Here is a 63,874-nt window from a genome sequence, read left to right as displayed (position 1 = left end):
ACAATCCTCCCAAAGTACATCCAAATCTACTTATGCTTTGTTCAGGGATCAGACGGATAATGTTCTTGAGTGGCCTGTTCAGTCTCCAGATTTAATTCTCATTGAAAATATTTGGTCGAATTTGAAGAAAGCAGTGGTTATCAGTGAACGGAAAGCTTTTTCAGGTGAGTAACGGGCCAGGACTGTAGGTGACAGAAGCTTCTAAGCACTTATAAGCAGCATTTATAGGTGGTTTTAAAGGTGCCATAGAATGCATCTATATACAATATTTTAAATTGTTCTCTGTTATCTACATAGAAGGTATATGACATAGGAAAGGGCAAAAAATCTCCAGAAACGGTTTTACAGGTCCATTTACAACCCTATTGTCCCTAAAATTAAATGGTCTGTTATTGCCTTATTTGGAAGGTTCATGAATATTAATGATGAGCTCTGCTCTGATTGGCTGTTTCACAGAGCTGCTCATTTCAGAAGCTCGCACATGGATGAAAATATATTTAAACAAGAAGCTCGAGCCACTATTAATATGCGGTTCATTGAAACTGCCGTTTTGAATGCGCGATCATTGTGCTCTTTTGTAACGTTATACTACAGCGGCAGTACTTACCACATAAGTTTAGATGCTTGTTAGTGATGCTCAGATCTGTAAATCATTCACCATCGTCCGCAGTCATCTCTCAGTTTATGTGGTAAGTGAAATCTGTACTGCAATATAACAGGCTACCGCTAGCAGTAAACTAACCATGTCCCTTCAGTGGCTTGCCTTATTTTATTAGATCGGCTTATTTGTTTTCCGTTCCTTTCTGAGTAAGTTACAGACACCAACCATCCCTGCACTTAACATCTCCTGCACAACCTGGAACATAACATTTATTCCCGTGATCTGCCATTTTTGCTATTGTCCTCACTTTGTTTTTTCACAATAGCCTATCTGGAGATCATCTGATGATTGGTCTATACAAATGTTGGGGGCGTAACTATTAATGATCGCAACTCTTACGTAATAGTCTGTGTTATGTTGGAATTTACCTATTTTTCGGTGGTCTTTTGCAAACACCAGATTTATATAAGAAGGAGGAAACGATGGTGTTTAAGACTCATAGTATGTCATGTCCATGTACTGAACTGTTATTATTCAACTATGCCAAGGTAAATACAGATTTCCATTCTACCTTTAAATAATAAAAGATTCTCCACTAAATTTAACTTTTGGGGGTTGAATAATTTTGAACATGAACGTTTAAAGCCAATTTTATTTATTTATTATTTTTTTTTCATTATTCATCAACATACTGTCAGGACTATGGACCTGTTTTGTCTTGTGTTGCCACTGTTTCAGTTCCTGTTTACCTTATTTGGTTGTATTTAATTATAAAACCCTTTATAATCTATAATAACATTAGACTTACTTCATATTTTCTCTAAACCTTCTTTATTATGGTCATTTAAAGATATGCTTTATGTTGTGTGTGTCAGGATTGTGATCTGTTTTGTTGTTTTCCTGGTGTTTTTCCCCCCTGTGTTCCCATTGATTTGGTTTATTCCTCCGTCTCCCCCTTTGGTTCAGTGTTTATTTGGTTTACCCTTGCCCTTATTTGGACTTCCCCCTCGTTATCCTGGTGAACACCTGTCTTGTTTAGTGACCACTCCTCTTTGAGTATGTTTAAATAGTCCTTTGTTCCTCATTCCCCTTGTCTGGGATTAATGTTTCTACATGTTGCTCCATCCCTGGATTTCTGTTCTTTGTTTATTTAATAAATCCTTGTTATACAGAATACCGGACCTGATAACAAGATGGACCAGGCTGAGGAGAAGTTGTGGGGACTGCGGCAGGGCGGTCGGGAGTTGGAGTGAAATGTGGAGGATTTCCTCAAGCTGTCCTCAGCCCAATGATTACAGTAGGCCTCTGAATCACCGGCCAAGATGGCCGCCACGCCAGAGTCTGCGGCCAAGATGGCCGCCAAGACTGAATCCCTGGCCAAGATGGCCGCCGTGCCTGAGCTCCCAGCCAAGATGGCCGCCAAGACTGAATCCCCAGACAAGATGGCCACCACGCCAGAGTCTGCACCCAAGATGGCCGCCACGCCAGAGTCTGAAAATAAATTCAATTTCACTTTTGCAAACTCCCTTTATAATCATTAAAAACTCTTACTTGTCTTATAGTTTTTAGTTTGTCGCGATCTCACAAACTTTTAATTAATGATACTCTCTAAACTGCACACTGAATCTATTATTTACATTGTCTCTACACTTTTTTATAATGAATTACAAAAAATGCAATCTGCTTTCACTATCTGTGCTGTGAGGAGTAGGATGGCATTCACTAAATTCCAGGGGTTTCATTACCACAACATAAAATGGGTGTTTCTGGGGGCATTGGGAAAACGCCCCTTTCTAAAAAAAAAAAAATATTAAGAGAGGTCACGATCATGCGCAGTAAATCAGTTTTTTTTGCGCGGGCAATGAATATAAATATGAAGGGCACGAAACCCCTGCGATCGTGGAGGTATCTGAAGCAAAAGGCTTTTCCCAAACTGCGCATGATCGGTGACCTATGCAAATTCTCAAATAGGCCACACCTGCCTGGTGACGCAGTATCAATTACGCTGTTCTGAAACCCCTGGAAAAAAGTGCATCACGGAGTAGGATGCGCAGGTATTATGGCCAATCACAAAAGACGGCATTGCACATAGAGACAGAGCGCATTTAGGCCACGCCCACACCGGGGGTAAAACAATTCAACGCTCTCCATTGACTTTGTATTGCACTGAGTTTGTTAATGATGAAAAAATATATACATTTCAGCATTAGAATAATCAGAGTCATCTGCAAAGTTTGAATTAGTTTACATGGCAATGACTACTAAAAATAACCTGCAGGGAACGTTCTGGGAAGGTTCTTTTTAGGTTATAAAATTAAACCCAAAAAAAAAATAATAATAATAACCTGCAGGGAACGTTCTGGGAACGTTCTTTATAGGTTATTAAAAAGAGAACCTACAGGGAACGTTCTCATTTGGTTCCTGAAAAAATAACCAAACGGGAACCATATGGGAACGTTAGGGAAACGTTCTGTGTTTTCTGGGATAGACCAATAAAATTTAGTTTCTCAATATATCTCCTCCTTTCAGAAGGGTTAAATAATCCTTTGACATGGTTAAATAATGAATGTTTACTGTCGCTGTTAAATTTAAAGGTCGACAGCTTATAAAACCGTAGTTCTGTGTTTTTTTTTAGCTTGTTTACTGTACACCTTGTCACATCGTAGCTTTTTAGACATTGTTATGATTTTTGTTATAAGTCAGAAATGACAAGGAGGCAGCTTCCCGAATTACAAAATCAATGGAGAGCGTTGGTTTGTTTTCCCCCGGTGGGCGTGGCCTTCAGATTATGACTCTTGTCGCCCTGTCTCTATCAAACCATAACACAAATATTCTGCTACATTTTTGGTCTACATTGCGCTACTTTTACGTTTAGAACTGGGATCGCTTTCGTAGTCTTTTGAATGGATAAATAGAGAAATCACTTTAATTTCTAACTAAAGCTACCCAGTTGGAATACGCCGTATTATATTATATAAAATATTTAAATGAATAAATACATGAAGGGATAAAGTAGCCTAATTATCATGATGGACATCATAGCCGTTAGCTTGAATAAATCAGACAGTAAAAAATGATTACGTAAATGGCTAATTCCATCTGTCCACAGATTATGCCATACACGAATTCATAGCGGCAGAATATGATCAGGATTAGTGGCGTACTGGTTAGCTGATTAAAATAACCCCATTAAGCGCTTTATCTCCTTTTTAAAATTACATGGTACTTGCAAGCATTTTCCGGATCTTGTTAAATTTTATGCTGAAGACCCCGATTTGGAGGCGAAAATTTCACATGTATTTCAGCACCACGGACAGAGCCACTTTACAGACTCCCCCTGAACCGAGCCACGAAGTAACCACAAAAACATTAAGAAAAACATGAGTAAAAACATAAATAGGCCTACATCAGATGCACAATGTGGTCTGATAGTTTGGCTCATGCCATTTGCTTTACGTTAGCGACACCTATCCATATCACGCAGCTGGTCTCTGGTAGTGGATCGTTAGTTGCATAGCAACCCTGTTATGCCAGTGGCTTTAAAATAGGCCTAGTAATAATATTAATAATAATAATAGTAACAACAACAATATTAATAGGTTTAAGTATGCAAATGAGGCATTATTTAATGAAATATGCACTAATTTGCATACATTTCTAGTATGAAACTCTAAACACTGGATCAAGTAATTTTGTCACTCCATAATTCAGAAAAAACAGACAGAAAACAATGTATTTTTTTAGCATTTTTGGGGAGTAAAATGTTATAAAACCAAGCTAATTGTAAATGAACAAATCCCTCTGTAAAACCCTTTAGGATATAAAAATGTAAATTTTGGTGTGTGTAAGTGCTACTGAAGTGGAGATTTATGGCTCAGTGTCTCATTTTGAGAAAATGGCATTCAAAAATATGTATTGCAATTGAAATCTATTGACACAAATAGATAAAGTGCTATAAAAGAAACACTTAGCAGTGTTGGGGGTAACGCATTACAAGTAACGCAAGTTACGTAATAATATTATTTTTTCCAAGTAACTAGTAAAGTAACGCATTACTTTTTAATTGACAAGAAAATATCTGAGTTATTTTTTTCAAATAAGTAACGCCTGTTAGTCTGAACTAGTCTGAAAAAACACTAGTCTGAAAAAAACACTTTATGAAAAAGCAAAAAGGCCAAAATCTCAAATTTGACAGGTACATGAAAAAACAGCGTTTTTGCCTGGAGTGTTTCTTAATGAAAAATATATTATTACAGGCTCAATATTGTAATTCATTACTTTTTAAATTAACTTTATCCCAAAAACAGGTCTTTAGGGTGTTTTCTTTCCACTAGTCTGAAAAAACACTTTATGAAAAAGCAAAAAGGCCAAAATCTCAAATTTGACATACTTTTCTATAAAAAGTAACAACGTAACGTAATTATTTACTTTTTTAGGGAGTAACTCAATATTGTAATGCATTACTTTTAAAAGTAACTTTGCCCAAAAACAGGTCTTTAGGGTGTTTTCTTTCCACTAGTCTGAAAAAACACTATAAAAAAGCAAAAAGTCCAAAATCTCAAATCTGACAGGTACTTTCCACAAAAAGTAACTAAGTAATGTAATTAGTTATTTTTTTAGGGAGTAACTCAATATTGTAATGCATTACTTTTAAAAGTAACTTTGCCCAACACTCGTCTTTAGGGTGTTTTCACTAGTCTGAAAAAAAAAAAAAACACTTTATGAAAAAGCAAAACGGCCAAAATCTCAAATTTGACAGCTACTTTCCCTAAAAAGTAACTAAGTAACATAATTATTCAATATTGTAATACATTACTTTTAAAAGTTACTTTTCCCCAACACTGGTCTTGAGGGTGTTTTCTTTCCACTAGTCAGAAAAAACACTATAAAAAAGCAAAAAGTCCAAAATCTCAAATCTGACAGGTACTTTCCACAAAAAGTAACAAAGTAACGTAATTAGTTACTTTTTAGGGAGTAACTCAATATTGTAACGCATTACTTTTAAAAGTAACTTTGCCCAAAAACAGGTCTTTAGGGTGTTTTCTTTCATTACTCTGAACAAACATTTTATGAAAAAGCAAAAAGGCCAGAATCTCAAATTTGACAGCTACTTTCCCTAAAAAGTAACTAAGTAACATAATTATTCAATATTGTAATACATTACTTTTAAAAGTTACTTTTCCCCAACACTGGTCTTGAGGGTGTTTTCTTTCCACTAGTCTGAAAAAACACTTTATGAAAAAGCAAAAAGGCCAAAATCTCAAATCTGACAGGTACTTTCCAAAAAAGTAACTAAGTAACGTAATTAGTTACTTTTTTAGGGAGTAACTCAATATTGTAATCCATTACGTTTAAAAGTAATTTTCCCCAAAAACAGGTCTTTAGAGTGTTTTCTTTCCACTAGTCTGAAAAAAAAAACACTTTATGAAAAAGCAAAAAGGCCAAAATCTCAAATTTGTGTGTGTTAAGTGTTTCTTAATGAAAAATATATTATAACAGACTACTGTTTTTTGAAGGAAAACTTTTTTTTTTTTTTTTGGGAATTGCCATTTTATACGAGCAATAAACCAAGAGGTCTTGTTTTACACGGACTTTACCCCTGTTATTCCGCTACTCGCACTGTTTAAAATCATTGCGTTTATTTTTTGTGAGTGTGTGTGGATTCTTTATAAGCATGTAGAAAAATGACATAAACACAATAGATAAACGCGTATAGGCCTGCTTGTATAACCTATAAGAGGAACAGTATTATATAACAGAATGTAAGGAAAGACGCTTATTTTGCAAAAGAGGTTTCGCTTCCTCCACTCCTCGAATAAAAGCAATTCAGCGCATTTACTGTGGTTACACATTAGTTCGAGGTGAGATGTGAGAATGAGCGCATCACATGACTGCAGCACATCCACCTCACCGCCCCCACCTTCATCGGGCTCCGCTCCTCTCCTCTCCGCGCCGTTCGCTCAATGTAAACACCGCTAGCGCTCCGGCTTTGTCTTCGAGCCTGTGGCTGGAGCTCTCCACTCGCCATGCCATGGATAGTTTATGGCAATACCAGTTCAGGATCATTTTACTGGGGGACTCGACGGTGGGCAAATCATCTTTGCTCAAGAGGTTCACGGATGGCGTATACAGCGATGTAGCGGACCCGACGGTCGGGGTGGATTTCTACGCCCGTTCAATAGACATCGAACCCGGGGTTAAAATCAAGCTACAGCTATGGGATACCGCCGGACAAGAGAGATTCAGGTTAGTCTTGGCTTGTGCATGTACAGCGATTGTATTCCATTTTGAGATGTCATTGGTTGTGTAGTCTAATAATGTGTAATGCATATCAGTATTTGTACTGCAATGCATGGTCATCTTTCTGTTCTATCATACACCTGCTCCGTGTAATAAGGTTCAGGCAGGCCTGTTTCTGAATGAGTTAAACGGGCTCATCTCATTGATTTGTCCCAGCATCATATGCCTCACCTGTTTGGACTCAGTGATGAGCGTGTGTTTGGTTTAGTACTGTCACTGGGCTCAGATCCTGCTGTCTCTGATGTGCTTGCCCTATATTTCGAAGCACAGCTTGCCTTCAGGGAGGCACAAACATCCATCCTCAATGCTTTAAAGAACACTGATGAAATAAGAATCAACCAGCAGAAAGCCTTTCTTGTTTTTATATTGTGAGTGATCAGACATACAATATCATAGGACGCAGTATGCATAATTAAAATCACCTTTTAAGGTATATAATCAATTAGGACTATGTGTAATTACAATTAATTTCAGTGAGGATATATTATGGACCAGTGGGGCCTGTGATTCTGACTGTCCATGTTAAAGACGCCTTGACACAAGCCACTGCAGATGCAAAATGTATATAGTGTAGGACACACACACTGTCTGAATGTGTGCCAGTGCGGTTGACACACAGTAAAATAAACAAATGACTAAGGACTGCATGCATTTCGCAGGTTTAAAGGGTTAGTTTAACCGAAAATGAAAATTCTGTCATTATTTGCTCATCCTCATGTTGTTCCAAACCTGTAAGAGCTTTGTTAATCAAGATATTTTTGATGAAATCTGAGAGCTTTCTGACCCTGCGGAGACAGCAATGCAACTACAAAGTTCAAGGTCTGGAAAGTAAGGACGTCGTTAATATAGTCCATGTGACATCAGCGGTTCAAATGTAATTTTATGAAGCATGCTTTTCAAGACAAGACAAGAAATTTGAAGTCATTATTTGTGCTTTCTTTGCACACAAAATGTATTCTTGTAGCTTCATAAAATTAAGGTTGAATCACCTTTTATTGACTTACTACCTTTCTGGGCTTTGAACATGTCAGTTGTGTCGCTGTCTATAGAGTGTCAGAAAGCTTTCAGATTTCATTAGAAATATCTTCATTTTTGTTCTGATGATGAACAGGTCTTACGTGTTTGGGACAACATGAGGGTAAATAATTATAGACAGAATTTTCATTTTTGGGCGAACTATCCCAACCTGATCTCATGGACATATTTTACTAGGTGGCTAATTTGTACTAATTCATACAACTTCACTCATACAAATGGCTAAATTGTGCATATTTTGCGAGTTTACCAATTCGTATGAATTGGTGACCTAACCCTGCCCCAAACCTACACGTCAATTGTGCTAAATTGTAAAAATCAGGTTGTACAAATGCGTATGAATTAGCCACCTCGTAAAAAAAATTAATGAATTGGTCATGAGATAGCATTGACTGTCCCTTTAAAGGAGTAGTTCACTTTCAGAACAAAAATTTACAGATAATGTACTCAACCCTTTGTCATCCAAGATGTTCATTTTTTTTCTTTCTTCAGTTGTAAGGAAATTATGTTTTTTGAGGAAAACATTTCAGGATTTCTCTCAATATTATGGACTTCTATGGTACCCCCAAGTTGAACTTCCAAAATGCAGCTACAAAGGGCTCTGAATGATCCCAGCCGAGGAAAGAAGGGCCTTATCTAGCAAAATGATGTGTTATTTTCTAAAAAAAAAAATTACAATTTATATACTTTTTTAACCTCAAATGCTCGTCTTGTCTAGCTCGGCAAGACAAGCATTTGAGATTAAAAAGTATATAAATTGTAAATGTTTTCAGAAAATAACCCATTGTTTCACTAGATAAGACACTTCTTCCTCGGCTGGGATCATTCAGAGCCCTTTGTAGCTGCATTTTGGAAGTTCAACTTGGGGGTACCATAGAAGTCCATTATATGGAGAGAAATTCTGAAATGTTTGCCTCAAAAAAGCCATTTCTTTACAACTGAAGAAAGAAAGACATGAACATCTTGGATGACAAGGGGGTGGGTTTGTTATCTGTAAATGTTTGTTCTGAAAGTGAACTAATCCTTTAATGTTATCCTGATACAATTTTGTGTTTTTATTATGCATTTTTCCAAAAGTGAGCGTATTCTTGTACATCTAACTTTACAGCCTAATCTTATAAATTACCAGATTTTTCATATTTGAAATGTTTTTTTTTTTTTTGTTGTTATTTGGTGTTATTTGGATGTTACATCTACCAAAATGCATCCTACAATTTAATTACACTGAGTTACCCACTAGGTTTCTTGAATATTCTAGGTTCAGCTCCAAAAAAAAAAAAAAAAAAAAAACGTTACAGCTCAAACACTCATTTTAGAGAAGAAGAATAATGTAAGGGATTTTCTAAAATTCTTTGAGAGCTTCACATTTCCAACACTATCTCATGGAAATTCAAAACTATTTTGCATTCTGTCAAATTCATATGAATTTGTACAATCTCATGCACACATTTCATAAAATCTGCCTATGCTTGACAGTTAGGTTTATGGGTGGAGCTTTATGCTTACTTTTTTCTAAAAAGACGTAGGTTTATGTATGAATTACATTGTGAAAATTTATACAAAAAAATACCCCAAGTTGCACATTTCTGCTTTTATATCCTTTAGAAATGGTCCCTTTTTTACTTTTATCACAAGTGCTTCACTGCAACCTTGAAACATTATGTCACAAATGCTATCGAGTTTAACTTGTATGAAACCCATAATATTCCTTAAAGGATTAGCCCATTAGTTATTCTCCCTCCAGGTATAGGTGTATATGACTTTCTTCTTCCAGACGAATCCAATCAGAGTTATATTAAAAATGATCCTGGCATTTTCAAGACTCTTCATCAGTCCAAAACAAGTCCAATAAAGTGCATCCATCTAGCCCTACATGGTTCTGGGGGGTGAATAAAGGCCTCCTGTGGCGAATCTATGCATTTTTTAAGAAAAATATCCATATTTAAAATGTAATAATCACCTTAATCTAGCTTGCACCAACTGGTTGTACATGGAAGCAGCTCCGGGTGGATGACATACAATGTCAGCGTTGAGCATGTGTCGTTTAGACGTGACAAACGCGAACGCACCGTGGAGAGATCTGATGTACGAAAATTGTCGGAGGATTTCAGTAAAAGCCAAGAGGAGACTGGTTTTCCTTTGCTAAAGTAAGGAAACTTTGCTTCCTTTGCTCCTGTAAACAAACGTTGGTTTGTGCGAGACTCAACGGCACAACGCCAGCATCCTTTGGTGACATCCAGTTGGCCCAAGCTAGATTAAAGTGATTATAACATTTAAAATATGGATATTTTTCTTACAAAACTGCATCGATTCACTGCAGGAGGCCTTTATTAACCCCCAGGAGCCGTGTGAGTCACTTTTTTATTATGGATGGATGCACCTTATTGGACAGATGATGAGAAATGCCCGCCCATGCCATTCTAAAGCTTGGAAATGCCAGGATAATTGTTTATATAACTTTGAAGGAATATTCTGGGTTCAGCTTTTCAGCTCAAACAATAAACTAGTAGTTTTAGAGAAGAATAATGAAAGGGATTTTCAAAAATTCTTCGAGAGCTTCACATTTGCCATGCTATCTTATAGAAATTCAAAACTGTTATGCATTTTGACAAATTCATATGAATTTGTACAATCTCATGCGTACATTTCATACAATCTGCCTATGCTTGACAGTTAGGTTTAGGGGTCGAGCTTTATTCTTACTTTTTTCTAAAAACCATAGGTTTATGTATGAATCACATTTTAACAATTCATACAAAATCACATCTCTACGGTGGCCGAGAGAGCTCAACATGCTGCAACTTAAGAAAACACATGCAAACAGAAAAAAACGACAACAAATAAAAAAAAAAAAACATCTTCATCAGTTTGACAACACAGGCGCTGCAAATCCTCGCAACGCAAACACAAATACGGAAACGCTGCAAACACACAAAAAAAACACTGCAAACACAAAAAAACGCTGCAAATAGCACGGAGCACAACGGAAATGTTTCAGGGGCACCTCAAAAAGTGACGAACCCATCTTGGACCTGATTATTTGTTCAGTGGCTGTTGGTCAGAGCAGAGGTGTTGTAGGTGAACTAAAAGGTGATAGTTTATCTAGTGATGTGACGTTTGACAACGAAGCTTCGAAGCTGCAACCTTGATTTTTGCTTCTTTTTTTGAGTGCTGAGTTAAAATTGTTTTGTTGTCACCAAAACATTATTGCCACAAATGCTATCAATTAAGTTTAAAAGTGCCATAGAATGTAAAACTGTATTTACCCTGGCATCGTTGAATAACCACAGTTCTGTACATGGGCATGACATACCGTGAGTCTTAAACACCATCTTTTCCTCCTTCTTATATTGCAAAAGACCACTGAAAAACAGGCCAATTCCAACATAACAGCGACTATGACTAATAGTCTCGGAATCATTAATAGTCACGCCCCCAATATTTGCATAGCCCAATCATCAGAAGTTCTGTGGGTAGGCTATTGTGAAAAAACAAAGCTAGGACAATAGCGAAAATTTCTTAAAGGGTTAGTTTGAAAAAAATTTTATTAGCCCATTATGTACTTGCCCTCCAGGCATCCTATAGGTGTATATGACTTCGATCTTTCAGACGAATCCAATCAGAGTTATATTAAAAATTATCTTGCCATTTTAAAACTTTAGAATGGTATGGGTGTTTCTTTTCATCAATCCAAAACAAGTCCAATAAAGTGCATCCATCCATAATACAAAGTACCTCACATGGCTCTGGGGGGTGAATAAAGGCCTCCTGTAGTGAATCGATGCATTTTTGTAAAAATATATCCATATTTAAAATGCAAAAATCACTATAATCTAGCTTGCGCCAACTGGTTGTACATGGAAGCAGCTCCAGGCGGATGAACATGTGCTGCTCAGAAGTGACAAACGCGAACTTGCCGTGGAGAGATTAAAACAAAACATAAGCCAAGAGAAGACTGGTTTTCCTTTGCTATGAGGAAACTTTGCTTCCTTTGCTCCTGTAAACAAACATTGGTTTGTGCGAGACTCACCAGCACATGTGCAACGCCAAGGTCCGACGCCATTCACCCGGGAAGGGCTTCCGTGTAAGACCAGCTGGCGCAAGCTAGATTATAGTGATTATTACATTTTAAATATGGATATTTTTTCTTAGAAAAACGCATCGATTCGCTATAGGAGGCCTTTATTCACCCACCGGAGCCATGTGAGACACTTTAATAATTTTTAAAGGTGCCATAAAATGCATTAATACAATATTTTAAATTGTTCTCTGATATCTACCTAGAAGGTATATGGCATAGGAAAGGGCAAAAAATCTCCAGAAACGGTCCATTTACAACCCTAGGATTTGTCCCTAGAATGAAATGCTCTGTTATTGCCTTATTTGGAAGGTCCGTGAATATTAATGATGAACTCTGCTCTGATTGGCTGTTTCACAGAGCTGCTCATCTCAATAGCTGGCACATGAAGGAAATATGAGGAGCTCTTTTCCAAAACGCTATAAATCCATTTTGATAGTTTTCAGAAAAATAACATTTTTTGCCTAAACCCATATATTTTGTTTATATTCAATTTATCCTGTTAAAATGGTCTGTTGGCTCATTCTGAACAAGTTAAACAATGATTGTTAAATGAAACAACAATATTGTCGATCATACATTCAAAGTTTATTTTTATTTTTTGGTCCAGTCCTTGTAAACCTTGTTTGGTCTTTCATAAAACAAAATTTATTATCAGGTCGTCTTGTGACAGCTTTTTGTTTGCGTGTTTTAGTTTGAAAACTCCGGTGTTGCGTTTCATTGTAAATGGACCAAAACTTTTGGAGAATTTTGAAAACGAAAGCGTGGCTGTCCACATTCTCTCTGCGTATCCTTGACGACCGACAGTGTAAACAATCACATCTTGATCGTTGCTGTACCCATAGATATGCATAAGTAGATTCCCCTTTCGACCGCTTCAAGCATGTCCTTCATCTAAACAATAGGTTACTCGCTAATGTAGACGAAGATCCTTTTCATTTTAAAACGCCGTTTTAAAACGAAAACGCACTAGTAAACATGCAGGGCTTGAGTGACGAACCTTCTTTTTTGTTTTGTCTTTGTCTAGTCTGCGTTTTCAACCACAGGTGCAGTTATCACTGCCTCATCCAGGCCATCAAAATTGTTAATCGAGTTTAAAGCTCTCAATTTGAAGACGTAACATCTTCAAGAGCTCTTCATATATATTTAATTACGGAGCTCTAGCCGCTTTTAATATGCGGTTTGTTGAATCTGCCGTATTGAATGCGCGATCATTTTACTCTCACTATTGTGATCGCATGTGCTCTGTGTAACGTTATACTACAGCGGCAGTACTTACCACATAAGTTTAGATGCTTGTTAGTGATGCTCAGATCTGTAAATCATTCACCATCATCAGTGCAGTCATCACTCAGTTTATGTGGTAAGTGAAATCTTATGTACTGCAATATAACAGGCTACCGCTAGCAGTAAGCTAACCATGTCCCTTCAGTGGCTCGCCTTATTTTAGTCATGTACTGACGTTACTGATGATTGGGTTATGCAAATGTTGGGGGCGTAACTATTAAGGATCGCGACTAATGCGTAATAGTCGGTGTTATGTTGGAATTGACCTATTTTTCGGTGGTCTTTTGCAAACACTAGATTTATATAAGGAGGAGGAAATGGTGGTGTTTGAGACTCGTGGTATGTCATGTCCATGTACTGAACTGTTATTATTCAACTATGCCAAGGTAAATACAGTTTTCCATTCTATGGCACCTTTAAGGATAATTTTTAATATAACTCCAATTGGATTCTTCGCAAAGAAAGAAGTCATATACACCTAGGATGCTTGGAGGGTGAGTAAATAATGGGCTAATTTTCATTTTGAAATTGGCTAAAACACATCTCTTACGCCTTTATTTGACCCTCTAACTCTAGCACCTCTATTCTCTATTCTAATTCTATTCTAAAAAATATTCTATTCTATCTATTTTCTTTTTAGAATTGTACAATAAAAAAAAACTTTATACGTGTACTGCGTTAGGCTAAATGAGTCGCTTTGGATAAAAGCCTCTGCTAAATGTCTAAATGTAATGTAAAGGTAAAAATGATCTGCATCTAAGAATCTCTGGACATGATTTGGTGCATTTACTCACAAGAGTCTTGAATATTTTGTCTTCTTCCTCCCGTCAGGTCCATCACCACTTCCTACTATCGCAACTCTGTGGGCGGCCTCTTAGTCTTTGACCTGACGAACAGGAAGACCTTCGATCACGTGCGGGAATGGCACCGAGAAGTCAGCGAGCACATCCTGCCTCATCACATGGTCTACATCCTAATCGGCCACAAGAGCGACCTGAACCGCGACCGCAAGGTGACGCGGGACGAGGCGGAGCAGCTGGCGGCCGAACTCGGCATCCGCTACGTGGAAACTTCGGCCAAGTGCAACAGCAACGTGGAACGTGCTTTCGAGCTGCTCACTCGGGACATCTATGAGCTGATGAAGATGGGTGAGATCTCCACGCGCGACGGCTGGGACGGGGTCAAGAGCGGCCTCACCGCTAAAGTTCTCTATCCCGCCGAGGAGGAGGCGGAGCGAGAAAAGAGCTGCAACTGCTGACTCCCACAACTCACCTGTAATCTCTCACCTGTGCATCAGTCGGTCCTCGCTCACCTCGGCTTTCACTAACGTGTCGCATCATGGTCACTGCCTCAGGCCTGGACCGCTGCACTTACCTTGTTGTCGCTGTCTGAGGTTGATGGTACAAGCCACTCAAAGGTGTAGTATATTTGGGCTTGAATGGACAGGCCCTGCTTCATATTGTTGGGGATCACACCATGTTCTGAAGTTTGCAGCAGTCTTGTGGATAACGTGAGGATAAACATTTTTAGAATCTAGTTGTACTTCACATCCTCTGGAGCTAGTATGGTTTATTTGGCTTGTTCCTTTTCCCTTTACCTTAACCATTATTACAGTGGTACAATTAACATTTAGAGAGAACATCTACTGATTGCAATCCTATCTACAGTTAAAGGCTTTAAAGAGCCCGTAAAATGGTTTGACTACCTTTTTTTCCCTGTGTTGACATTTCTCATTGAAACAGGACAAACGGTTCGATCTTAAAACACTATCCAATAACCTTTAGTTTATGTTAGTACCATGAAACGTGATTTGCTACTTCCTATTTCTAGTTAGTGGCAGGTGATATTAAGAGAAAAGCATTCGAGAGCATATTTTCCCAGTAGCAAAATATTGTAAAATGTCTGTGTTTTTTATAGGTTTTTCTGAGTATTTAGCACATAAATCTGCAATCTGTATCAATAAGACACATGGACAGAAAACCACAAAACTCAAATTTTGATTTTCTGGAGTTTTTAAGCAAGACGAATATGAGAAAGTGAAAACAGTTGTTGGTTGGTAGACTTCATTTCTAGGTTAAAAAGGTCCATGCACACTGAGTCTGAAATTTACGTATTCGTTTTTCTCATATTCGCCATCCTTTCCTATCAAAATGCTTGTTACAGATATGAAAACACAGAAAATCGAACCTGATCCGAATTATTTATGGTGGGCGAAAGTTTCAGAGGCATTTTGTAAACTCGATTGACATAACGTGAAGTCATTTTTTTTAAGTGCAAAATTTCAGACGAAAATTTTATACTCTGAATTTTTCGTCCAAAATTTTTGCACGTTAAAAAAATAAATACGAACGAAATAAACACCCATAATTTTATAAACATAAATAACATCCTCTTCCGACAAGGAAAAAATAAAAAATTTGGATCAGGTTTAATTTTCTGCGTTTTCGCATCCATAGCAAGCATTTTTATATGGAAAGGATGGCAAATTTGATGAATACGAAAAAACGCTTAAGAAAATTTCGGACTCAGTTTGCAATGACCTTAAAGGTCCATTTGGTATGCATTTTTTCAAATTTGTCAAAATTCGTCACGCACAGAACATCACAGTGGCTCGAAATTGTCAAAACACCTCTCAAAATGTTTGCTACTTATGCAAAAAAATCCATTATTTTTTAACGTGCAAAGAATTGTGGACTTGGTGTGCAAGGGCCTTTAGGGTCGTTCACACAGAACACATTTTTTTTCATTCCCATGCACTGCTTTGCTATTGTTTTTCTATGTAAACACACTAAATGGACGTGTATGACTGTTGTGTCTTTAGCAGCGTCTCACACATTAGCGCTGCATTGTCAAGACGGCATGTCAAGTTAAAAGAATTAAAAATGTAACATGCAGCACAGCCCTGATAGCACACATACATCTCGGATACATCTACATTTACATCTGCAAGACGTAGTTTGCTCATCTGCAATACGTCTATTGGACATTTCCTATCAGATGACAAATAGATGTGTTTAAGATGTTTATGAATTAGAATGTATGTAAAAACTGACATCTTACAGATGTCTGCCAGACGTTTGCACACAGCAGATGCTTTCCAGATCAAGAGATCTTTAACAGACATCTTGCAGACATACATGCGCTATCTGGCCGCTCATCAATGTAATTTCCGAAACAGTGGACCAATCAGAAGACCCCAGAGGCGGGGCAAGCGATGCAACATATACAGCAGCAAGATAGCATGGCAACCGTTTAATTTGACAGCAACATGGCGAAGAAGGCACTCATTGTGACTGTGTCCGGACACCCTAAATTATATAACATTTCTGCAAGGGTTATCAAAACTATTATCACATCTGTTCTGCTGTTTAGCAGTTTTCTGTTATTTCCGTTATTGCATCACATCTCAAAAGTGCGTCTCAAGACCCTCGCATTCTGCACTATAGTTTGTAAAATCATCCCTACGTTTTTAGACGCAAAGACGCGTTCTGTGTGAACTGCCCCCGCTTTTAACTAAAAATGAAAAACTATTTATGCATTCCCTCCTGAAAAAACCCCCAGCTAAAACCAGCCTAGGCCTCAACCAGGTTGGTGTTAGCTGGTCATAGCTGGTCAGCAGGCTGGTTTTAGAGGGGTTTTGGCCACTTTCTCAACCTGGCCAGGCTGGTCAGGCTGGGAAAACAGTTAAAACCAGCTACTTCCAGTTTAAACCAGCTAAGACCAGCCAACCAGCCTAGGCTGGTTTTAGCTGTTTGTTTTCTTTTGTTTTGTTTTGTTTGTTTTTTTTTCAGCAGGGTTTTGGCCGTTTATTTACACGACAATGGCACTTTGGGGGCTAGAAAACACTTCTGAAAACTTTTCAGTTTTTGGAAACAATTTCATTGTCTCCATGCAAATGCAAATTTGTGAAAATGGCGATATCATGAGCATGTGTGAACCCTGGTGAAAAAAAACAGCTAAAACCAGCCTAGGCTGGTTGGCTGAATTTAGCTGGTCAACCAGCCTGGTTTTAGCTGGTCATAGCTGGAAGGCAGGCTGGTTTTAGAGGGGTTTTGGACACTTTTAGCTGTTTTTTTCAGCAGGGAATACACAGCAATTTCATTACTTTTCAAAGATCCATGTGAACAGGGATCGTTCTGTACTCACAAATCTTCAAAAACACAAATGAAAATCTTTTCCATTGTGTAGTAGATTATTTTCTTGTTAACATACCCTGAACCTCCTCTCTGACTGATCGCTGGGTCTGCAATTGTAATTACACACATTCTGCAATCCATTACTCCTTAATACCACTTAGTTTGTTACAGCCCAAATTCAGCAAACATTATTCTGTTCACAGAGCCAAAATACTAATCATTCAAGAAGAAACCGAATGCAACCTATTGTAAGTCACCTTGTCCATGGATGAGTAATATTTTCTAATATCTTTTGACGTGTAGTATTTATTCTCTAAAAGATTACGTATACAAAGAACCATAATCACATCTCATATGCTCTGTTTTTAAAATCTAGCAATCTGTCTACCTAGACAGAATTATAGTGCAACATTCCTGACAAATAAACGGCTGTTCCCAAAGATAGTCAGCAACATTATGCTGCTTTCTAAGACACCATATATTGACAACAGCACATTTCATTCAGTACTGGGAAATATCAGTCCAAATTAAATTCACTATTTTACCCAATATTTGTGGTGCTATGTATTGTGTGTGCTTATTAGAGTATCACAGCATACAAACAAGTCTGCAACAAAGAGTCCCCTACACTCTTAAAAATAAAGGTGCTTCAGGATTCCATAGAAGAACCTTTTTGTCTAAATGGTTCTTTAAAGAACCTTAAACATCTGAAGAACCTTTCTGTTTCACAAAAAAAAAAATTTGTGGCAAAAGAAGGTTCTTCAGATTATAAAAAGTTAAGAAAGAGTTGGTTCTTTAAAGAACCTTTGACTGAATGGTTATTTGTGGAACTAAACATGGTTCTTTGAAGAACCTTTACTAGTACCTTTATTTATAAGAGTGAATACTTTGAGCTCACTAGAGATTGGAACAAATTTGTAGAGAGAGAGAGAGAGAGAGAGAGAGAGAGAGAGAGAGAGAGAGAGAGAGAGAGAGAGAGAGAGAGAGAGAGAGAGAGAGAGAGAGAGAGAGAGAGAGAGAGAGAGAGAGAGAGAGAGAGAGAGAGAGAGAAAACATGCTGAATACACAAAATACTCTATATGGTGGACAACAGTTTACACTTAACTCCAATATAAGAGGTGAAAAAAATTGCATTGACTCACCAGAAATGTCCACACTACAACTATCATGGTATAACAGCACAGAGGAATACAATCTTCAGCATCACTGTCAGATTTTGTTTTCCAGCTGATAAATGATCAAAACATTGACAGCTAAAATCCACACTTGACTTTTCAAAGTGTGAGAATTTAAAGTGGCAGATGAAATGTGCAGTGCATGCTTATAATAGACAAAATGTTATCATGCATTGGTGTGGACACTATTACAGTTTTTATTTTACTCTTAGCTATCATTCTTGGTGTGTAATAGGGACCTGAGCCATTTTAGAGACTTGGAATGAGCATAGCAATGCTAAAATGACCACATATTTAAGCATTGCTCTGGCAACCACCCACAAGCACCACTAAAAATCTAGTTTCTTGTATGGAGGTTGAACTCACTAACACCAGGTTCGTGCCTCAGGCACTGACTATATATGACACCAGTTGTCTCTGAGTAACTCAAACCATGTGCTGCTTCAGATCATGGCAGCTATCAGGGCACTCCTCATCTCACCAGCACATAGTGTGTTGTTGGCTTTTCTGGATGTGCTTGTATATATGTTTCTGTATGGCTAAATGAACTGTAAATAGCAGGAGGGCACAATGTACCTATACTTTAGATGAGGCTTTGGTGGAAGCTGAAGGTTTGTTGTGGTCTACATAATGTCTTCTCTAAGAGCTGAGAGTATGACAATAGAGTCTTGTTTGTGCCAGCAGAACATCAGAATCGTACTATCAGTCACATATTTTGATATTCTCCCAAAACTTCTCCCAAACTGCCAAATGATCTTCAAATGATTATATTAATTCTGCAGATTTCTCCTTTTGATGTGCACAGAAAATGACTAAAATGTGCAGATTCTGTTGCTTTTAAACCATGTGCTGTAGGACAATCAGGTTTCCTTGCTTATTTTCACTGCTTTATTGTGCATATGAAAAAAAAAACATAAAATGAACATGAATGAGGTTGCACAAATGGGCTGTGTATAAACTTTCACAGTTAAATAAGTAAATAACTCCAACCTTTTGTCCAACACTAGAACTTACAAAACACAGGGTTTAATTGTACAGTTTTTTTCTTTAAAATGAAGTGTAGTAATACATGCTATAACATAACTGCTTTGGATGAGACATGGCAATTACTGAAGGAAAACACTTTGTGGACAAAACACCCACTAATTTGCTAAATGTGAGCGATTTTAAACAAGTTCACTGTAAAAAGTTTTCACCAGATTCAACTTAAAATTCTAAGGTCAGCAGCTGCCTTAAAAATTTAAGTTAAATCAGCTTAAAACTACAAGTCATTTTAACTTATTACAATAAAATGAGTTGATTTAACTTGTGAGTGTAAATGACTTAAACATTTTAAGTTGCTAAACTGAAGCTTTTAAGTTGAAACTGCTGAAAACTTTTTACAGTGTTGGGAGCTGTGGATACAACGTTTACAGGGGTGGGAAACAGATGAGAATGAGAGAAGTTAATGTGTTTGATTAAGGATAAATTTACCAATGCAGTTCTCACATGGAAAAATAGTCAGATGACGCCTTGTGAAATCATTTTCTGAACATTTCAAATTCTGATGGGTTAATTCAATTCGATTCTTCTACCTTTGTAATATTTAATGATGTGCGTTTACATGAATATGAATATTTAAATGGTTCAAATGGACTGAAATATGTGACCGCACTGCTGTTGTGTTGCGGTCACTGAATGGTTTTGCACAATTTCTATGGTAACTGCATTCATTAAATTCTTACTCTTGGCACATTTAACTGCACATTGCTTCTCACATAATACTAAATGTATATTTCCCCTAAATTGTTCAAATGGTGGTGCCAAATACATTGTACACGCCCCCTGGTGGTCAACAGAGAACCGCTCTTTGACCCCATTTCAAGAAAACGGTTGCAGGGAAATAAATCAAATAGCTTGTGTAAATGAAATGAGTGTATTGTGTATTATAGATAGAGAATAGAACATTTTATCTGTCATTAGTCACCCACTGTCCATTCTAGTAATATATCACATCTGTACAGGCCTTCATAGGGGTGTATCACTGAAGTGGAAGAGCAGAGTGAAATGTATTGCACATTTTAAATGTTAAATCAACTGTAATGAATGCTAAAGCCAATAGTAATGATGTACATCAAGCTCTGGGCATTGTAAACTGTCAATATAATTGCATTGTGATTTGGTAAATGTCATATAAGATTCATTATGTTTAAATAAAATTAGAATTAAGATATGTGTTCTCATAATCTCTTGCAGTGTTGTGTGTGTGTGTGTGTGTGTGTGTGTGTGTGTGTGTGTGTGTGTGTGTGTGTGTGTGTGTGTGTGTGTGAAAGATAAGCAGTTTAATATGATTCCACCATTGTACAAATGCATACTTTCATCATTCGTCCATTTTCATTTTTTTTAAATAAACAAGCCATCATTTTTGCTCATAAAGGTAAAAGTAATACTTCATTAGGAACAGCAAAAGGTCTACTTTTATTTGTGTGCACTCACAATATCAACAAAACATTGTGCTTTCGTAAAATAGCTAAAGATGCGCTTTCTGCTGTCTCTGTCTTGAGGAGGAGCGCATCACAGAAATGACCTGAAACAGCGAAAATTCACAGACATGACATTTTATTTTATCAATAAAAATGATTAAAAAATATTATAGAATGCTTTAAATTACTGCTTTGAAATGAAATAATTCATGTTATAAAGTAATGTTATATTGCATAAAGTTAATGTAAAAATTCCACCTACTTCGCTCCAAAAAAAAAAAAAAAAAAAAAGCATGTGGCATCCAACCTGTCTTCACATTTAACATAAAAACTGCAATAAAAACGTAGGCTTCAACTCAGTTAACTGGGTGATTTATGAGAAAAATAAAACAATGTTGGCAAAAGTTATAGGCTAGTTGGCTTTTCTTGAAAACGGACTTTAAATATTATTTCCAAGCCTTTATACCCTAAATAAAACAGCCTGTGAATACTCACATAACATTATGTACTTAAGAAAACAAACAAACAAGTTAACCGTGTTGGAGCCCATAATGATTGGGGGGCCCGTCTAAATTATTTTCATATGGGCCCTGGGCTGACTTGCTACGCTACTGGTTGTAAAGATGCTTGCCCTAGAAATCCTGCTTCAGTTTGGCCAACCAAAAACGCCTTTTGTTTCTCAGACAGTTTTTTTGGACTCTTCTCCTTGATTTGTAACTTTTGGCATTCTGTAGTTCTCCAGATTTTTTTCCAGGTCCAACTGATTAGTACAGCCCAAAACATGACAGTAATCGACCATTTTCAACAGCAATAATCAGCTAATTTTGCGAGCTTCATTTGGTTCAGTGGCATTGTTTACATTCAGATTGATGACACAAAGTGAAAACTATCCACCTTTTTTTCTGAGTAACTGGTAAGAGGTGCCATGATGGATTCTAACCATTTGGATGCTTTCGTGGTCTTAATAGAAATTGTAGAAAATACTTTTTCTAAATGCTTTTAAATTTGTGTTTTGGTTATTCTGTGCTTATGAGAAGACAGAATGTTCTGTGCTTATGAAAAAAGACAAAGAAGACACTGTGTAACAGAATCTGTTTAGTAAAATGTGTGTGTAGTTGCGAACTCTCTACATTTATGTCATTTCTGAGAAACCTTTGTTTACAGGCACGTAGGAGAAAAGAAGCCTTGCAACAGTAGCTGTTTGAAGGTCGTTTTAGACTTTTGGTCACTCTAAGAAGAAGAATGGGGTGCAGGAGCGGTTGGTGATAACAGGCCCTGATTGGAGGAGAAAGCTGAAAGCAGGCCCGGTTCCAGAACTTAATCACTGAGGGTGCTTCCTAAATTAATGAGGGTGCTCTAAACTTATACCCATAGGCGACATTAGGGGGTAGGAGGGGGAATGGCGCGATAAATACAAGACTCGTTGTGTAGTTTAGAAAGCTTTATTGATTATTATAATGGAATTTGGCTTTTAGGGATGATAATAAAAGGACCGCGTATACACTTTCCAGGCTACAGTCCATTCAGAATTTGTATGAAACTGTCTTTTTTCGGACACAAACACGCTGCCGTGTTTAGGGAATTACATCTGCATATTTATGCTGGATTCATTCTCGAAATAGCAGTGACTAACACCGTGATATCAAAGTAATGTACGGGGCAAAAAATATAAATGTGAAAGCAACCTCAGGGATTTAATTCTGGAGCCGGTCTACCACTGATGTCGCGCGTCCTGAGCCAGATTTTAAAATCAAAATACTTTAGTTTGGTATGTAATGGCAAATTGATTATAATTAGTTTCGTTTTATTTTTAATTAAGTTAATTTAGAAAAAAAAATCTTTGGAGCATATTTGTTCGTAAATATAAGTTTATTATTATTATTATTATTGTATTATTATTATTTTTAACGAACAGCGCCCAGCGTTAGACTGTCTGTTTGATCAGTTTGCCTACTCAAATCATCATGATTTGACTAAAATCTATAGATATAAAATAGTTCAAGTATAAAACAATGTTAGTTTAAACGTTAAACCTATATAAATGTGCGGTATATCCAATAGTTTGTGCAGAGAGTGGAAGCTAAAGACGCAGGACATGGGCGCCAGTGCGTTTTTTTTCAGTGGAAGCAATTTAAAATTATCTGTCGTTTTTGCTCACAAAGGTAAGATTAATACATCATTCGGTACTGTAAAGGGTGTAGCGTACTTTTATTTGTGTGCACTTAACAAAACGTATAAAATAGTTCTACATTATTACTTAACGAAATAAAACAAATAGAAAACAAAAACTCTCTCATTATGTAATCCGTAAAGATAAATTTCTCTCTAAGGGCGCGTCCAAAAATGATTTTTGTTAAACTGACTCAAAATACACTAGTTTATTAAAATATAATTTAAATAATCTTTACTCTTTCCGGCCCGACACATTCAGTGTTATTTATTTATCTTTGTGGCAATTTTCAGCATATTGTGTGCTTGAGCGCGGATCTGTTCCAGCTGCGCTGCCGTCCGTAACGGTCTCGAAAGTGAAAGCAAAAGTGAGTCTCCCGTTGTTTCCACCAGCGCGGCATGTTTTTCTTCACCATAATTTATGGATGTCTAAAATATTAAAATAAGGAGAAACCAAAAACAGATAAAACAGGTGCCCGCCCGCCTCTGAACTTTGACGTGAAAATTGGCCTGAAGCCCAGCAACTAGAGGTGTAAAAAAGTCGGCCAGTCGGCCGGGGCTGAAATGCAACGCTCTAATTGACTGCTTTGATGCGTTGCAATATGGTAGGGCATTGTTAATGCTTACAGCAGAAAAATAAATAGTTTTTTTAACGATTATGCACTGGATTGTTATCTAAATCTGCAATAAAATAACATTATTACAGCTTTAAGTGAGGGTGCTATTGATTTCGTTTGAGGGTGCTTAGCACCCTCAAACACCCCCGTAGAACCGGGCCTGGCTGAAAGATGTCAGAAGGAGGGGCCTGCAGAATCAAGAATATAAATGCATATTTTAGCTTTGTGAGACATCCTCGACATCCTGGACTGCCCAGATGTCAGATTTGATATTGGCTGTTCCAGAATCCTGAGCTCAGCACTCTTTGACTTTACTATTAAATTGGCTTTAAACGTTGACGCGGACTCGAGCTGTTTTATTTAAAGGGCGAATAAACGAGCTGGGGGGAAGTAGGTATTCTTAGAATACCGGTGTTGTGCCTTTTTTCGACCCCTGCCAAATTATGACCCCCTCTCGTTGAAAGCGCTACCTGATTGCCTAATCCTAACCCCACCCCTAATCCTAACCCCTCCCCCACACCTAACCCTAAACCTACCAATACTAGGGGGGTAGTAATCTGGCGGGGGTCAGAATTCGGCACAACACCGGCAACTTCCAACAAAATTCATGTTAAAATGGGGTAAAAAAAGATCGACTGAATTTAAACTTTTTCACTAAATATAAAATTGTGCGCAGGTTTAACGTTATATTTTGGTTGGATACAGAGCAAAGACAGAATACCCAGGATGTGTCACTCATATGGCTACATTTACAGAAAACGGGAGTTTTCATTTTAAAACGCTCTGCGTCCACACTAGCGTTTCCAAGCGTTTTCCAAAAGTTTCTCATCCACACTCAAGGGCGTCGGAAGCAAAATAAATGTGGGTGGGTCCTCCCCATAGACTGTAAAAAAATATGGACGTAGTATCTGTGACGTCACCCGTAGGATTCTGAAGCGCTAATTTGAAGCTCATAGTGGGCGGGATTCGGCCGTCGCCATCTTGGAATCGCATCATCGCGCGTCACTCCCGGATAATCAAAAATGGGCAAAAAGGCGGGATGTGGGTGGAGCTGGTTGCTGAAACCACGCCCGCCTAGAGTGACAGTGGTGACAGCAGCGGCAATCCCCCTGTCACTCAAGTGACCACGCCCTTAATTATGCTGAACTTTAAGGCTTAATATAACTTAAACCGATGAGTTATAAAAAAAATTCACCCCCCTCACAGTTGATATGAAGGGCAAAACTAGCTATATAGACCAAAACCATTTTTGAACCAGGCTGTAAACATACTTTTTTCTGCTGTAAAGTTGGGCATTTTAACATGGAGTGTCAATGGGATTGACTCCCTTTTGCAGCCAGCCTCAAGCGGCCAGTCGATGAATTGCAGTTTCAGTCACTTCCGTGTTGGTTTCACGAGGGAGACCGGAAGGTTGCCCCTTGGTCCTCCCCCAGAAAAAAAAATAGTATATGTCATTTTCTGTAGTCTGGTGCCTTTTATTTAATGGTTTTACACAGTGCAAATATACGGAAGTCCTAAGAGGCCATGCAGTGTTATTTTTTTCTTCTGGTTTTGTCGTGATCATGACATATTTTTCTCGTGATCTCGACATAACAGAAGTTGTTTTGTCGTGATTACGACATAATTTTCTCGTGATCTCGACATAACGAGTTGTTTTGTCGTGATAACGTCATAATTTTCTTGTGATCTCGACATAACAAAAGTTGTTTTGTCATTATCACGACTTCATTTTCTCGTGATCTCGAGAAAACAAAAGTTGTTTTGTCATTATCATGACTTATTTTTCTCGTTATCACGACATAACAAAGTTGTTTTCTCGTTATCATGAGTTATTTTTCTCGTTATCACGACATAACAGAGGTTCTCGAAGTTACACAAATGCGCCAACAGGTGGCAGTATTGTATTACAAATGACTGATTGGACACGCATAATGTACAGTATATCCATGTTTGGGACAGAGCAAGGACCACTCCGTGATTGCTATAGTTTGTGCAGTTAATTATTGACATTTAATTAACTTATAAATGTGTAATGCTTGAATAAAAATGATTATTTTTGCTTTAAAGTGTATCTGTTATGGTTATGTTCTTAAATAAATTAAAGAAACAATGGCAAAAACAATGGGAAGAAAATAGGAAAGGACGATGTTTTCTTAAGATTCAAATGAGAGTGGGAGAAATAAGGTGTACAGGGAGGAATAGGCGAGAAGAGACAATAATATCAAGGCTTCGGTTTGGACACACGGGATTAAATGGAACATTACTGAAAATAGGTAAACATGGCACAGGGAAATGTGAATGTTGCGGGCATGAAGAAACAGTGGAACACGTCATATTAGAGTGCAGGAAATATGAAACTGAAAGAAGACAATTAATAGCGAAATTAGAAGAAATGAAAATATTTTTCAATTTAGTAGATATACTTCGGGAAGGGTCAAAGGGTGTTTCAAGTTCTTAGAGAAATTAATGTAGCTACCTCAAAGATTAGAAAATATTCTCGAAATTACTGCATTATTGGTATTTTTTGTTTCTTAGTAACAATTAAGACAATAATCAAAAAAGCTGTAATAAACACCACTGGTTAACATTTTGATTTATAGTCACGGATTGCCAGAAATGTGATAACTAAACAGCGGAAAGATGTCTTGCTTGTAAATGTATGTAACCTTGGACCACAAACCAGTCATAAGCGTACGTTTAAAAAAAAACGTAATTTAGATTTGTACACATCTGAAAGCTGAATAAATAAGCAAAGGATTCAGCATTTATATAAAACGTAAACGTAACATAAGTTTCCAACTGCATTTTCTGTTTATCGTGGCAGTGACGTCAATCCATTTCACTAACCAATGAGATGAGTTGTGGGAGGGATGTTGCGTGACGTCATTAATTTACCTACAACCAATGATAAGGCATGTGGGCGGGGCGACACGTGCAGCCCCGCCCCAGATTCAGCCCCGCCTCGATCTGCAGGCTGCAGACAGGTGCACTTGGGAAAAACTGCAGTGCTCATTATGGCCGCGAAGCCCCGCCTTCTTACTGAAAGAGCCAATCGTTGATTAGTAAATTCAGTGCATCACTGCAGCTGCAGTTAAAAGCAAAAGACGTGCGCTCAGTACTGCGCATGCGCACTGGCTCATCTAGCCTGAAGAATAAGCTTTTTTTAGCGCTATTGCAGCACAAGGAAACATATTTATGAGGCAGTTCTTGTCAGATTTCATTGGTGAAATCCCCTGAAAGGGGGAGATATATTGATAAACTAAATTTTATTGGTCTATGTCAGTGCACCTTTTCCTTACCTTCCTTTTGTTGGAGAAATGATCCAACTGAATGGCCCAAAGTGAAATAACCAGACATCTACAACTTTTTTTTTTTTTTGGTCGACAACTTATAGCTTTTGTGTTTTTAGGTTGTTTACTGTGCACATTGTCACATAGCAGCTTCTGTTTTTTTGTTTTAAGTCAAAAATGACGAGGAGTCAGCTTCCCGCAATACAAAGGCAATGGAGAGCGTTGGATTGTTGGGGGATTGTTTTTCTAACGGTGTGGGCGTGGCCTAAATGCCATAGCCTAGTTGCAACAGTTGATACCATAGACATAATATATGTTAAATCAACAATATATGTCTATGGTTGATACTATTAGCAATCATTAGGCTATGTTTAATTTCAGCTAATCTAAAAACAATTTATTCGTACCTGCTCATAAAACATATTTTTTGTATATCCATCTTTCATTATTGAAAATATATCATATGTGAACATGAGCACACAGATTCATCCGCACAAGATAGTGAAGCCACAGCACCAGAACATCTTCCTCCGCAGATAACGCGTGCATTAGTTACTTTTTTAGAAAGAAACTCAATATTGCAATGCATTTCTTTTCATAAAAAGTAACTAAGTAACGTAATTAGTTACTTTTTTTAGAAAGAAACTCAATATTGTAATGCATTTCTTTTCATATAAAGTAACTAAGTAACGTAATTAGTTACTTTTTTTAAAAAGAAACTCAGTATTGTAATGCATTTCTTTTCATATAAAGTAACTAAGTAACGTAATTAGTTACTTTTTTAGAAAGAAACTCAATATTGTAATGCATTTCTTTTCATAAAAAGTAACTAAGTAATGTAATTAGTTACTTTTTTAGGAAGTAACTCAATATTGTTTTTTTTACAGTCTATGGTTTAAGCGTCCACCACTCGGGCCAAAAGTTAACAGTTTTTTTTGTTTGTTTGTTTTTTTTACATGCACAGATTATTATTTAGCAATAAGATCTATAACATGGATTTCAGACACAGATGGTGATTCTTCATGACTTGAAATAACTGTAGAAAGAAACAAGCTTTTCTATGGATCCAACTCACCTTGACAACATGATGAATTAGGAGTGTGGAAAATTTGGCTGAAGAAGGCCAGTGCTGGTTTAGCATAATGTAATAAATAGTAAAACTATGCAGTGGCACGATGTATATCTACCATGTTATATTGGGGCATTTTAAATCCAAAAGTCCGAAATAGATACTTTATCATGCCTGCTCTATATATGCATTCTCTTTCACACACAAACCCAGTATGTAAGACACAGACACAGTAGAATGAATTAGTAATAATGTAAACTCAGGAATTTATCTGTTACAATAATATAAACACTTTACCTCTAAGACATTGTATCAAGTATGAACTAAACGTTTATCTTGTGTAATTTTATTATTTTATCTTTCAAACATAGTTTCGAGTCACTAGCCATTCAGACGTCACCGGCACGGCATCAGAGCTGTACGATTGGCTGAAGAGCTTGTCAATTATGATCGTACCGCCCCCATCCCATGATGCTTCACTCTAGAATGTCTTCATAAACATCTGTTTTAAGATAATTTAGCATATTAAACAGCAAATACATATACAATCTGCTACAAATTACCATACAGTAATACAGTATTTGTGAGACTGTGTGGCACACTAAATGAAGGTTGTTTTTACTGACGACACGTGACTGTGTGTGTTACCCTCGCTGAGACGCTCGACTGCTTGGATGTGAGCTTCAGTCAGAAAGTGTCTATCTTTAAAAAGGGCATCTGCCATGTCTGGCATAGCTGTGGAAGGGATTCTCTGACACAGTTACGGAATCGCTATCAAGAGATTTCGGATGCACAATTTTTAAAACTCGGGGCTGCTAGTGACCGATGTCTTGGCGCCCCAACAAGTAGTATTATAAAGAAATATTATATGTAGAAGCTATATAAAGGCTATTCATGATGACAAAATGCATGCGTTGGCGTGCAGGTTTGTTGATGTTTTGTGCGTGTTGAACGAAAACAGGATCATAAGGAACTATTGCTAGTGTTTCAAATGACATATTATGAAGGATTATTCTTATATCAGTACATTTCCATGAGTTTTCCATAATTTTTCACTTAATTTTACATTTATTTGATCATTTAATTGAGACTTTGGTGTATTTCCAATTTGCATATCAGTGCCCAGTTGCAATATGTTAAATAACTCATAAACTGTGCTTATGATTATTAATATTTTTATGGATTTGTTGCAACCAGGGTTGGGTAAGTTACTCTACATCTTCAATAGTTTACACAAATTACTATTTCCAAATAGTATTTAATTACTTTTTACTAATTACCAGTGTTGGGAAAAGTTACCTTTAAAAGTAATGCATTACAATATTGAGTTACTTCCTAAACAAGTAACTAATTACGTTACTTAGTTACTCCCTAAAAAAGTAATTATGTTACTTAGTTACTTTTTATGAAAAGAAATGCATTACAATATTGAGTTACTCCCTAAAAAAGTAACTAATTACGTTACTTAGTTACTTTTTATGAAAAGTAATGCATTACAATATTGAGTTTCTTTCTAAAAAAGTAACTAATTACGTTACTTAGTTACTTTTTATGAAAAGAAATGCATTACAATATTGAGTTACTCCCTAAAAAAGTAACTAATTACGTTACTTAGTTACTTTTTATGAAAAGTAATGCATTACAATATTGAGTTTCTTTCTAAAAAAGTAACTAATTACGTTACTTAGTTACTTTTTATGAAAAGTAATGCATTACAATATTGAGTTTCTTTCTAAAAAAGTAACTAATTACGTTACTTAGTTACTTTTTATGAAAAGTAATGCATTACAATATTGAGTTTCTTTCTAAAAAAGTAACTAATTACGTTACTTAGTTACTTTTTATGAAAAGAAATGCATTACAATATTGAGTTTCTTTCTAAAAAAGTAACTAATTACGTTACTTAGTTACTTTATATGAAAAGTAATGTATTACAATATTGTTAAGTCAATTGGGTACTATTAAGGATTTCGAATAAGGTCTTGGAGAAAAAGAACAATAATGTGTGATTTTTAAGTAATAATAAACAACCAATATCCCAGTAATATTCATGATAATAATCAAAAAATAGTTAATAACGAGAATTTTACCCAATTATATTAACTCACCAAAGTTCTAAAGTAAAAATGCTACGTAAAACAAAAAAACAAAACATGCATTTTATATTTACAATATTTACAGAGGTTAAAATTTAAAGTTAAATCCAACTGAAAAAAAAAATTCATTGAATTTACTTAATTTTTTAAGGTAAGTGGTTCCAATCAATTTATTTCAGCTGCATTTAAGTAAAAAAAAATAAAAATAATAAAAATTGAAAGTTAGTCAACAAAAATTGTTTATATAAATGTAACTAAAATAAACTGTTTGCCACTTACTTAATTAAGTGGCAAACCACTTACCAATGAATCATTTTTTAGTGTGTTCTACAGCCCAAACACAGTATTATGTTCAATTGCATAAGTAACTGTAATTAAAGTATAGAAAAAAAGTAGGCTAATCCCTTACTTCTTTAGGGAAAACTAGTTACTAGTTTAAGATATTAGTGTAGAAATATCTCCAGTGCAGCTGATGTTGTGAAGTTGTCGTTACTCCAAACAGACGCAAACAACAGCATTTAGCCTGAGAAACACGGAAGAGCAATCGTATCACAGAAACCAGTAACTTTTTAAACTGTATTATAAGTTTCCACGTATTTAAAATGAAAGCGACATCTCTAAATTTTCGATAAACCTCGTTTATTTCAGTGGAGCCAGTCCAGAGTGTACTGTACAGTCTCTCATGGCTTTAGCTGGAACAGGGACGAGCTTGAGCAGGAAGTGTAGCTCAACAAACTGCGCATGTTCACTCAAAGCCTCTCGCTATGTAAGGATGACACCGACCGCGATCTAAACGGTAAGGCCAGTCCAGCGCACTTCACTTCTCTCAAATGTTGCGGATAAACAGAACCGCGCGGCGCAGAACTTCGTCGGCTCGTCGACTAGACGTGTTCGCGGCTCGGGTGGCAGCGGCAGCCCCCTCGAATGGCGGAGGAGCGTCTCGTCGTTTGTGTGTGTGCGTCCCGCCGCACGGGAGACGTCATGAGAACAGAACACCGCGGCGCGACGCCAGCGCGTCATTTAGATACAGTCCGCCCGTACGGCCAGCGAACGCTGCGTGAATTAGCCGCGCTCGAGGTGTTCGCGAATGTGCTGTTTGTTTGTTTGTAAACACACGCTCGCCCCCAAACAAACAAACTGAGAAGTCAAGGAGTGGGTTAGCATAGCACGTTAGCATCACGACCAGCGGAGCAGTGAGAATGAAATGGCGCAACATGAAGGGCTAAAATGCTAACCGAATTAGCCTCCGAAGAACCCGACACTTACAAAAAGTGCAGTCGCTTAGAAACATTCACCATGGCAACCAAACATAGTTTCCGCCTAAATACCATTGTTGCCGCTGCTAGAGATTTCTTTCAAACACTGTATTTTGGCAAATGATTTTTGACTAGTAGATTAGTAGTTGATGCTAATCACTAACTGTTATTTTAGTAGAATCTGTTGTTACTATGTTAAAAATATATGTGGCAGTGTGTCATGGTACAGTGATGATAGCATATGTTTATCATCCTACGGAACTTTGACGTACCATGGTAACGTTACTTCACGACGTACAGATTCATTTACTGTGGTAATTATTTACAACGTAATACAAAGTGTGTCATGCAATAACCATGGTATCATGTCTCAAAACCATGTCCAGTTGTCCATGTTGAGCATTTCTGGTGAGAAGACAGCTATTTAGTCTTCGTTAGACACATAACTTGACCAATAAATAAATACGTTGTATTTATTTTTTATATATTTATTGTATTTATAACAGTAATTACGATTACTGTTCAATTTAATTGTCATTTGACATATATATATATATATATATATATATATATATATATATATATATATATATATATATATATATATAAAATCTCAAAATCAGTAGTTTAATAAAATAAAAATGCATATTATTATTATTATTATTATTATTATTATTATATAGACTACTGGTCCAAAGTTTGAAGTAAATAAGATAAGTCTGATTAAATACAGTAAGAATTGTGATATTGTGAAATATTATTACAATTTAAAAGAAGAATTTTCTATTGTAATCTATTTGATTTGCTTTATATAAAATTCAGTGTCACGTGACCCTTGGTAATCATTTACTTGTTTTTAGATTTAAAAAAATAATACTTTTATTCAGCAAGGACACAATCACAATTGAATTGGTCAAAGGGGGCAGTAAAGACATTTATAATGTTTATAAAGATTTTTTAAATGCTTTTTCAAAAGCTGTGCAATTAAATTTTGTATTCGTCAAAGAATCATGAAAAATGTATCATAGTTTCCACAAAAATATTAAGTGTCAAAAAGTGTTTAACACTGACAATTACAATGAACAGCAAATCAGCATATAAAAAAATACGTTATAATATTATAATATTTTTGTTATTATTTTTTTTTCTTCAAATGTTGATAAATATACACTGCCATTCAAAAGGGATAAGTACGATAAGTAATGCTTTTTTTAAGTTCTTATGCTGCATTTTTTAAATCAAAAATCCAGAAAAACGGTAATATTGTGAAATATTATTTCAATGGGAAAAAACTATTTTAAGATGTAATTTATTCCAGTGATGAAAAGCTGATTTTTCATCATTATTACTCATTCTCCATCATTCTAATGCTGATTTATTATCAATGTAAAAAACAGTTGTGTTGTCTAATATTTAGTTGGAACCTGTGATTTTTTTATTTAGGATTCTTTAATAAATAAATAGCTAAAAAGAGCATTTGTAACAATATAAACAACCATTCAAAAAGTTTGTGGTCAGTACATTTTTATTCTTTCTTTTTTTTTTTGAAAGAAATTAATTTTTTTTTCAACAAGGATGTTAAATTGATGCTGCTATGTCCATGTTGTGCATTTCTTGTGAGAAGACAGCTATTTATTCTTTATTAGACACATGAACAATAAATTGACCAATAAATTATAATATAATATTTTTTTCAAATGTTGATCAATATACGCTGCCATTCAAAAGTTTGGGATCAGTACGATTTGTAATGTTTTTAAAGAAGTCTCTTATGCTCACCAAGGCTGCATTTTTAGTCAAAAATCCAGAAAAAATGGTAATATTGTGAAATATTATTTCAGTGTAAAATAACTGTTTTCTATGTGAATGTATTTTAAATTGTAATTTATTCCTGTGATGAAAACCTAAGATAATTTTTCAGCATCATTACTCCAGTCTTTAGTGTCACGTGATCCTTCAGAAATAACTCTAATGCTGATTTATTATCAATGTTAAATGTTAATGTTTTAGGATTCTTTAATCAATAGAAAGCTAAAAAGAGCAGCATTTATTTGAAACAGAAATCGTTTTCAACAAAATAAAGTACCATTTTAAAGTTTGTGGTTAGTACATTTTTATTCTTTCTTATTCTGAAAGAAAATATTTTTATTTAGCAAGTAAAAATATAAGCACTAATATTGTTAGAAAATATTTCTATTTTGAATGAATTCTGTTCTTTTTAACTTCTCATTCCTCAAAGTATCACAGGTTTCAAAAAAATATTAAGATGCACAACTGTTTCCAACAATGATAATAAACGTAATAAATCAGTATATTAGAATGACTTCTGAAGGATCAGCTATTCTGAGTAATTCAGCTTTGCATCACAGGAATAAATTATATTTTAAAGTATATTAAAATAGAAAACTATTATTTTAAACTGTAATAATATTTCACAATATTGTTGTTTTTTTCTGTATTTTTGATCAGGTAAATGCAGCCTTGGTGAGCATAAAGAGATTTCTTTAAAAAAAAAAAATCATACTGATCCCGATTTTTGAACGGCAGTGTACACTTTTTATATTTACAAGTTCCTGGCAACAGTAACAATTGTTCTTTTATATGATGTCAATACTTTATTTAATATAAACATTATGTTCATTTATAGTTTTTTTATTTATTATTTTTTTTTTCCATAAATAGGCCACTGGTTTGGTTAACTGGCTTTGTTTTGATGTTAAAGCTATATAAATGCACATTTTCCCAGCGTGAATACTGTTTAGACACTATATTCTTGGTGCCTCAATTTATTTCTGGTAACAAAATAATATTAAAATATCATATTATATTAAAATATAATATTAAAAAATTGTCGACTTGTAAAGTGTCATGCTTTTTTTACTGTTCAATTTAAATGTCATTTGACATATCAAACAAAAAATCGACTTCTAATCTCAAAATCAGTAGTTTAATGAAAATAATTTTTTTTAATGCTTAGTATTATTATTATTTTATAGACTACTGGTCCAAAGTTTGAAGTAAATAAGATAAGTCTGATTAAATACAGTAAAAATTGTGATATTGTGAAATATTATTACAAATTAAAAGAAGAATTTTCTATTGTAATCTATTTGATTTACTTTATATAAAATTCAGTGTCACGTGACCCTTGGCAATCATTCTCTTGTTTTATTCAGCAAGGACATAATCATAATTGAATTGGTCAAAAGGAACAGTAAAGACATTTATAATGTTAAATGCTTTTTCAAAAGCTGTTCATTTAAATTTTGTATTCGTCAAAGAATCATGGAAAAAGTATCAGTTTCCACACAAATATTAAATCTATCTATCTATCCATCCATCCATCTATCTATCCATCTATCTATCCATCTATCTATCTATCTATCTATCTATCTATCTATCTATCTATCTATCTATCTATCTATCTATCTATCTATCTATCTATCTATCCATCTATCCATCTATCCATCTATCTATCTATCTATCATCTACAGTGGTGTGAAAAAGTGTTGCCCCCCTTCCTGATTTTTTTATTTTTTTTGCATGTTTGTCACACTTTAGTGTTTCAGATCATCAAACAAATTTAAATATTAATCAAAGATAACACAAGTAAACACAACATGCAGTTTTTGAATGAAGAATTGTAATTATGAGGGGAAAACAAAATCCAAACCCACATGGCCCTGTGTGAAAAAGTGTTTGCCCCCTAAACTTAACAACTGGTTGGGCCACCCTTAGCAGCAACAACTGCAATCAAGCGTTTGTGATAACTTGCAATGAGTCTGTTACAGCGCTGTGCAGGAATGTTGGCCCACTCATCTTGGCAGAATTGTTGTAAATCAGCCACATTGGAGGGTTTTCGACCATGAACCGCCTTTTTAAGGTCATGCCACAGCATCTCAGGACTTTGACTAGGCCACTCCAAAGACTTCATTTAGTTTTTCTTCAGCCATTCAGAGGTGGATTTGCTGGTGTGTTCTGGATCATTGTCCTGCTGCAGAACCCAAGTTCGCTTCAGCTTGAGGTCACCAACAGATGGCCGGACATTGTCCTTCAGGATTTTTTGGTAGACAGCAGAATTCATGGTTTCATTTATCACAGCAAGTTTTCCAGGTCCAGAAGCAACAAAACAGCCCCAGACCATCACACTACCACCACCATATTTACTGTTGGTATGATGTTCTTTTTTTGAAATGCTGTGTTACTTTTACACCAGATGTAATGGGACACACACCTTCCAAAAAGGATCATCAAGATGTTTTCTGAGAAACTGAGACGAGCCTTTATGTTCTCTTTACTCAGCAGCGGTTTTTGTCTTGGAACTCTGCCATGCAGACCATTTTTGCCCAGTCTCTTTCTTATAGTGGAGTCATGAACACTGACCTTAACTGAGGCAAGAGAGGCCTGCAGTTCTTTAGATGTTGTTGTGGGGTCTGTTGTGACCTCTTTTGGATAATGGCTCTCACTGTGGTTCGCTGGAGTCCCAAAGCTTTAGAAATGGCTTTATAACCTTTTCCAGACTGATAGACCTCAATTACTTTCTTTCTCATTTGTTCATGAAATTCTTTCTATCTATCTATCTATCTATCTATCTATCTATCTATCTATCTATCTATCTATCTATCTATCTATCTATCTATCTATCTATCTATCTATCTATCTATCTATCTATCTATCTATCTATCTATCACAGACTGTATTGCCCTCAAAACTATCGCAATAATCTTTTAAAACTTTAAAACTTTTCAAAACTTTCAAAACCTTTTCAAAATTTCTGGTCCGGCTTTCTTAAGCCAACCTAAAGTTTGTCTTGACAAACATTTTTATCTAGTTTTCAATTCTTCTTTTCTAAACTTCTTGCATTTATTCCCAACTTTAGACCGGTGATGTGAAATCTAAAATATTCAGCAGGACTGTCGTACTCCTCAGTGTTGAAGGAGAGCGCAGGCTATGGCAGAGACAGAAGTCACTGTGTCCGTGGAGGACATGGTGGTGGTGAAGAGCGCTGAGGAAGAGGATGTAGATCCTGACAACCAAAGCAAGACTCAGATGATCCTACAGCTGCAGCCCATCACAGCCGGGTGAGTCTGACGTCCCGGATCAAAACACACAAGCACACAGGAGACAAACACATCTCAAACAGCTAACTCTCCTGGGAGTAAACAGCTGTAGCTTGATGTAATAGACAATGCTTCATGTTTGATAGGCTTGGAGAGGAAAGCAGTGAGACAGATGCTGCAGTTGTGGCAGTGGAGACACAAGGTAACCATCTCACAACATTTAAGAGGTGCTTTGTATCTTTGTATCATAAGAGCAGGTTTTGCTCATCTCATAACATGTAGCCATGTAGTTTAAACTGTCTTTAATTCACATCATAATTATTAGCAGTAGTTTCTGCAAATGCGTCTTAGCTGTAAATACTGTAAGGGTCCGCTCAAAGTTATCAGCTCTCTCCAAGCAGCGGATTACGCTTCAGTTTCTGTCGCTAAATACACCTTATGTAATTTTGCCTCAATAAACTCTTGTTGATGTGTGTGTGTGTGTGTGTGTGTGTGTGTGTATGTTCAGATGAGGCGTCTGTTGAAGGAGAGGATTTGGAGCTGGGTTATCCCATTACATGCGGCGAGAGTAAAGCCATCCTCCTATTCAAGAAGTTTGTCTGCCCAGGAATCAATGTCAAATGCGTGAAGGTTGGTGTCGTGTAGCGCTTAATGCTGCACATAACCGCTGGTAATGTGTTTAATCTGGCTTTCTCTGTTTCTCTGCAGTATGAGGATCAGTTGATTAGTCCAAAGCAGTTTGTGCACATGTCGGGTAAAGCCACCTTGAAAGACTGGAAGCGAGCGATCCGGATGGGTGGGGTTATGCTCAGGTATGTGGAGCCTTTTCACAAATCATACTTTTTATTAAAATGCACCATAAAACCTTAATCTCAACATAAATTCATGAATTTGTTTGCACTCATGCCGCCTCTGAGCCTCATATTAAAATACACCTAAAAGCCACTTTTGTGTTCTTTGCCAGCTCTGTATTCCAAATAAATTTTGTTACACTGTAAAAAAAAGTAGTTTCAACTTAAAAAAATTAAGTGTTTGTGCTGCCTTAAAATTTTAAGTTTACTCAACTCAAATATCCAAGTTGTAATGTAGTACAACTTAACATTTCACATTGACTAAACTTAAAATTTTAAAGCAGCACAAACACTTACTTTTTTAAGTTGAAACTACTTACAGTGTAACAAAATTAATTAGTACTACAGAGGTGGCACAGAAGAACACAAAAGTGGCTTGTAGGTGTATTGTTTTTATTTTTTGAATGTGCTTCAAAGCCACTCAAAATAGAGTTTTCATGTCCATTTTTATGAAAACGGCACCTATGCATCTGGGCCCTACGCTTTCTTTTTAGGAGCACTTGAGCACAGTCAAAATTTCAGGAGCAGCTTCTAATCAATGATAAAAACAAACAAAAAACATTGTTTCAGCTTAAAAATTACGTTTTCATGCTGCCTTAAAGGGGTCATCGGGTGCAAAACTAACTTTTCAAAGTAGTTTGAACATTAATGTGTGTTGGTAGTTTGTGTACACAACCACCCTACAATGATAAAAATCCACCCAATGGTATTTTTTAAATCTTTAAAAGTAATATCTCCTTTTTAAAATCAGTTCATTCTTAGCTTCTTGTCGTTGTGACAAAATACATTTGATTGACATTAGCGTCTTACCTTAGCCCCGCCCTCACCGAGCTGAAACAGTCCGAATACGATCCTCACTGTGCGACTCAGGTGCAGACGAAGACTTTAATTGAGTGATTGAGCTGTTTTGTTGTTGGATGTAATAAAGAACATAGCAGTAGTCATTTACTCCCGACATCTGAGCTGCTGAAGATGCAGAGGTTTAACGTTACTTTTGTTTTTAAATGGAAAGCGCCAATCCCGATCTACATATTCATCTATCTTCGTGCGAATCATTCGTGATGCAGCTTCACCCACAGCAGAAGTGAGTATAAGGGTTTTTTATGCATCTTTGCAAATGGCCTTTCTTAATAATGTGCTTGTTGGCAAGTTTCGCCGATAAATGCGGCTAAATGCGGCTAAAGTAAACATAATCCCAGAGAGGGGCGGGGCGAGCAGAGCTCGGTGGCATTTAAAGGGGCCATGTCTTAAAATGAGCTAAAAATTTTGCAGAGCTGATTTTGACAAGGTAAAAGGGTGTTTTTTACACTACTATTGAGAATTTTTAACCAAAGTATATTAGAGACTTTTCATTAAGGCCCTAAAGAATCATATAAACTTGTGGAAAATGGGCATCCGATGACCCCTTTAAAATGTTAAGTTTACTCAACTCAAATATCCAAGTTGTCACGTAGTATTTCACATTGACTAAACTTAAAATTTTAAGGCAGCACAAACACTTACTTTTTTAAGTTGAAACTAACTGTAAACTGTATTTTTTTTACAGTGTAACAAAATTTATTTGTACTACAGTGGTGGCACAGAAGAACACAAAAGTGGCTTGTAGGTGTATTTTCATATTTTTAATGATTTATTCCTGAATGAATCAGCCGTTAGAACGAATCAAACCTACACCCCCGTCCTTCAAAAACAATCTCTTTGCAAAGAAGTATTTTGATAGATGCATAACACAATTTGCATTCAAATGTGCCACTCAAATTGTTCAGATCAGACTGAATTTACTGATATACACAGCAAATTTTCATGGACGAAAAAAGATCCATTGTCAAAAGCATAACAATGTATTAAGCACAGCTCACAAAGAATCACTTTCAAACCAGGCAGCTTTCTGTTAGTCACTGCGGTGAATTCATGTGACCAACTTGATCATGAGCAAGTTTGCTTGAGGAAATTTTGCACCCTTGTGTCCACTTGGATTCCTATTGAAATGACTGGATTTGCCTTTAAACTTTCACAGGGCAATGGTAAATCTGGGGCATGTTAATAAATGTGAGTGGAGTAGGTGTAGTTGCTACACAAAGACAAAAACAGCACACGCATTTACAGATTTTATTACATTTTACTGTTATTAGTAGTTTTTTGTACACTCTCAGACAAAAAGGTACAAAAGCTGTCACTGCTGTTGCTCCTTTTTGAAGTTTTGTACCTTCTTTTACCCTAATGTGTGCATATTAGTACCTTAATGGGACATGTTAGTAACTGCTGAAAATAGAGGTGGATTTTACCGATACCAATATCTAGGTTGGACCACACTGGCTGATACCGATTAATCGACTGATAGTTTTTAAAATAGATACTGAATGGAAACTAAAATAGTGGTCTACTATTTAAAATAAGAGCCTGAACCATACTTTGTAAGAAAATGTTTTAATATTAATTATATATTGAGCATTAAAGTTAGTTTATAGCTCATCAATGTTAACAAAAGCAACTTTTAACATTTTAAAACATTTACAAACATGTTAAAAACATTTCAAATATCAGTCAATGTTGAAATTAACACATTAACCAGGAAAAATATGTCTATTCTACAGCTTTCATCAATCTTAGTTAATGCTACAAATGAACTCTTATTATAAAGTGTTACCATTTCAAATAAACATTAAATCTAAAGATCTTTGAGCATCTACACAAAAGTCATAGTATTGAAATTACATCATATTTGTATCCTATTTTTATATTGTAGAACACTTGATGAATATCTAATCAAAATAACAAAACAAAATTGCCAATAACGATAGTTCCGCCAATCAACTATCGGTGCCGATTAATCGGCAAAACCGATACATCGGTTGACCTCTAGTTGAAAGGGTATCGCTTCACTGAAAGAGTTGGTATGGTCCAAGTTTATGAACACTGTCTGAACACTATTTTTTGGACTTTTGGGAGGAAGTTTTGTGTTTTGTAAGTAGCAGTTGTCATAGTATATCAGGCTCAGTTGTTACACAAGATCAAGCTTAATTCCCTGCTTAGACTTCTTTTGATATTTTAGATGTTAAAAAAAAAAAAAAAACATTCTTCAGCTGAGTATTAGTCATAACCTCTGAAAACTCTATGTGTGTGTGTCATGAAGGAAGATGATGGACTCGGGTCAGCTGGATTTCTATCAGCACAGCACTCTCTGCACAAACACCTGCCGCAGCACCAAATTCGACCTGCTGATCAACAACACGCGCTTCCCACCGGACGGCAGTGGGCTCAGCACACCCACCACAGCTCAGGGTCAGAACACACACACTCTGACTGACATAGTTAGGAAGAAAAGATAGCTTGATATTTTTCAGCCTTTTAATGATTTTCAATATTTGTTGACTATTCAGTATTAATTGAATAGTTAAATATTTTCTTATTTGAAAGAATATTAAATATTATATATTAAAAATCAATTTTTCTGAGGTATTTATTTAATATAAATAATCTTGACTTCAACATTTTTATTCATTATTTTGAACTCATCAATTCAATAAGCAGACATTGCAAAAAACAGTGATTAAAGAAGTCTTTCTATCTTTACTCGAAAAGAAATTACGTTTTCTGAGGCAAACATTTCAGAATTTTTCTCCATATAGTGGACTTCTATGGAGTTTAAACGCCCAAAATGCAGTTTTAATGTGGCTTCAAACGATCCCAAATGCGGCTGTAAACGATCCCAGCCAAAGAAGAATGGTCTTATTAAGCGAAACCTTCTGTTATTTATTTATTTTTTAATTACAATTAATATACTTTTTAACCTCAAACGCTCATCTTGTCTTGCTCTACCTGAACTCTGTTTTTTTCTGGTTCAACATAGTGTTTTTTGAAAAACTCCCATTTCATTTTCTCCCTCAACCACTTACAACCACATTTGGGATCGTTTGAGGCTGCATTTAAACTGCATTTTGGAAGTTCAAACTCAGGGGCACCATTGAAGTCCACTATATGGAGAAAAATCCTGAAATGTTTTCCTCAAAAAAAACGTAATTTCTTTACAACTAAAGAAAAGAAGACATGAACATCTTGGATGACAAGGGGGTACATTATCTGTACATTTTTGTTCTGGAAGTGAACTAATCCTTTAAGGGTACATGCATGCACTATCAAGCAAAGTGAAAAACAGGGTGCACAAAATATATGTTTGATTATAGTATGTATTCTCTCAGTGGATAAAATGTGTTAGGAAAGTTGTAAAAAATATACAGGGCTTGACTTTTTTGCTCAATGAGGGCTTGATTTTTTTTTTTTTTTTGTTTTTTAATTCTGATATTTTATTAATAATTTTACTTATTTTTTGTTACTATAAATAGTTAATATGACCTTTTTCAATATAAAAATAAAAATATGATATGTTGGTAAAAATGCAAAGATAATCTGCTTTTTAATTATGAAAGTAAACCACCAATAGATGGCAGCAAGTGACATTCTTAATGAATGAATCATTGAATCATGCCTTCAAACAATTCGTTCAGACGGATGATTCATTCAAGAATGAAGCAAGTGCCTGTCTTTATGAATGGACCACTGAATCCACAAATGGACCACAAATAATTAATTCAGAAACGCTGAATCATTTAGTAACGAAACACAGCTCTGTGTCGCTCAGGGATGCGTGACTGTTCTGCTGTCTGCTATCTTTGTTTTGAACTATTCTCATTAACCAAATCTAGCAAAAACTGTAAACGCTGACAATATTGTAGTAAAATGTATATTGACTACACTCTTAAAATAAAGGTGCTTTAAAAGGTCTTCATAGCGATGCCATAGAATTTAGAAGAACCATTCCTTCAAAGCTTTTTTAAGGAACCATTTCTTTCTTACCTTTTTATCATCTGAAGAACCTTCAAATAACCTTTTGTGAAACAGAAAGGTTCTTCAGATGTTAAAGGTTCATATGAAACCATTTAGACAAAAAAAAAGGTTCTTCTATGGCATTGTGAAGCACCTTTATTTTTAAGAGTGTAGTGAAAGTGACTGTGTTACCCGCCACTGCTGTAATCCACCTGCATTTGGTGGGTTGGCGAAGGTGTTAACGTCAAGCTATAAAAATTAACCCTAAATTATACAATGACTCAATGCATAGTATCTGTATGTGTCCTGCAGGGCATGTTTCTGTGGGTAACGGAGGTCAGACGGCCACAGCAGAGGAGAAGAAAGATGATGTTATTGGTACGGTTGAGTGGAGCACAGCCACGATAGAAACCCCAGAGAAAAGAGACTCGGCTGAGATCTCAGGTAAACATTCAGAAAGTCATGTGTCAGTGCTGCTCATCAAACTGCACTCATACATTAATGAAGATGGCATCCACAGACGCCATGAGTGCTGAACTGTGTGTGTGACCCCCAGATGAGACGCTGAGTTTCTGGAGGGGTATCGCTGAGGTGGGGCTGATGGGGGAGGTGGTGTCCAATATCCGCTCAGAGCTGTTGAGTCTGCTGAGAGGAGTTCAGCTACGCACCGATCAGAGCTCTCTACAGGACGCAGGTCAGTATGTCATCTGTGCCGGCTTTGTCCCATTCTGTTCTCGGAGATCAAACACACCTGACCTAGCTAGGATCTTCAGGACAGAGATATTCTTAAGTGTTACAGTCAACTTGTTAAATCACATTATAGCTGGCACAATTGAATTACCATCTCCATCACTTTTTGCAGATACCACAAAAATGATCGTGGGACCTTGAACTAAATTCTACCTCTCACAGTTTTTTTTTTGCTGTAAACTCCAAAAATAATAAATAAATCCAAAATGAATTTTAATAGCAGACATGCTGAAGATTAGCCAACAGTCTGTCAGTTCATTAAATGGTAATCAGTTTATTCAGAAAAGCAGTTAATTGAACAGTTAATTTATTATAGGACCATTAAGACTTTTTGTAAATAATCTAACATGCATATACAGTACCCTCCACAAATATTTGCACCCTTGGTGTAAATATGAGTAAAGGCAGCTATGGAAATAAATCTGCATTGTTTATCCTTTTGATCTTTCGTTAAAAAAAAATCACAAAATTCTAATCTTTCATTGATGTAAAAAGATAAAAAAGTGTGGGGTGGTCTCATTATGAAATAAATGTTTTTCTGTAGTCCACATTGGCCACAATTATTGGCACCCAATAATTGCAAAGTCCTTTTCCCAAGATAACAGCTCTAAATTTTCTCCTGTAATCCCTGGTGAGTTTGGAGAACACCGAACAAGAGATCAGAGACCATTCCCTCATACAGAATCTCTCCAGATCCTGCAGATTCCCAGTTCCATGTTGGTGCTTCTCCTCCTTCACTTCACCCCACTCATTTTCTAAAGAGTTCAGGTCAGGGAACTGGGACAGTCATGCCAGAAACTTTATTCTGTCCTCAGTGACACATTTTTGTGTTTGTTTCGGATCCTTGTCCTGATGGAATATCTAAACACGGCCTATTATAAGATTTCTAACAGTGGCAGTTGGGTTTAGATTTTTATCTCTTAGTACATGATGCCATGTATCTAAACAAGATGTCCAGGATCTCTGGCAGAAAAATAGGCCCACAACATTAAAGATCCAGCAGTTTATTTAAATGTGGGCATGGGTTACTTTTTATCCCTGGTTGCACCAAACTCATGTGTTTGCTGCCTCTTTTTTAGTTTCATCTGACCATAGAAGCCAGTCCCATTTGAAATTCTAGTTGCATCTGACAGCTGATTATGCTGGAGATTGCTTTTGACTGAGCAAGCCTTAATTTCTCTTGAAACCCCCCTAAACAACATGTGGTAATGTAGGGGCTATTTAAATTTTTTTTAGACTTTCTGATATATATATATAATCTTTTAAACACATTGAATTAATTGACCCTTTGAGGGGGGTTTGTTTGACAGGTGATCTGTCAAATCACAATTCCGAATCTGCCATTTTTATCCAACAAACAAACCAGAGAGGAGTAGTAAAATTAACGTCAGTGGACTTGAATTTGAAACATTTTGTGTATTGATGTCTTTCTGCGGCTGAAAAAAGATAAGTATTTTCCAGGTCTGGAAAAGTATGGAAAAAAAGAAAGCAGAGTATGGAAAAATATTTGTGTTTTCAGACTTTTGCCCTTCATGAAAATAAATGTATCGTATAAGAAGCAAGGTTTCATGCCAGCTGTTTAGTGATTCTTTAGTGAATACGACTAAATGAATTCAAGGTGCACTTTTTTATTGTGCAAAATGCAGGTTATAAGCATTTTGTGTTTCTTCTAACTATATTTTTAGCACCATATTACATAGTCTCAAGGACCTTTGCAAAAGTAATAAATATACAGACTTTTATGTGCGAACAAGAAATAATTAAACTTAGCCTCTAAGACAATGTACACCATTTCATTCTTGGCTGCCACAGACTATGCGTTAAAGAGACCTAAGGCCTTGAAATACGGCATAGTTCCCTAATAAAAGCCACATTTTTTATAAAAAAGTATTTTTGATAGATCCTTAAATTTTATGCCATCAGCCCATTTCATGTCCCAGTTTCTCCGCCGTCACAGAGGATATGTTAAATTGGACATTTGGCCCTTGATATTATCATATTAGAGGTACTACCCTAAGAAAAGCCAAATTTTGAGCAAGTAGATCTCTATTAATTCATGTGCATCCAGACTCTCGTTTTATTCATAGTAAGGTGGAAGTGATGCACAAAGGAAATTGTAAAAATTGTAATGCGTAAGCATGCAAATGCCCATGTGCATGTAGTTTCTTGATTGCACAAATAAAGTTTCTCATGTGCATGTAAAAGTCTGTATGTTTTATTTAACTTTAACATCAAAAAAGTTAATGGAAAAAACCTGAGGAAAAAAAAAAATCTGCTAAGAGGTTTGGAAAATGTGGAATTTTGCAATGTAAAATTTGTTGTCAGTTTATTTCACTTCACATTGTTGTGTTGTTATTCTGTAATAGAATGTGGCTATTAATGATGAGTTTGGTGTTTAGTACGGTGTGTGTGCATGAAATGTAATCATGTGGTCTGTCTTGCAGAGATTGCAGTTCTGAGTAACCTGGCACAAGTCTTTGACCTGCTGGACTCCATCAAACAAATTCTGAATGTTCGACGGCAAATGACGGACCCGGAGCAGACGCAGGTCCTCAGAACACTGACATGTGAGTTAAGAGACAATAGGGACATTTTCAGACTAGAAATTTTAGTGCAGCCCTTTGGACAAGCTGAAACATTTACCAAGCTCTGTCTGAATAATAGTTCAGTTAATTTGCAGAAATGATCTCCTGTCAGTGAAGTATGCTTCCATCTTTGTCTGTCAGCAGATATTATAAGAACACTCATTACCAAAGTTTTTTTAGGACCAATTCTCACTATTAAATAGTTGCTTATTAGCATGCATTACTAGCATTTTATTTGTACTTATAAAGTACATGTTACTATCTTATTCTGCCTGACTTTATTGTAGATCCCTTAACCCTGCACCATACCTAAACTTAACAACTACTTTACCAACTATTAAAGAATTAGTTCACTTCAAGAATACAAATTTCCTGATAATATACTCACCCAACTTGTCATCCAAGATGTTTGTGTATTTCTTACTTCAGAAAAAGAAGTTAGGGTTTTTGAGGAAATCTTTTCAGGATTTTTCTCCAGATGACTTCAATGCTAACGGGTTGAAGGTCTAAATTGCAGTTTTACTGCAGCTTCAAAGGGCTCTGCACGATCCACAAGAAATAATAGTCTTGTCTAGTGCAGTGTTTCCCAATCATTTATCAAAGAAATGTTCTATCTCTATTATATTTCGTTATTATTATTTTACGTCAGTGCTATTGGTCTTCCTTATGTCTGTTTGTGGGTTTTACAAATATTTAACCAATGAAAAACGTTTAAAATAGCTTGTGACTAAACCTTGTTAAGCCATTGCATCCTCAAATTGTCAGTCAAAGCTCATAACTCCGCTCCGTTTCCAATCAGAGGACGCAACACGCTGTTCGAAGACAGACGTCTACTTCTTTTTTTTTTAGAAAATGGCTGATTGTTTCGTTATATAAGACCCTCATTCCTTGTCTGGGATCATGTAGAGCTGCACTGAAACTTCATTTTTAACCTTCAATCTATTAAGCATCATTGAAGTTCACTATATGGAGAAAAATCCTGGATTGCTTTCCTCAAAAACCTTAAAGTGGTCTTATTATGCTCTTTTACAATGTCTTTATTTTGTTTTGGGGGTGCACTAGATGCTCTCATGCTTGGTGGTTTGAAAAACGCATTATTTTTCACATAATTTCCATTATTATAATAGCTTTCTTCTCAGGCTGGCACAAATGTCTCGATTAGTTCCCGGGTTTGATGAAGGTCCGGCTTCTGAAAAACTAAATGTGTTGTGATTGGTTAGCAGTCCCACTGCATTGCGATTGGCGAACAGTTTAGACGGTGTTTCAGTACTTCCACGCCCCTTCCCAAAGCAGTATGTGTACCACTGCGCAAGCTAGATTAAAGTGATTCTTATGTTTTAAATATGGATATTTCTCTTACAAAAACTCGTCGGATCGCTAAAGGAGACTTTTACCTCCTGGAGCCATGTGAGGCACTTTTTATTATGGATCGACTTTTGGACTTTTTGGAGTTTTGTCTGATGAAGAGAAACACCAGTCTATGTCGTTCTAAAGTTTGGGAGTGCCAGGATTATTTTTAATATAACTCTGATTGCATTCGTCTATAAAAAGGAAGTCAAATACACCTTGGATGCATGGAGGGTGAGTAAATAATACGCTACAGTAGTGTCGGTCCTATCGCCAGCCTGTGAAATTGCTGATACATGATATTATCATTATTGTGATCATTTATTTAATTATTTATTTGCCTGAAATCAGCTCCAACATAAGGCTAGTGAAGCTATCTACACTGTATGATGAATACACCACACACTGCACACCTCTACGGCGCATCTCTGATGATCGTCACTCTAGTCAATGCTTGTGTTTACATCAGCCACGAGTCCGCATGTGTTTCGACCCTCTATACCACACACGTCAATGGCACGACAGTTTGTGGTCACTTTGGTCAATGCTTACGTTTATACGAGGCGCCCTGCACCTTGTCTCTCTACATCTGCCAACGATTCGAATTTCCATAGGCAGGATTTTTTTTAATGATATTCTAATGAACCAAGTTGTGACATCATAGTATCCAAAAAAACAAAAAAAAAACAAAAAAAAAAACAAAAAAAAACAAACAAACGCTGTAGTCCAAAGGAGCCGTTCATTGTAGTTCTTCTCCTTTGTAGCAGTTTTTTTATGTTTTTTATGCTCAAACATACACACCACACACTGACTAAAATTCAAAAAGTAAAAAAGCATAATAGAACCCCTTTAATTTCGTTTCAACTGAAGAAAGAAAAACATGAACATCTTGGACGACAAGGGGGTGAGTAAATTATCAGTCAACTTTTATTCTGGAAGTGAACTAATCCTTAAATCGGCAGTTTATTAAAGGAGTAGTTGACTTTCAGAACAAAAATTTACAGATAATGTACTCACCCCTTTGTCATCCAAGATGTTCATGTCTTTTTTACTTCAGTCGTGAAGAAATTGTTTTTTTGAGGAAAACATTTTGTGATTTCTCTCCATATAATGGACTTCTATGGTGCCCCGAGTTTGAACTTCCAAAATGCAGTTTAAATGCAGCTTCAAAGTATTCTAAATGATCCCAACTGAGGAACGAACAGCTCGGGACAGTCATGAGCCCTGTCGAACTTGTCTAGTTGACACAGAAGGCGGCTGCTGCTGGCGTAGCCCAGAACAGTCAGTTGGTCGCAGGTACGGTAGTGATGCAAGAGGAAAAAGGGTCTTATCTAGCGAAACAATCAGTTATTTTCTAAAAACATTTACAATTTATGTACTTTTTAATCTCTAAACCGAGTATGGACAGAGCTAGACATGATGAGCATTTCAGGTTAAGAAGTATATAAATTGAATTTTGCTCGATACGATCCTTCTTTCCTCGACTGTTATCGTTTAGAGCCCTTTGAAGCTGCATTTTAGAAGTTCAAACTCGGGGGCACCATAGCATATGGAGAGAAATCCTGAAATGTTTTCCTCAAAAAACATAATTTCCTTATGACCGAAGAAAGAAAGACATGAACATCTTTGATGACAAGGGGGTGAGTACATTATCTGTACATTTTTGTTCTGAAAGTTAACTATTCCTTTAAAGGAACAATATGTAGGATTGTGGCCAAAACTGGCACTGCAGTCACTTTCAAAATACTGTAGAACGGTGTATGCCCTCCCTCTCCCCCCTGACTCGAGGTTGCCAGCTAAGCTGCAGGATCCAGCAGGACTGTAGGCTGCCTCAAGGAGCTTCCAATGGCAAGTGACGAGTCCTACACAAAAAGTTTTTTTTCTTCTGTTACTTATGTTTATGCTTCAAATGTTTTGCGTAGTAAATAGTAATTAGGCGATTAGCCAAATATTTCGTAAAGATGTACTGTAATACCACATTTCAGTCGGAACATAGATTGTTTTCATACCCTGCTAGTGGTGCGATATAAAGCTTTTTATGAACGCATTTAGCACGGGCGACCGTGGAAAATCCACTGTGTACGGCAGCACGGGGCTTTTAGATACCAACAAACATGGTAGAATATAGCATCCAAAAGTCGAGGGTCAATTCCTTATTTCATTCATTTTTACAGAGGTAACGTTAGGCTACTCAATACGTCTCAATTGCGTTTCACATTACCGTAATCGACGTGCTAATGTTGTTTTCCTCGGCGTTTCAGCATAATGACAGAGAAACGGGCTCTGATAATGCATTGATAATGTTAGCAATGACGACTCGCTGTTTCTATTTTCCAAATTATTCCTTACCTTTTCAATTCGATGACCCCACCTCCTCCATATGCGCTATGTTACTTTGCACGAACATATATACCTTTGTTCGACTGTCGTGAATATTTGAAATGTCTATTTACATTAAGTACAAGTAAGTTAGCCAAACATAGATGAATCTTACCTGTCCAGGAGAAAATTAGCAACGTTGGCATCTGTCTTCAAATTCGTCTCTGTTTTCAGCCGTCTGCATCTTTCAAAGGCATCTCCTATACAAATCCTTGATTTATTTCGGACTTTGTCACGACGTTCTTTGAATTCATAACGAGGTCTTTTAGGTTTCGTAATGTTATACATGTTTTATCCGACTCGTTCTTAGCAGTAGCTGTAACTAACTAGAGCAGAGCTGGCAACCCGTCTCACGAAACTCTACTGATTTCGTGATTGGTAGATAGCTGGAGGGTGGAGCCTCAGACCAAAACACAACATGACAACAATAACATCAGTCGTGGGCTGCAACTGTCACTTTTAAATGACAATATCCTGGCCGGACCACTGTTGTCAGTCATATAAGTATTTGAAATGAACATGATTTCTTAATGTCTAGTGAAATGTCAGGGCCATTTTATGATTAACTGACATAAAATTCTTACATATTGTTCCTTTAAGGCAAAAGTCATAGTTAATAGTAACAATTGGTCTTTAAACTAAATTGTGACCAGTAGCAGTAACACACTACTTCATAGATTGTATTAACTCCTCTGAAAACAACGGCATCTCTTGTGTTTCTGTTTAGCACTGGAACAGCAGGTCGAGGAGCAGAAGCGGCAGCAGTCGCTCAGCTGGTTGTCTCAATCACAAGCCCTCAGCAGTCTGGTCCTCCCCTCCACCCCTCCAGCCAAACGCGCTCCCAAACGCCCCCGCCTCCAACGGCCTGCCTCCACCACCGTGCTCAGCACATCCATAGCCCAGCCTTTCACCCTCCAGCCCCAGCAGTTCACCGTACTCTCGCCGATCACCCTTTCCTCCATTGGCCAGTCTTTCGCGGTGGCCGGTCTCGGTCAATCATCCAATACGGTCACCCTACACGCCCTCCCCGCCGGCTCGCAGCTCTTCACGAGAATCGCCACAGGTTCAGATGGAAAAAACGAAGCCATCGCACTCCATCCCACATCTGGGCTCACGCTGCTGGGCACCACAGCCATGCAGGACCACGGACAGCTCGGGACAGTCATGAGCCCTGTTGAGCTCGTCCAGTTGACGCAGAAGGCGACTGCTGCCGGCGTAGCCCAGGACGGTCAGGTGGTCGCAGGTACGGTAGTGATGCAAGAGGGCGTCGTCAGTGTCGTACAGGAGGACGAGAACCAGGACAACACTACCCTGATTGAAATAGACCCGGCCACCGCCGACCACAGTGTGAGCGTCATGGAGCTGCAGCTCGAGGGCGATGAAGCTGGGGGCAGCGCGACCGTGGTGGAAGGAGGCGAAGAGGTGGTGCAAGGCGAAACGGAGGAGGCAGCTGAGATACAGCTGGATGCCAATGGTCAGTTCCACAATTTGCCCGTTGTAGTGGTGGAGGAAGAGACACAGGACGCCGGCAAAGCCAAATGAGACACCAACACACTCACACAAGCCGCCCTCAGAGACTGACGGACCGAATCAGACAGGGACGGGGATTGTGTCGCCCCAGGTGGAGTTTGTGTTTACCTATCCAGCTGTCTCGTTTTTTTTCGTTACTCACTTCCTACATAGCCAAGCTCAGCTCTTCAAATCTGACGTGTCACGTATTTGTAAAAGCAAGTTCAGTATTCCTTTTTTTTACGTGCGAAAAGCAACAATTTGTGACGTTTCGTTGGAACACCTTCAGTATTTGCTTTTGTTTTTTTGAGTGTGGCACTTATTTTTCAGTTTCCCTTTGTTTTGGTGCCAAAATGTCACGTTGTAGCCAGAAATCCGGTTTGTGAATCTCCGATCTGAAGGCGAAGACTCACAGAGAAAAGTGATATTCAAGACACTCCAGTAATGAGAAATGACACTCTCTGTGGTCTCTTTGTACTTTGACATCAGGGTATAAATGCCACTAATGTTGGTGATATTTTAGCACAGTGGTTTCTAACTCTGGTCCTGGAGATCCGCAGCACTTCAGTTCATTCAGTCTGAACTGTGTGTAAATAAGGATGGCAAAAGTGCAGAGTTTGTGTTCTCAGGATCAGAGTTGAGAATCACACCGTTAGCACACATAATGAAAGATGTGTTATGAATGTTTGTGAATGGATCCTGTGTCCTTCACTGAAAATAAAACTAAGATCTTCCTTTCCCTGTGTGTTACAGTATATTGTAAATGATGGTAGATCGCGGGGTTGTGCATTTCAGAGTCTGTTACAGTTTCAGAGTTATGTTTTGAAAAGTAATTTGGAGGTTTATAAATACATTGTTGTTAATTTTTTTTGCGAACCAAGTTAATTTATTACGTTTAAAGATATCGTTCGTGCTAAATTTATAATTCTGTAATGATTTACTCACCCTCATGTCTTTCTAAACTCGCAGACCTGCTGTGGACCACAAATGGAGATGTTTAGCAGAATGTTCTCACTTATGCAGTTCACTCAAAACATTATTTTGCTGCTTGTTTGAATTAATTAAAATGAGCTAATGAATCAAGTCTTGAACATGTTTTTTTCCTAACCTAAATTCATTGCATGCAATTGACTTAACCCTTTAATAGCTCACCCCAAAATTAAAATTTGATGTTTATCTGCTTATCCAAAGATGTAGGTGACTTTGTTTCTTCAGTAGAACACAATTTTTAACTCAAACTGTTGCAGTCTGTCAATCATATAATGACAGTCAATGGTTACCAAATCTTTAAGAGTAAAAATTCATGCGCCGCCTGGGTGAACACGCTCATGAGAGTATACCTCTCTCGATTCAGAGGTAAATAATGATATAAATACTGATCAGTTTCTTGCACAGACTAATCGTTTTGTGTCTCAAGACCTCAATGTATTGTCACAAGCCACAGGGTTTAATTTGGTTTTGTCTGTGTATATTTTTTTACTCTTAAATATTTAGTAACCATTGACTGCCATTATATGACTGACAGACTGCAACGGTTTGAGCTAAAAATCTTTGTTTGTGTTCTGCTGAAGAAACAATGTCACCTACATGCCCTGGGGGTAAGCAGAAAAACATCAAATTTTAATTTTTGGGTGAGCTATTCCTTTAAAACTAGGTAAACTTACACAAGTTTGCAGTGTCACTATATATAGTATATATTTAATTAACATGCCTACTAGATAGAGATTAATTTACCTTGGCATGTGTAGCTTTGTTAGTTTACTCAGTTTCATTAAGTCTACACATAGTTGAGTTAATATTTCATGGTAATTTGGTAATTTTATGTTTTCAAGAAAACCAACATGTAGAACAACCAGAGCTGGGTACCCAGATAGCACAAGTATAGCACAAGTCTGTTACAGATGTCTGTTAAAGATCTCTTGATCTGGAAAGCATCTGTTGTGTACAAACATCTGGCAGACATCTGTAAGATGTCAGTTTTACATCCATTCTAAATCATAAACACCTTAAAGACATCTAATAGACGTCTATTTGACATCTGATCGGAAATGTCCAATAGATGTATTGCAGATGAGCAAACTATGTCTTGCAGATGTAAATGCAGACGTCAAATAGATGTCTGCGAGATGTACGTGTACTATTAGGGTAGTAACCAGTGTTGGGTAGTAACTACCCTGATAGCACACGTACATGTCAGAGATGTCTATTTGACGTCTGCATTTATATCTGCAATACATCTGCAAGACGTAGTTTGCTCATCTGCAATATGTCTATTGGACGTTTCACATGTCAAATAGACATCTATTAGATGTCTTTAAGATGTTTATGAATTAGAATGTATGTCAAAACTGACATCTTACAGATGTCTGCCAGACGTTCGTACACAGCAGATGCTTTCCATATCAAGCGATCTTTAACAGACATCTTGCAGATGTGCATGTTCTACAAACGTCTGGCAGACATCTGTAAGATGTCAGTTTTGACATACATTCTAATTCATAAACATCTTAAAGACATCTAATAGATGTCTATTTGACATCTGATAGGAAATGTCCAGATGAGCAAACTATGTCTTGCAGATGTAAATACTGACTTCGTCTCAGAGAAGTACGTGAGCTATCAGGATAGGTCACACTTTATTTTAAGCTCCAATTCTCACTATTAACAAACCATTAACTTTGACTTTTGCTTCAATAAACCACTAATTTGCTGCTTATTAGTAGTTACTATGGTAGTTGTTAAGTTTAGGTATTGGGTAGGATTAGGGATGTGGAATAGACCTATTATAGGTTTGTAAACATTCGGGTTGCAGAAAACCTGGGAGAGATAGCCTTTATGGCTGGAGAATTACATGGATATGGTACAAAATAGTTCGATTTTAAAAAAATGATAGATTATATTGATTAGATGTCATTTTCAAAATGTTTTCTGCTTATTACAAAAGCTTATTCAACGAAATTGATGTTAGATACTATCTTAAAAATAAAGGTGCTTCACGATGCCATAGAAGAACCTTTTTTGTCTAAATGGTTCCATAAAGAACCTTTAACATCTGAAGAACCTTTCTGTTTCACAAGAAAGGCACTTCTAAGTGGACATCCCAGGGTATTCCGCCATTATTCGTTAGATCAAAGCGAGCGTATATGTTCCATCTGAAGGTCATTAAAGCATGCGAGACGTGAATTTAAATTTATTTATTTACAGATGCATTTATGTCACACTTCACACTCTTCTAGTAAGTTATATCTGTGTGTGCAGATGCTACATGCAGTGGCGTAGCGCAAATATGTGAATGAATGTTTCAAAGTGTAGTAAACAGATTTCCCTGCTCAGGGAGTAGGGAGCAATGAACACTGTGCAGGGACCATGTCAATCGGAACACAGTTCCTGCATTTTTTACCTTTAATACACAGCCACGTCCATCTGTCATGAGCACGAGTTTAGCATCAGGCTCCTTACATGTGAACACGCTCTGGCGTAGTACCCTGGGGGTAAGCAGATAAACATCAAATTTTTATTTTTGGGTGAACTATCCCTTTAAGGAGATAATTATGCGATGATTGACCATTAATGATGAACACCTGCTGTTAACGGAGAACTCCGGTGTGATATTGACCTAAAGTGTATTGAATCATGATACCGAGTGTGAACGTACCTTGCATATTTCATCTCGGTTTGTGTCCAGCTGTCCGAAATCTGGGGTCAGTTAGCTGATGCTCACAACAGGCTGTCAATGAGAGTCAACAGGGCATCGGAAAAGCCATGTAAATAAATCACTGTTTTACGAGGCACAAAGTAGCTCCACACTTCATCGGTAGACTTCCTAGGGCCCTGACATTTAAAACGAGACATTGAGAACTCCGGTAAAAAAAAGCACCGGTAGTTTATTTACAAGAAGATTTATACAGACAGTACCTGGGAAAGAAAATCCGGTCGCCGCCATCCTGAACTTAGTCACGATAAGTCGAGTGTCGAGCACCAATGAATTCATCAGGTTATCAACGTATCAGGTTGTAATTTCCTTCGTGCTCGACACTCGACTTATCGTGACTACATTTAAGATGGCGGCGACCGGTCTGTTCCTGGTGGAACATGTCTGTATAAATCTTCTTGTAAATAAACTACCGGTGCTTTTTCTGAGTTCTCAATGTCTCGTTTTAAATGTCAGGGCCCTAGGAAGTCTACCGATGAAGTGTGGAGCTACTTTGTGCCTCGTAAATGGCGTAAAACAGTGATTTATTTACATGGCTATTCCGATGCCCTGTTCACTCTCATAGACAGCCTGTTGTGAGCATCGGCTAACTGACCCCAGATTTCGGACAGCTGGACACAAACCGAGATGAGATATGCAAGGTACGTTCACACTCGGTATCATGATTCAATACACTTTAGGTCAATATCACACCGGAGTTCTCCTTTAACAAGCAGAATCACTGAAGAAAAGAGAAACACAAGAACTACAACTGACTTCAGCCACAGCCTTATATCAAATCAACTGAAATAAAACAATACATTAAATCTCTCAAGATCTGATTCAACAACTCCACAAACAGATTTACCAGCTTCACTCATTACTAACCAGATCAACTTCTGTCAGACTTCTAGAGAAGCTCTTATTGAGAATTAACAGAGGTTTAGATGTTTTTTTTTTTCATTTGAAATCACCATCAATGAGACCAGGGTTTCCTTTGGTTGAGCTCTTGACCCATCACATGCTTCTGGTGTTGAAACACCAGGAGGAGTGATGCTGAAAATTCAGTTTTGATCACAGCAAAACATTTCATTTTAAAATAAATTCAAATGTAATCTTATTCAAAATTTCTGTTATTTACTGTATCTTGATTTAATAAATCCTCCTTTTAAATGTCTAACTGTTCTGACAAACCTTTTTCAAGATCTGGGGCCGTATGTATAAAACTTCTAAGAAATGCTCTTAAGAGTAGTCTTAAACTTTGACTTAAGTGTCAAAAAATCTTAGTAAGAAGTAGGACTTTTTTAAGAGTAGGAGACTTTTATAAAGAATCTAAAAGCAACTTTCAGTAAAGTTTGAGACTGATTCTTAAATTCTGACTTAAGTGTTGTAAATTAAGGACTACAATGATTGAAACACAAAATGGCCGCCCTTGACCTCTGAATCAGCCAATAGTGAGCCTGCTCATGTGAGTCACTGCAGCACAACACCAATTATTTGATGGAACTACAATACAAACATTTAATTAAGACACTATTTAATATTTCAGTGTATTTAAACAAATGCTTTGCATTGTGGAAAATTATCACAAATTATTATTAATGCTTTGAAATCCATGTCTCCTCATTTACAGTTGGAGCAATGATGTGAAGCTCCAAGAACTCAAAGAAAGCCCACAAACTTAAAAGTTTCTTGTTTTACAGCATGGTTTGACGGTCAGTTGGAAAGTCAATAAACTGCCTTTAAGTTGTGGCCAAGAGAGAGAAAAAAGTGTTACTGATTTTGTAAGAATATTGCATATTTGCTTGGAGTCAATTGTTTTACTTTTATTTTTTTGATGATAATAATGCAGTAAAATGTGTCATATTTTTTGGCATTGCTGTCCTACAAAGGAATTATGAACATGCAAAAACAAGAGAGGACCAACAAAAAATTAATAACTGATTATGTTGTATTCAATGTCAATGTTGACAGTTTAGTGATTTTGTCACTAGTTTTGTTGACGTCCTTCCCCCTTTTGAGACTTTGAGACTAAACCTTATTTAGATTACAACACTCTCCCACTGATATATTTATATTATATAGATCAGTGAAGTCACCATTATGTCCTCATCCTCATCAGCTACATTGTGTGACTGTTTTAACTACTTTCAATTGAAAGCAGTTAGCAACATTGATCAGTGTTTTTTTTCATATTTTGATGGTTTAAGTGAAATGTGAGGTCATTAAAACCCTCCACACATCACTTTTGGTCACTGATGTGTTTGGTGAGGTTAGTGTCACAATATTTAAGACCCTGCTTACTGTGTCATCACCAGTGCTTTGCTGCATTTTTACAATCTTTCAAATTTTCCAGTGAAAATAAATAAACAAACAAACATTGCAGCTAGAGCATTGATTTGTAGAGTGGATTAAGTTATTATGCTTATTACTTGGTCAATTAAAAAATAAATTCATTAAAGAATGCTTGATGGTCACGATTGTATCATTTTATCAACTCCATATCATCATATAACTCCAATATGTCATATGTGTTTTGTAAAGTGTGTGTTTCCTCCTTTTGTCTGCCATTGTGTTACTCCTAACTAGGTTAGGAGACCTCTCCAACTCTCTTAAATAATTTAGGAGCTGAGACCTAGTCTTAACACTTAAGAACTTTTATGAATCACTCTTTATCTTAAGTCCAGAAATAAGAGTAAAATTACGTCACTCTTAGAATTTTGAAACACTTAAGACTAAAATTTGACTCTGAGCAGCTTTATACATACGGCCCCTGGTTTGATAAAATAAGAGTTTGTTCTAATGAGCTAATGGGAGAAACATTTACATACTGTATATGATCTCAAAGCTAACAGACACAAACTAGCCACAAAAAGCCACAAACCTCCAATACTGACATGTTTTTAGTCCAACAAACATCTTGGTCACTAGGGGGCACTTGAGCTCCATTGGGACCATCGAGAGACAAGTTCAGTAAATATAATCCTGCATGTAAGTGGGTATCGTCTTTCTGCGAGTGTGATTATGAAAAGCTGCACTATGTGTGGGTGTATCTGCTTTAATAAAGAGCAGAAATAAGTCGAGTAGACTGCTGTAATCGGCATGTCGGCGTCTCTCTCTCTGTGATACGGCGGCTGCTAAATCATGGCTGTCAGCTCTCGTGTCTCTGATGGGCGGCTGCTGTTTCTACTGCTGACGGCCTGTTTGAGCCGGCCGCCAGATCTAAACGCCTCGAGACAGCTGAAGCTGCACTCTGAGGACTCTCAAGACTCAAAGACACGAATGTGCGTCCCTTTAGGTGAAATCTTTCCTCGCCTAGTTGTTTCTTTGTGAGGCGATTAACCCACTGGTTGTGTTCAAGTCAAATTGACCTGGAAAAGATGTTCTTTTTCACAAAAATACTAGTTAATGTTATCGGATTGGACTCAAACTTCCCGACTTTGTTCACCCAGGGTATAAGTACTTCTCATATTTTTTAAAAAGATGTTTGTTATTTTTTGTGGATTTTATTTCACCTAGTCACACTTGTGGGGTTCCTGGTCAAAAATGACTGGACTCCAAACAATTGCTTATAAATCTCTCATTTTGATATATTATCACCAAATATTGGATTCAATCTTATTGTCAACTTGTTTTCTTTCATTTAGGACTGGTTTTGTGTTTCTATTTGCATCTGATTAATCGTAGGCCTCATTTATTTGAGAGTGGGTACCTCATTTTTTGAGTGAAAAAAAAAAAACGGTTTCTCACACTAGTGTGCTTTAATGTTTAATCAGGAAGTTAGTCTTATGATTAATCAGATACAAATAGAAACACAAAACCATTCCTAAATGAAAGAAAACAAGTTGACAAAAAGATTGAAGTCCAATCTTTGAAGTCCAGATTGGAGTCCGGTCATTTTTGACCCGGGAACAGGACAAATGTGACTTTTTGCAATTTTATGCAAAAATAAAAGCATTTAAAAGCAAACTTCCTGATTAAACATTAAAACACAATAGTGTGAGAAACTGCACATTTTTGTTATCTCATATTGTGTAAATTATTAATATATATATATATTTTTTTTTTCACTAGGAATTTAGGTACCTACTTTTGGATTAATGAGGCCTATGATTAATCAGATGTAAATAGAAACATGAAACTAGTCCATGAAATGAAAGAAAACAAGTTGAAAAAAAGATTGAATCCAATATTTGGTGATAATATAGCATAATGAGAGATTTATAAGCAGTTGTTTGAAGTCCGGTCATTTTTGACCAGGAACATCAAAGGTGTGACAGGAATCCGAACACAACCTGAGGGTTAAGCAAAGTCAGGTCAGACTGATGGCATTTATGAGATCAGTGCGCGTGAACGCCACTGAAAAGTCGTAATTACTGCCAGGATGATTTTCTTTGAGTCTGTGGCAGAACAAGACTGATAAAAAAACACATTGATTACTCACCTAATGCATGTCTTCTGCTTTTCATGTTTCCAGTCTTTGTTGGGAAATGAAAAAGAGAGAAAGAAGCATGAAATTGGCCATCGCGTCCACTTTATTCAGACCAAACGAACATCACACAATTACCGTTTCTTAGCTCATGAGTAGAAACTTCCCTGGAGGACTTCAAGGCTGCATTTCTTGCATGGCAAGATAATTGCTACCTTTTTTTTGTCTCGTTTTTGTTTTCTGTGGTCATGGCGACCCGACCAGGATGTTTGTTTTGCAAACAGGATGTTTTCCAAATATATGATGTGCCCTTTAACCTCATGTTTCGTGATGACACCAGATGCCTCTGGCCACAACAACGCTGTGGAAAGCTTCACTAAAGACTTGGAGTAAGCTGAATGATTGTGTAATTTTGCACAGCGGGTATTTTTACACAATTATGCTGATTTTGTGAATATAGCATTCTGTAACATTCTCTAATGAGCCTCATTTACATGGAAAAGCTGAGAAGAGTGGCAATGACTGAATTTATACACTTATGGTGTTAAACAACAGCTTTGAGAGTACGCATTACAAATGTACTCATCTCACCTGTGCAAAAACAGATTCAGTGTTGCTCACAATGAATAAAAACAGTGAAATGCAAACTCGCAATATGATGCAAACCTGCAATAAATAAAAATCAACTGCTTACATTTTCAAAGCTTTGCCTCTATTTTTCAAAACTTCACACACAAATCCAAGAATTGCACACACAAAATGCAAAATGCCTTATATCTCTTGCAAATTTAAGCACTGCATTCAAAATATCACAAAGACACCTTTGCCTTAATATTATATTTTTGGATACATATACACACAGTTATTCAAAAAAGCTCTTCTTTCAGTACCTTCTGTACATTTCTGTAAAAGATTGAAAGTAATTGTCAGGGATATGTTGAAAATTTACAGCAAACAAGAAAGCAAGATTGATACCAAACCATTTCTTTCTTTCTTTCTTTCTTTCTTTCTTTCTTTCTTTCTTTCTTTCTTTCTTTCTTCTTTTTTGTAAACTTTGTGTTTGTAGTGCTTTCTTCTTCTGTGTTATGTTCTTCATGCAATAAACAGCTGAAAGGTTTGTTTGAGTTGTTTGAGCCCTCTACTGTACAGATGTTAATTTACATTTCCTTCAGCCTGAGGCTTATTCATTTCACTGTTGGTGTAAAGTGGCTTTTACGTTTGCCAAAAATAAACCTTTTTCATATTACAGTTTTTTTACGATTGCTTACACACTAAAATTCAAAAAAACACACAGTTACTAAAACCTTACACTCAACCTCAGCCCAGATCTGCACAACTGTATGCGCATTTCCGGCCTACTTTTTGCAAAACGCTACACACATTGTTTTGCAAAATACTAAATACAGTTCTCTACATTAGACTGAGAAATCTAACATAATGTCACTTCTTTGCCATTTCAACACACTGCTTTCCAAAATACCACCCCATAAACCTATTAATCAAACATGGCCGTCAGATGTGCAGACACTTAGGTGCTGAACTATAAACTCAAGGATCAGGTGCAAGCACTATAAAAAGGCAACAGGTGAGTTTGCCTGTCTTCAACAAAAATGGCAGGCAATGTTGCAGTAAAATTAAGAGTTTAGAGGGGCAGCCCATGGAGGAAGGGGGATTGACACTCTTAAAAATAAAGGTGCTTTAAAAGGTTCTTCAAGCAATGCCATAGAAGAATCATTCAGTCAAAGGTTCTTTAACGAACCATTTTTTCCTTACCTTCTTATAATCTGAATAATGTTTTCTGCCTCAAAGAACCTTTTGTGAAACAGAAAGGTTTTTCAGATGTTAAAGGTTCTTTATGAACCATTAAGACAAAAAAGGTTCTCCTATGGCATCGTGAAGTGAAGTGTATGAACATGGTTTTGGCCAATAATGCGATATGTCTCAGAGAAATTCAGACAAACCACACAATTTTCAATAATGTTCATCAGGTCTTTCTAACAACACTAGGACAAATCCTTAAAAAACATCACATTTAGATGAAACAACTGTACTGAGTGCCATTTTAAAGAAATTCTGAAAGAGTAAAAGACATACGGGATGAATATGTGGAGGTAAGTAATGTCCACTGCACACAAAACCTTTTTACATGTTCTCTATTATTTTTATTTTTTTTCAGAAAGTTCTGCTAATTGAAGCTGATCCAATCCCACATGAATTTATTTTCATAGATGAGGCTGGGTTTAACCTGACTAAAGTAAGAAGAAGAGGGAGAAATAGTAGAGAAATAATTGCCCAAGTCCAAGATCTACCAAAAAGGAAAATTCTGTTACTTTCTCAAAACATCAAGGAAGACAAAAGGGACATGTTTCCAGTAATTTACTGGCTTCTCCTGTCCACACATTCACAATAATGGGCATTAAAATATCAGAAAAGTGCTCTGTGTGACTTGTGTGGTATGTTTCTGGTCGTAGGTCAGAAGACGGTCTTATGTGAGGAACTGACATTTTACATTAGATTCAACTTTATTGTCATTACACATGTACAAGTACAAAGCAAGGTCTAACCAGGAGTGCAATAAGCAGCAAGTGCAGGATAAAGGTATAATTTATAAGTGCACTTATAGGGGGTATGTACCCCTGTACTATGGATAATATTTACAGATGAAGTACTGTCAGCATAATTTACAGATGATAATTAACTACAATTAGAATGTATAAATAGATGAACACAATATACAGGGCTGAGGGCTCTGCACATGCCCTCAGTACGCGTCCAGGAATACCGTCTGGCCCAGCAGCCTTGCGCGCGTTGATCCGGCTCAGTGCGGTGTGAACGTCAGAGGAGTTTAGTGTGATGGGTGAGTGGTCGGTTGACAAAGTGAACTAGGTGGCAGTCTCTTTATTGTCTTTCTCAAAGCGAGCATAAAAGTCATTAAGCTCATCTAGAAAGAATACATTAGTGGCTGTGGGGGTGGAGTGGCTGGGTCTGTAATCGCTGATGGCCTGAATGCCCTGCCGCATGTGTCGAGGGTCAGAGTTAGAAAAGTGCTCCTCTAGCTTAAGTTTGTAGCAGTGCTTGGCCTTTTTGATGCCCCTCTTCAGGTTAGCCCTGGAAGTGCTGTAGGCCTGTGCATCACCTGATCTGAAGGCAGTGTTGCACGCTTTCAGCAGGAGACGCACTTCCTTGTTCATCCATGGCTTCTGATTTTGTTTCTGGGTTGTAACACTGTCTATGGTGGTGTTGATGTAATCCAGAACAGAGGAAGTGTATCTGTCAATGTCCGTGTGAGAGCCACAGGTGGCCTGAGGAGCAAACATACTCCAGTCTGTGTGCAGAAACCTGTCCTGGAGTATGAAGTCTGCCCCCGCTGGCCACACTTTGATGGTCTTCACTGATGGCTTCACACGGTTGATAAGGGGTGAGTATTTGGGGGTGAGGAACAAAGAAAGGGGGTCAGATTGTCCCAAGTGGGGGAGGGGGGTCACGGTATAAGCTTCAGCCATGTTTGTGTATACATGGTCTAAAGTTTTGTTTCCTCTGGTGTGACAGAAAATGTTTTGGTGAAATTTGGGGAGTACTGTCTTTAAGTTTGAGTGATTAAAATCCCCCGCAACAATAAATGCAGCATTCGGGTGAGCAGTTTGTTGTTTGCTGATGGCCGCATGAAGTTCGTTCATAGCAAGCTTGGCATCAGCGTCGGGAGGAATGTAAGCAGCAGTTATTATGGTGGAGGTGAACTCCCGCGGCAGATAAAACGGTCTACACTTAAGCATGAGAAACTCTAGGTTAGCTGAGCAGTGTCTCCCAATAATAACAGAGTTCGTGCACCAAGCTTTGTTAACATAAATGCACAATCCTCCGCCTCTGGTCTTACCGGAGTCATCCGCCGTTCTGTCTGCCCGGAATGTTTGGTGATCAGTTAGAGCAAGCACTGTCCGATACATCGCTGTTTAGCCATGTTTCAGTGAAGATCATGACATTACAGTTCCAAAGTCTCTTGCTGTGGTTGATGCGGTGATATTCACTCATAGTCTCATCCAGTGAGCTGTTAACTGCTGTGAATGGATCAGGTGAACTGTAATAATTCAGATATTATGAACTGGATCAGCTTAATCCTTCAAAATATAAATTATCTAAATGTGACAACACTTCTCTCATGAGTGGCAAGGAAAGCAGATGTTCCTCACACAAAACTATTGTATGGCTCTAGAGGATTTGGAACTAAATATTCAGTTATTCCTTCCTTTGGAATAACTTTTGTCATTTTCCATAGATCAGCGTACATTGTATGCAGTTCAGTTTTTGCTCAGTTTCATAGCATTGTGTTCTTATAAAAGAGTCTGACAAGAGCCTCAAGCCCTGGTTTCACAGACAGGGCTTAGACTAAACCAGGATTAGGCCATAGTTCAATTAGGACATTTAAGTAATTTTTATTAACATGCTTTAGAAAAAGCTTTACTAGTGAGCATTTTGAGACAAAACAAAGGCACTGCTATATTTTAAGATCAGTCAGTGCAAGGTTCTTTCAGTTGAAACAGCTCAAATTTACATTTTAGTCTGGGACTAGTCTTAAACCTTGTCTGTGAAACTGGGGGCAAGTGTATTTTTAACTTTGTAAATCCATTACCTGCAACTTCATTCTTAGAGTTAACCTGTAAAATATCAGGAGTTTATTTCATCTTTGGAGCTTAACAACTTCTTGTTTTGTCGGAGTTTCCTGCAGAACAGACTCTTTGATATTTCAAACAGGCTCGACTACAAAATATGCCAGATTTTGTGAACAACACTTCATCTGATTTATAAAGCAAATTGCAAATTGTAGCCCACCCATAGAGTACGTTTGAGTGTACGTGAGGAAATTGATTGGCGCTGTTTTAG

At 36.9% G+C, this 63,874-nt stretch overlaps 2 protein-coding genes and 1 non-coding gene across 3 annotated transcripts; all 3 read left to right on the top strand.

The window, feature by feature from the left end:
• Window positions 1–6,507: 6,507 nt before the first annotated feature.
• On the top strand, window positions 6,508–20,824 carry rab42a (RAB42, member RAS oncogene family a). The gene is made up of 2 exons (XM_073822078.1): window positions 6,508–6,847; window positions 14,133–20,824. Exons 1-2 carry the CDS (start codon window positions 6,633–6,635, stop codon window positions 14,557–14,559), a joined length of 642 nt encoding a protein of 213 aa, XP_073678179.1. The 5' UTR covers window positions 6,508–6,632; the 3' UTR covers window positions 14,560–20,824.
• Window positions 20,825–28,925: 8,101 nt separating this feature from the next.
• Window positions 28,926–29,060, top strand: LOC141290393 (U11 spliceosomal RNA). Its single transcript, XR_012340136.1, has one exon. It is a non-coding gene; the product is annotated as a U11 spliceosomal RNA (small nuclear RNA).
• Window positions 29,061–30,947: 1,887 nt separating this feature from the next.
• gmeb1 (glucocorticoid modulatory element binding protein 1) lies at window positions 30,948–51,959 on the top strand. Its single transcript, XM_073821801.1, has 10 exons — window positions 30,948–31,111; window positions 36,451–36,652; window positions 36,778–36,833; window positions 37,140–37,261; window positions 37,340–37,443; window positions 40,616–40,764; window positions 42,619–42,750; window positions 42,863–43,000; window positions 45,501–45,623; window positions 50,095–51,959. The coding sequence occupies exons 2-10, from the start codon at window positions 36,522–36,524 to the stop codon at window positions 50,907–50,909; spliced, it is 1,770 nt and encodes a 589-aa protein (XP_073677902.1). The 5' UTR covers window positions 30,948–31,111; window positions 36,451–36,521; the 3' UTR covers window positions 50,910–51,959.
• Window positions 51,960–63,874: the final 11,915 nt, after the last annotated feature.

The sequence above is a fragment of the Garra rufa genome, chromosome 17 (assembly GCF_049309525.1).
Source record: "Garra rufa chromosome 17, GarRuf1.0, whole genome shotgun sequence".
In the NCBI taxonomy this organism is placed as follows: domain Eukaryota; kingdom Metazoa; phylum Chordata; class Actinopteri; order Cypriniformes; family Cyprinidae; genus Garra; species Garra rufa.
The sequence above is the reverse complement of the archived record's forward strand: the minus strand, read 5'-3'. Positions and strand labels throughout refer to the sequence as shown.

Coding starts and splice junctions, on each gene's coding strand:
- gmeb1 (XM_073821801.1), top strand. CDS start 36,522: ATGGCAGAGACAGAAGTCACTGTGTCCGTGGAGGACATGGTGGTGGTG. Junction 36,834..37,139: donor TGTGGCAGTGGAGACACAAG/GTAACCATCTCA, acceptor GTGTATGTTCAG/ATGAGGCGTCTGTTGAAGGA. Junction 42,751..42,862: donor AGACTCGGCTGAGATCTCAG/GTAAACATTCAG, acceptor TGTGACCCCCAG/ATGAGACGCTGAGTTTCTGG.
- rab42a (XM_073822078.1), top strand. CDS start 6,633: ATGGATAGTTTATGGCAATACCAGTTCAGGATCATTTTACTGGGGGAC. Junction 6,848..14,132: donor GCCGGACAAGAGAGATTCAG/GTTAGTCTTGGC, acceptor TCCTCCCGTCAG/GTCCATCACCACTTCCTACT.